The 72,089-nt window shown below is 38.0% G+C and overlaps 1 protein-coding gene across 2 annotated transcripts; it reads right to left on the minus strand.

Annotated features, from left to right (window-relative positions):
- Positions 1-14,437: 14,437 nt before the first annotated feature.
- LOC101970248 (phospholipid scramblase 1) lies at positions 14,438-45,205 on the minus strand. Of its 2 annotated transcripts, XM_078043474.1 has the most exons (10): positions 44,810-45,205; positions 42,013-42,063; positions 40,380-40,405; positions 37,795-37,875; positions 34,309-34,541; positions 32,935-32,977; positions 29,212-29,432; positions 28,934-29,095; positions 17,552-17,713; positions 14,438-14,604 (listed from the first exon to the last, which is right to left on the minus strand). In XM_078043474.1, the coding sequence occupies exons 3-10, from the start codon at positions 40,390-40,392 to the stop codon at positions 14,572-14,574; spliced, it is 948 nt and encodes a 315-aa protein (XP_077899600.1). In that variant the 5' UTR covers positions 40,393-40,405; positions 42,013-42,063; positions 44,810-45,205; the 3' UTR covers positions 14,438-14,571. The 2 variants fall into 2 exon arrangements, with proteins under 2 accessions (XP_077899600.1, XP_013214250.1); XM_013358796.4 differs by lacking the exon at positions 42,013-42,063 and having other exon boundaries at positions 44,810-45,204.
- Between the last annotated feature and the right edge of the window lie 26,884 nt (positions 45,206-72,089).

Consider the following 72,089-nt stretch of genomic DNA (forward strand, 5'->3'; position numbering starts at 1 on the left):
CTATATCTTCAATAGATAAGAAAATGTAATAAAATCAGTACACGTTTGTTTAAATATAATTTCATTTCTTGACACACCCAGATTTCCAAACTTCAGACATTCATAAAAGCAATGATAAACACTGATCACAAAAAGACCATGTATGGTAAAACCAGAGCATCAGTCCCTAGATAGGAGTACCCACCTGACAGTTTTACAACAGGGACAAGGTCACATGCATCTCCTAGGATAACCCTGCATTTCACCTTATGTGCAGATTTATATAAGGAAAGCTCAATGACTATGTAAAAGATCAATGGTGTTTTCTTTGCCCTTCATCTGCCTCAAATAGTCTACTGCTACTGTACCAACAATACTTCTAAAAATGGAATGCCCTTTACAATTATATTTTCCTAAAAGGTATACCCTTCTTTAAAAGAAATCTCATCTACATGAAAATCATATATCAGGAAAGCTGACGGTATTTACTAACTTGTTGATTATTCATTTTTATTTTACCAGAGCCTTACCAAAGCATTGGGGTGGTGGGTAATGGGCTTAGATGTGGATGTTCAGGGAGCATGCCTGACCTGCATGAGCAGCAGTATAGAGCCTTCAGAGAAGGACAAGCCGGTCAGTCAATAGTTTTGAGAAATTAAAAAAACAAATCCTATGTTTATAAGCAAAATATAGCAATTTAGATTGAAATGTGGTGTGAACATTAAGCATCCTAAATAACTGTGTTATAGATTCTTGATTTTAATAAGCCTTAACTTCTACTGTATAGTAAATGTTGTTAATTTCATAATCTGTTTAATTATGTGTACATGTGGATATATGTATGAATATATATGGAAGAAATGAATTTACTGTTTGCATTTTCAAACTACTTTCCCCAATGAACACTGCAGTCCATTTTCTAAGACAGTGATTTTGTAACCAGGTCCCAGGATCAGCAGCAGTGGTATTGCATTGGAGAGAACCAGGATGCATGCTCAGAGGCAGCACCTTGATCTACTGAGTCAGAAACTGTGGCTGAGCCCAGCACTCTGTATTCTACCATACTCTCCAGGTAATTCACATATAAGCTCAAGTTTGAGCATGACCACTGAGCTAGAAGATCCTCCACTGAGGAGCTAAACATAGTAGATATATTTCATCCAAAATTATACTAGAAATAAATAAGATTTTAAAAACATTTTTAAAGAGAAAGTTCTTAAATAATTTTAGAAAAATGGAACTATGCCAGCATGATCTACTCAGATATTAAGTAAAAAAAACTTTCACTTTTAGCAGGTATTATGCTCGAATTCGAGATCCCCAAAAGACCAACAGAGACCAAGATCCATGTAAACAGCAAAGAGATGTTTATTGCTAGCTAGCTCGGTGCTCCACAGGCACACAGCAACTAGTGACACTGAGAGGCCCAGAGCCCAGGATTTGCAGCAGTTTTATACACTCTTTGGGGAAGGCAGGGACTTGACATATTTCATAGCATCTCTTAGCAAATCATCACACACCACGGGAAAATCATAAAACAGCTTTAAAACATGATTAGCACATTCACTGGCGGGAACAAGTTGGGTAAGGGTGATTGGTTAGTACAAGAGGGGGAGTCATTTGAACTGATTGATTTAAGCCAAGAGGGGAGTACGTGCTAAACTACATGCTTTCCCAACATGTTATCAACCACCATAAACTACTGGGAGGGTCATCTAGCATCCCAGGTATTTCCCTGTCTCATGCTGATTGGTGGTTGCTAGGGGGTTGCTATGGGTCCTCACCTAGTCTGACTGAGTCAGGGACACCTGGCGCAGCAGATCTCTCCTGTTATTTGTAGATAAACAACTCAGCAGGGTGGGAATGTGCCTAGGAGTGCTCTGTGAGTCTTTCTAAAGACAAGGCTTTGCTCTGAGGTAGAGGCTGATTTTTCACAGAAAAAGTCCCCAAATCCTAATTGGGTGCTCATACCATTGTGGTGCTCACTCAGCACACTAGCAACTTTGTCTTATTCGATATATCTCATTTAATTATCCTAATAACCCTCTGAGCTGTACTGAAACTAGAAGTATGGTCACTGGCAGAATAAGTATCCTCTATTGTCAAGCATATTTTCAGATGGGGACAGTGAATTATAGAAAGGTCATGTGGCCTGCACAAAGCACAAGTTGCTAAGAGGAAACTGAAGCATGCAGTACAATGTGGCATAACTAATTAGATAGTTCCATAGTGTCACCCAGACGGAGCCAGTACCAGCTCTGGGAAGAGGCTGGGCTCCAGTGGTCCCTGCTCAGATACACTCAGAATCAAGTTGGAAGGAAAACAGATTTTATTCAAAGCCAGCTTTGAAGGAAGGTCGAAGAAACATTGTTTTAAAAGTTGTGTCTTCCAAATCTATAAAGGGGCTGGGGTTGTGGCTCAATGGTAGAGTGCTTGCCTAGCATGTGTGAAGCACTGGGTTCCATTCTCAGCACCACATATAAATAAATAAATGAATAAAGGTCCATTAATAACTAATAAAAATTTTTGAGAAAAAAATATCTGTAAAGGCCAGCAAAGCTTTGAAAGAAGAAGAGATGCCAATTGAGACAGAAAGCAGACAATGTATGTGAGTGGATTCAGATAGCCTGGGGATAGGCTGGGCTCACCTCCCCAGCTTCCTTTTCACCTGTCAGGCCATGGGGTGGGGATGGCCCTTTAGCTTCCCTTCTTAGCTTGAAGAAGTTGTTCCTAATTTCAGAGGAGGGCCCCACATTCAGTATGCTTCAGTGATCTCCATTTGAAGTCAGGAGGAGATGCTGAGGATTCTAAGAAATTATTTTAAGCAAGCCCAGTACTGAAGTTGTATTTATGAACCAAAGATAGGCACTACATTAGTATATAGGTCTGACAACACCTGGGTAGGTGAGTGGAAATGGCAACCTTTGCACCCAATCAGGACAGAGGAGGATTTTGCCAGCCTTGCGATTTGCTTGTTTTAATTTGAGTGACATGAGCATGAGCTGCCCTCTGGGCTTCCCACCTCCCCCAAGTCTTAAACACCCGCAGCACTCTGCTGCATTGACCTCACCTGCTTGGCCCCAGAGGGCAGCTGAGCAGGCTCAGAGTTAGCAGATCCAGTTCCCTAGGCAGTGTGAGGCCCAGAGCAAAACCCTTAAGACCCAACAAGATGTTACCGAAAGCTCCACCCATGTCCCCAATGCCAATTCGTGCCAATTTAGTAATGAGGACACAGTTTTAAGAAAACGAATAAAAAAAGTTTATTGCTTTGCTAGCAAAGGTGAAACATAGTCCAGGAGGCTGTGATTCCACCCATCAGGGAAAACAGAGGGCTTTTAAAGTTTTAAAGTTGTAGTCCAGATGTGCTCTGGTAGGTAGTCCCAGGATGCCCTAATGGTGTGTTAGGATTCACTTGTTAATTTGGTAGAAATTTGCTTCTTTGATCCTTCCGCAGACACCTCCTTTTGGTGGTGGGTGTTGAAGGACAATTAAGATAACACTGTTAAGGAGGGGGAGAGGGGAAAAGAGGGAATAAAACAGTGCTTTAAAAAATAAGCCCCAGAGCAGTGAGATATTCAAAAGTTGAAGTGGATCATTGTTACAAAGCCACAGATAAAGTGGCTCCTTCTGCTGGCCTTGGGGTCACTCTGCTGGGCTCTGGCTCCTTCTGCCCACATGAGGAGCTTCTCTTTGGAAACTTCATGTCTTTCCTCCAGGTAGGCAGAGTGTGATTTGGCATGAGGTGCCCTCAAACAAATAGGAGTCTGCAAGAGTGGCTTGAAAATCCAGGTCCCTAGGGTACATTCTTTCTATTTGAGTCACTTACTGGCTGATGCAAATCTTGTGCAAGGTTTATTTTTATACTGATCTCCTGATTTACATGAACTGAGACTCCCTGTTCTCCACTTACCCAATCCATGATGACCTCAAGCTTCTAGTAAATAGGAAGGACTTGAACAGCAATCTAATTAAAGTCTATTATGACTACTCATATTGAAGGCCAATTTACACATGTCATTAGGAAATAAACTTGCACCAGTCCAGCAGAACAGGCAAGACCATGTGACTTATTAGCCACGCGGATTCTGGTGGGTCAGTAGGACAAACAAGAGTCCAAAGAGACTTAGAAACTCTAGTGACTGTTACTGTCTAGGGTTGCTGGGTTCATTGTCTCCATTCAGTAAAGAATTGAAGACCAGTACTCGGAGACAGCAAGCAAGAAGTAGGTTTATGGGCTAGGGTTGTGGCTCAGTGGTAGCACGCTTGCCTAGGATGTGTGATGCACTGGGTTCGATTCTCAGCACCACATACAAATACATAAAGGTCCATCAACAACTAAAAAAAATATTAAAAAAAAAAGAAGTAGGTTTATTGCAAAAGAGACAAAGAGAGACTTCTCCAGAGGAGAGAAGGGGTCCCAGAGCTGGGAATCTGATGGGGGAGTTTGGGCCTGTTCTTTTTATGGTCTCTGGAATTTCCTCCTTATCTCCTGCCCTGTCCATGAGCTCTTCACTATTATTGATTATTGATTGGTGGCCCCTCTGTCCACGTGTCTGTTTAGTTTTTCTATTGGATCTTTGGAAGTATCTGTCTGATTGGGTTCCCTGCTTGAATTCAGGAGCGCTTTCATCAAGCGGGAAGTTGACCTGTCCCCGCCCTCCTCCCTTACCATCTTGCCGGGGCTGCCTATGGCCCTTCCACAACTCCCTCAGTGACCATGCAGGTGCAGTTACTTGACATAGCTCAGCTTATTTGCTCTCTCTCCTCTCATTTTTGGCACAAATTTCACCTGAGACCTTCCCCCAGAGGTAAGCCAAAGTCTCCACGTGTGGCCCTACATCTAAATACCCTTGACGTCAGTGCACAAGAAGTCTCCTTATTGTAGTGCCAGCAGCATGTAGGGTTGCCCCCTCTGGAGTGGCTGCAGGAGTGTAATGGTAACTACTCCAAGCCTGGATGCAAAGTCAACAGAGAACACCCTCCTGACTCTTAGTGCCTGGGAAAGGGAGAATTCTCCTCCCTTTCTAATCCGCTCATCTTCAGGGAACTTGATTAGCTCCCTTTTGGATTGTAAACAAGGTCCCCTAGGATGTAACTACTTTCCTTTGAAGTATAAATGCCCTGTGCAGGCTCTGGTTTAAGGCCAGAGATTTATGGTAGGCCTAGTTGGAGGAGCCAGTTTTTCCCCTCTTCTTCTGTAAACAAGTTTTCTGCTTTGAAACTCCAAGCACAAGACTAGAAAATTTATGACACCAGATAGCCTATAAATGTAGTGAAAAACTGGAAATGGGCGCTCCGAATTTGGAATCTGATCTCCTCTGAACCCACCGGTGGAAAACAAAGTTTGAGTTCTCTCTAATGGAAGAAATGGAATATAGACACAGACTCAAAAATCCAAAAAGTTGACACCAGGGAAAAATTTCAACCAGCAGCCAAAATGAGCATGCATATTAGTGAAATTAGCTATTATATAAATAAAATTAAACGCTTAACTTGCATTATATGTAAAGTAAATTCCAATGACCTACCTAGAAAAATAAACCTGCAAAATAAAAGCAGGCAAAGAAGGAATACAAACTGTGAAAAAAAGGAATTGGAAAATAATAATCATTTAACATTTCTTCACAAAAGAACATCACAAATGAAGTAAAATAAAAGCCATATATTAGCAAGTTTATATAATTAAGGAAAGTTTTGGTAACCTAAAAAAAATAAAACAAACAAAAAAATCCAATAACTTCTGCAAATCAGAAAGAAAATGCAAATCATTAGAAAAATAATTTATATAAAATGGCAATTTTTAATTAAGGACAAATGAACATTCAACTAAGAAATAAAAACATGTTCAACCTCATTAGAAATCTCAAAAAAAAAGGAAAGAAAAATAAGAACAAGATTTATTATTAAAATATCTCTTAACAGAAACTGAGACTAGCAAGATTTGAGGAAGAGGGAAAGCAGGCGGGTTGTTGGGGTGGAATGTACATTTAACTTGCAAGAAAGGCTGAGCAGTGGGGAAAACTGGGGCTCAGCATTGCTGGAATGTGTATTTCCCCCCCCACAAGTCTGTAGGCTGAATCCTGACTTCCAATGTGATGGGCTTTAGGAGCAAATTTTTTGGGGTGAGAGGGGTAGTTAGCCTTATAATGATGGGGTCTTATGATGAAATGAATGCTCTCATCAGAAAAGAGTCCCAAAGTGGGTACAGTGGCACCTACCTATTTGTAATCCCAGCATCTCAGAAGGCTGAGGCAGGAGGATCATGAGTTCAGACAGCCTCTGCAAAAAGCGAGGTGGTAAGCAACTCAGTGAGACCCTGTCTCTAAATAAAATACAAAATAGGTCTGGGGATGTGGTTCAGTGGTCATGTGCCCCTGGGTTCAAAAAAAAAAAAAAAAAACAAAGAAAGGAAGTTAAGAGACCCAAGCTCTTTTTCCCTGCAGTGTGAAGACACAGTGATAGCATGGTCCTGTAGAAGACAGGACGAGAGCCCTGAAACAGAATCAAATATGCTGTCATAGTTGTCTTGTATTTCCCAGCCTCCCAAATGTGATAAAAGCATGTTGTAGCCAGCCTCCAGTATTCCACTACAGCAGCCCAAGCTGATTCTGAGATGACTATTTGACAAAATAGAATGTCAAGGACTCTGGTGGTCCTCAAAAAAAGTATGGAGCATGGTAAGAAAATAGGTATGATCTGAGAGAACATCCCCATTATTGTGAAGAGATTGACAGCAGAAATGTGTCGTTCAAGGCATTGCAGGTGAGGGCTCAGATGAATGGGAAGGACAGGACAAGCTATGGAAACTAGAGGAAAAGGGATCTCTGTCACGTAATGGCAGGTAACTAAGCTGAATTTTTTTCCTGCAGTAACTGTAAAGTTACTATTTTACTCTCTCTAAATATCTCATAGGGCAATGTGAACCTATTCTTAGTCTCAAGTTTTTAACCATTTATTTTTGCAGTTATTAATGTTTCCTTCCTGAAAACCTGTGATGATGATTAACTATGGTGCTGTTCTAATTCCATCATTTCTTCTATAACTTTCACTAGACTTCTTCTGAAAAAACAAAAAAATTCTTCCTTCCTTCCTTTCTTCTTTTCAAAAAGTGTTTTATCAAAAAACATTTCTCATTATTTCTATATAATGGATAGATTGTTCTCTTTGTTAGAGAAAATAATCATTCACAGGAAGTCAAGATAGACTCTTACCTGATTTTCAGCTATCTGGCTCACCAAGTTCACATTCCCTGTTCTCTCTGTAAAACCTACTCATAATGCCCCCCCAAATGTTGAATATGTGTGACCACTACATTGAGAGGTTATCTACTGACTCCAGTTTCTAGGGTACATCAGCTCTCACAAGTTCTACATCAGCTAGTGATAAAGTTTATCCTTAATTTATTTAAAAAAAATATATATATATATGTATATTCTTTCAAAAGAATTTCAAATTTCTTTCAAAATTATGTATATATATATATATATAATTTTTCTTTCAAAATTATTGGGCTGGGGATGTGGCTCAAGCAGTAGTGCGCTCGTCTGGCATGCGTGCGGCCCGGGTTCAATCCTCAGCACCACATACAAACAAAGATGTCGTGTCCGCTGAAAACTAAAAAAATAAATAAATATTAAAAAATTCTCTCCCTCCCTCTCTCTCTCTAAAAAAAAAAAAGTCAAGGGGTGAGCTCCCTTACCATCAAATAATGTGTAGAGCCTCCATCCTGATATGGAAAACATCTGGCAGGTCCTATTTTCTTCCCCTTCTAAAACCTTTTCACTGTTGGACTTCTTCATGTGGTCAACAGGGCCATGTGAACTGACCCTCCTTAACTGACCTGCTATTTTCTGTCCTTCACCACAAATGTGCACAGGAACCCAGCACTGTGGCTCAGCCTGGTTTGTGACACCTGATGTGATTACCTGTGGCCTTTGCTCTGCCTGAAGCAATCTCCCCATATACCTTTTGCACAGCAAACTTCCTTAGTTTATAAGTAACTTCTCTTTAAAAAGAAAAAAAAAAACAATCCTGATTCTATAAAACTGTTAATGTTTCAACTACTTACTTCCCATAGCAAATAGTATCTTCAACTATAAAACATTCTTCTGCATGTATGGTGGCCTTCAGCACCTTGAGGGAAAAAGAATTTTCATTTCTTATTGCAAATTACATACCATATATATACCAGGAACTATACCTGCCAGAACTTTGATCTTCTTCTAATTCCGTAATTATATATTATATATATATATATATATAAAAATCTGTGGCCTGTTATAAAAGCTTTGTATATATTTATTAAATGACTAAAGGTGGTTGTGACCCCTTTAAGCAAATTAATTTTATCTTTTAATTTGTCTTCCCTTGGGGTTGGGGATGTGGCTCAAGCGGTAGTGCGCTCGCCTGGCATGCCTGCAGCCTGGGTTTGATCCTCAGCACCACATACAAAGATGTTGTGCCGAAAACTAAAAATAAATATTAAATCTCTCTCTCTCTCTCTCTCTCTCTCTCTCTCTCTCTCTCTCTCTCTCTCTCTCTCAATAAAAAAAGATTAGATAATAATAAGATTAAATATAATTTCTCTTCCCTTGGTTCTAATGAATGGAATACCAGAAATACATTTATCTGAATTATTTGAGTGAATCTATTTTCTTCTTAAATTACAAAACAGGTTTGCAAAATAAAACAATTTTGTAAGTAAGTCCTCTTCTGTTGGTGAATAGCAAAACTGGAAAATTCTAGCTGTTTTATTTAACAGAAATGTGTTTAGTAGGTACTATGGTTGGAACATCTGCATTCTACCAGATTTGTATGCTGGACTCTAACACATGATGTGAGATTTTTTAAAGAAGTGGTTCCTATAGGAGGTAATGAAGCCACAAGCGCCTGCCTTTAGGGATGGGACCCCATTGATCCTGCCATGTGAGGCCTGGCGTGTTTTCCTTTTGCCCTTCTACCCTCCACCATGTGAGGGTGTGCTTTGCAGTGCCACCAGGGAAGCAGAAAGCTGATCCTCTGCACCTGCCAGAATATTGGTCTCCAATCTTCCTCAAATTCCATAATTCTCTGTAACTATGAGCAACAAATGGATACTCTTTATAAAATCACTTGATCGGTTGTATTTGGTTATAACTGCACAATTCAAACGAAGACAGAGATGGGTATGGAGAACTAGATCCTATGCTGCTGTAACAAATATTTTTAAAATATGGAAAGAGTTTTGGTCCTCGGTGATGGGTAGAGGCTGGCTGTCTGGTGAGGATGCAGAGGGAGAGGAGACTGTAGGCAAAGATCAGATCTTCTTAAGAGATTATTTAAGTGGTTGTGGTTATTGTTTTGTGGAAGTACAGATGGCAAATACGATTCTGATGAGTCTCAGACAAAAATGAGGAATTAGGCAATGAAAATGGTTACAAATGAAAAACAACAAAAGACAAAAATTGTCTGATTACCTTGTTACAAAGTGACAAAGAAATTGGTTGGATTGGGGCAGGCAGAATTTAAGATTGAAGAACTAGGATATGTAGTAGAAAAAAATACCTCAGCAAGGCACTGGGGGGTGCAGCACGGCTCCTCTTGACTGCTTATAGTAAAACCATGTGGAGAAAGAAATAAAGATGGAATTTATCATCAAAAGGCAGAACTTAAAAAGTATTAGGAGGATTCTTAGCTTAAAAGAATGCAAATGTGCGTAACTGGATAGAACACCAAGGTACAGCCTACAGACTGATAAGAACAGTGCTCTGGAAGGAAGCCACAGGTCCTTCACCAAAATGATGGGAGAGGGACCCTGAAGTCATTTCAGAGGTCTTGGAGGCTGCTGCTTCTATGCAGGCCCAGAATACCAGGTCTTTGAGGGCAGAAGAATTTCAGGAATGGGGTCCATAGGAACTTGGGGCCTGCTGTTATGACTTCAAGTCTCAGTTCCCCAATCGTTGTGCAGTGCTCCTTTGGCTGTCCCATTGGTGGTTCAGACGTGCCCAAGGGTGCCTTGGGCATCCAAGGCACAGACATAACTGGCTACATTCCTGTGGTGCTGACTCTGTAGGGGTGAACACTGCATTTTGATTTCACACAATGCCTTGGAGATCCCCAGGGCCCAGGCAGACAGCAGAAACAGGGCATGGCCACCAGAGAGAGCCCCCATTAGGCAATTTCTTGTGGAGTTATGGGGACAGGCCACTCACCCGGGCAATGCCCTGTGGAGCTGTAGGGTTGAGACTACCATGGAGAAGTGGAACCCCGAGAAATAAGCTTCGCCAAAGACTCCAGAAGGATGGAACTCCCACTGGTGAGAGCCCTAGGCACAAAGGCTGACATCTGTGCTGGCTAGAGCATGGGATTCTTCCAGCAGATCTGTGAGGACAGTGTTGCCTTGGAGGCCCAGTCTCCTGCCCCATTGTGTCCAGGGCAGCACATGAAGACAAAGAAGTTTATCTCAAGCCTCCATATTGAAAGCTTGCCTTGTTGGGTTTTGGACTTACTGGGGAGCTGTTATTCCTCTATTTTAGTTTCTTTCCCTGTTAGAATGGGAATATCTTCCTCTCCTTGCTCCTGGATCATGTTTTTGAAGCATGTAACTTATTCCACTTTACAACCTTCTCGGCTGGATTTTGTTCCAGGATGAGTCACACCTTCAGGCTTACCCATCCATGTCTGATTCAGATGATAGTTAAAGTTTGCACTTAGAGTTTTAAAGTTGATGCTGGAATGAATTAAGACTCTGGGGATAATAGGCATGGAATAAATATATTTTGTATGTGAGAAAGGCATGAATTTTGGGAGGCCAATCGCAAATGTTCAAAGGAATATGCCCCCCTGCCCAGCAATTCCTGTGGTGAAATCCTAAACCCATCACGATGGATATAGATAGGAGGTAAATTTCAAGGTCTCCACCATCCTTAATGGGATTAGTGCACTCATACAAGTATTCTAGAGAACTAGTTAGGCCCCTTTTGCCCTTCCATCCCTTCCACCTTTAGAGGACGTAGCAACAGGTTCCATCCTGATGGCATTGAGACTGTTGGTGACTTGACCTTGGACTTCAGCTTTCAAAATTGTAACAAATAAATTTCTGTTTTTTACAAATTACCCAAAAAGGTATTTTGTTAGAGGAATAGGAACCAAAGGTATTTTGTTAGAGGAATAGGAACCAAGAAATAAGGTACCTGGTTGACTAAGATCCCAAGATCCCACTTAGTCTATAAAGCTTATGTAAGAAGGGATCTGGATTTCTTCTAGATGATTGCTTTCTATGAGCCATGCTTCATTACAGCTGAAATGTTTCCTAGCAACCTGTTCTCAGAAGAAGCTTCTATCATAGAGAGAAATGGGGCCGTTATTTGTCCTTATCCCTGCCAGACAGAATAACCTCATTATGTTGATGATAAAAAACCAGAACCCACGGGCAAAGACAAACTGCCATTAGTGAGTGGTCAGGCAGACTCTGAGCATCAGTTTAAACTACCTTTTAGCACAAACAGTCCGTTTTCAACCATATAACATTAAAAGTAGATTAAAGATTTACTTGAATGGGTCACGTGAGAAAGGCAAGTCAGGGCGCTCTGACCAGTTACCTCTGGATTACCACGCCATGGGTCCCTGCTTACAGATCCAGAGAATTGAGTCCAAGCTCCATAGAGTCCATTTTTATTCAGTCTTGTCTCAGATCTTGATTCAGATCTTTGATCCCCACCTTCCGTGGTTTGTCACTTTTGAGGTTTTGAGGCTGAGAAAGGAAAGTCTATATCATTCTGTCCAGAAGGCATTCCACCCTTCGGTGAGGCGAGACTCATCTCCCAGTGTGTCATCTTCAGGGAAGACATCCCCTCTCTGCAGAGCTGAGTACTCATTACTCATCTTTGAATCCACAGTGAATTTTAATGCCATTCAAGCACAATATAGGAATCCAACTTCGCCAAAATTATTATTTGCCTGAAACACTTCCCTGTGTTTTTAAAAAATATTAAGCATTATCACACACATTCTTTTAAATTTTTCTGCTATAGTTCAGCTGTAGAAAACTGGTCATATTTCTGGGCCTGCATTAGGTCACTGAATGAACCACCTCTGGATGTTGATGTTAGACTAGTGACAATCAAGGTAATGAAGACACTGGAAGGACACAGAAAGCGGGTCAGGTGCAGAAACATTCTCCTATGAAAGCCAGAAGGCCACATCAGGGTGGGTAGGGACAGGGCAGGAGTTGGATAGGGTATGTAGAGAAGCAGAGTTCCATACACTCTGGAACTTTGCAGCACCAGAAGTACTTAAATTTGTCCTGAATTACAATGTTTCATTTGTGATTTTTACCCAAACTCAGTTAAAGTCTTAATACCTGGGATGCAGGGAATAGTTAACTAATTGAATGCCAGAAAACAGACAACGATTTTCTGAATGATTTACTTGCCTGTCCCTGGTGTATTTTTCCTTTCCAGCCTTTCCTTTCCTTGCACAGAGGTGCTAAACCCAGGCAGGGACACCCTTTGTTCTTCTCTTCTCCCTCCATCTCCACTCTTACTCCATACCCACTGACCTCCTGCAGAGTTCCCTTCTCAGGACTGAAAACACAGCTTCCATCCACAGCAGTCATAATTGTTCATTCCTCACTCTGGGCCACCTTGCCTGTACTGCTCCCACCCCTCAGTAGAAACCTCAAATCTCATTGAGATTTACAAGCTGAAGCATTTGTTTCAATTCTTGGTGTTTTTCTTTACTGAATTGTTAATACTTCATGTTTGATGATTTTTCTCTGTGAACATTAAATGAGAAGATGTATGCCTAGAACATGAACTTAATGGGTCTGCTGATGGTGTGTGGGTTTGTAAAATCTTCCTTATAGAGATGAAGCAAGGATTAACTGTGTTGTAGATCAGTTGTAGTTTTCCTCTGCTTAATCGGAGATCCAGAATCCCACACAGAGAGAGGGGAAGAAACAAGATAATTGACACCAAAATGTCGGTCCTTTAAGCTTCGTTTTAGGTTGATTTTGGCGCCTGACTGCTGCCTTGGGATGCCTCCCTTCTCCAAGGGGCATGACCAATAACCCAGGGACCCCATTTTGCAGGCACTCCCCTTCACTTGGCAGGCTGCCTTCCCAGCACAAGCCAGAGTGAGTGTCATGGTGACAGCTCATCCCTGGAGCCTGGCCTCTGGTGAGCTGCAGAGGCTTAGGGAGCTCACCTGGACATTGCTTCTTCTGTACTGTTCCTGTCCTGCCGCTGTCCTCCTCATTTCCAGTGGAGCTACTGGGGTTGCTGGAGCACTGCTGGAGCTCATGCTCAGGATGGAGGACAGTAGCTGCTGTTGGAGCTCTGCTGAGGACAAAAGGGGGGCTCCCGGGGTTCATTTCCTGAGCCCTTTGTCTTGTGCATGAGGCAAATCATGGCTGTTCATCTCCTTCCCAAGGCAAGCTCCCCACAGAGCAGATGGCAGCCCTCCTAGCCTTTCTGCCAGGCAGAAGGCCCAGCTGGTGCCCTGGTACAGGTCCTACCAAAAGGCATCACATGCCCTGCCTCTTGAGAAGGGAGAATTTGAAGAGGAAGTGGAGTGAGGGGAACTCGTCTACTGGGTTAGATGAGCTCAGAGTGCCACCTGAGTCCAGGGACCACATTGTGTTTAAAAAATAAAATCATATATGCAAAAATACAACAATGAGTTTCTATGTCATATGTTTGACATATTAACCTGTGAATAAGAGTTTTTGTTCTGTTTAATTACCAGCTGATTAACTTCATTCTTACCACAGTTTGGAATTGTTAGAATAAAGGGGAGCTAAACATTTCATGAATACATAATCACTTCTAAAATTATACCAATAGCAAAGTTTTAGAGTGGGTGAGTAAAAAAATTGATCTTTCTCTGGCACAGAATTATGTCCTAATTTTCTCATTGAAAACATTTAAAATTGGTAATTTATTGTCTTGTCAGTGTGAAAATTATTCTTTTAACAGAAGTATGGTTAGCAGGAACTTTTAAATATACTGCGATTCCCTAGAGAACAAAATCCTCATCTATGCTTCCTAAATAATATCCATATTGAGTTGTATTTGACTGTAGTGGCAAAGAAAGCAGAAACTTGTTTTTAACTTAAAAAAATTTATTGGTGCATTATAATTATACATAAAACAATTTGAATAGATAGTATTTGCAAAATAACATTAGGTGCTTTATGAAATAAATTGTAACTAAGTGTAATAAAATAATCTATAATTTTATATTAAAGTTACTTTAATGCTTTAATTTTGTTACAAAACAAAAAGCAAATGAGAGATTATAACTCAAAGCCGTTTTCAATATGAAGCTTCATTTCAAAATAAAAAATATGCTATGTTCTTTTTCTGAAATTCACAGTGAATATTAAAAAATATATAAATATATACATATATAAGCCAATGATTCAGAAAACCATTTCTTTAAGAAGCAAAACCATACAATGAACTTGTAGGCATCACAGTGTTATTCATACATATGTGAGCACTTTTAATAATGAAAAAAAAAACTGAGTTTTCCTTTTAAAGTAGCCTTAATCAATATGCAGTCCCCCAATTTTCTGAGGACACTTTCATTAGTACACCACACTTCTCATTTTCATTCCTGATTTCTTTCAAAAAACATGAAGTCCTGTAAAGGAGCAAAAGTATGGAAATGAATTTTTAGCAATAAAGCTGAGATAAGTTTTCAGATGCGCAAAGCTCAAGATCTGACCACACACAGTAACACATCTGTCAAACAAGAAAAACTGAGTGTCATAAGTAAAGTCTGCAACTGTGTAAGGTCCACTTTCACCTTTCCATTCCCATAGCAATCAAACTACATTTATTTATTTGTTTGTTTGTTGCAGATAGACACAATATCTTCATTTATTTATTAATTCATTCATTTTTTTTTTGTGGTGCTGAGAATCAAACCCAGTGTCTCACACATGCTAGGCAAGTGCTCTACCACTGAGCTACAGCCTCAGAGTCTTGTTTATTAATACCTATATAATGTAACTTCTGTAGAGACATGCACCCTGTCAGATTTGGGGGCACAATGAGAACCACCTTAGAATGTACTACAGATGGAAGTTGGTTTCCCAGGTTAATCAAACCTGTGTCCCCCAGCTTATTTCATTCCGAGAAACAAGGATTTCCAGCTAAACCCTTTCTTCTTCAACTTCAGTCAAATTCTATGGATTTTATTTCTCAAGTACCTATTCTTTTCCTTTATCCTGGTAGAGGTGATTATTAACCATTCCTACAAATCATTGGCTTTTGGGCTGCTGTTGTGGCTCAGAGGTAGAGCGCTCGCCTCGCACGTGCGAAACCCTGGGTTCGATCCTCAGCACCACATACAAAAATAAACAATGAAATAAAGGTGTTGTGAACAACTACAACTAAAAAATAAATATTAAAAAAATAATCATTGGCTTTACAATATTGCAATTTTATCTCCTTTCAATCCCTTTTCCATATGGGCACCAGCATTTATCTTTCTAAAGGTTGAATTTATAACTATTTTATTATGCCTCATTTTAAAACAACCATTAATTACATAATTTTCAATGAATCAATCTGTATCTTTGAAAAGTTGCCCAATCTTTAGAAGTTCTTTATAAAAAATTTTAAATGGACACATAAAAACTACATTTATGGGTTCCACTTTTCAAGAGACCTATACATGGGGTCATGTTAGGTTAAACATAGCTACTTCCTCAAACAATGAGCATTTTTTTTGTGTGGTGAAAACATTCTAAATCCCTTTTTCTAGCTTTCTTGAAATATGCAGCATGTTATTGCTATGTATAGTCTATAGTGATACACTAGGACTTATTCATTTTTAACTATATCTTAAGTTTCTTTAGCAATAGACCACAGAAATTTCCTAATAATCCTCTACCATACCACTTCCAGCCCCATTTCCCATCAATTTAAATAGTCTCAGCTTTCTTTCTTGCCCTGAACACCATACCTTTCATACTCTTTGCTTTGGTTAAACAGTTTCCTTAAGGTTAAGGTTAAATGTACATTTTAGGGAGAAAGAACACTTACTAAAGAACACAACTTTTTTTTTCACTTACTGAACATACAATTTCCACCTAAGCTTTATTATAGGAAGTAGTAAATACTTTAGAAATAATAGAAATAATAACAAAAAGCTCCAGCAACTGCTAATCCAGCTTCAACAATGATTAATATGACCAATTTTACTTCCATTAATTACTCTGTCCTCTAAATTCTTTTGTCCTCACACCTGTTATTTCAAACCAAATTTATATCAAACATTTCAGGATGGAACACTTCATTATTACTCTCTAAAATATATAAAATTTGTTTTTATATATTATCATCATCATATCTAAAACACCTTGATAATTCCTTCCTACCATTAAGTAGCCAGCCAATGTTCAAATTTTCCTGATGTCTTACCAATGCCTTTTTGTATAGGTTTGTTTGGATTGATATCTAAACATGATCTATAAACTACACTAGGTTGGTGGCTCTTAAGCCATCTGCTTTATTTTATCTTTTTTACTTACTTCAGTGCCTATTTATCAAAGGAATTGAGGTCCTTTGTTTTGTTGTTGTTTGGTAACAGGAGTTGAACTCAAGGGCACTTAACTACCGAACCACATCCCCAGCCACTTCTCTATTTTATTTAGAGACAGTGTCTTGCTAAGTTGCTTAGGACCTGGATAAATTGCTGAGATTGGCAATCTTCCTGCCTCAGCCATCCAAGATGCTAGGATTATAGGTGTGCACCACCATGCCAGGCTTGGAAATGGGTCCCTTTTGCTGTACATTTTCTTACTTTTTCGGAAAGATTTCATCCCCAGGTCAATGTTTAAGATAAACATATACTGTTTCAAACTTTGGCCACAAAATAATCATCTCAGAGCTGTAAATAGATTAAAGAGATTTCAATTCAAATAGGTTTAGGAGGAATCTGAACATGGGGAGTTTGAAAGATACCTAGGTATTTCTAGTGTACAGCTGATGTGAAGAATAATTCCTCTGTCTCCATAATCCTTAACTTGGGTCATTTTGAAATCATCTACACACATTTTTGATTCCACACATTTGACTTGGTTGAATTGAGGTATGGCCTAGTACTTGGATTTCAAAAGGTTTAGAAGCACTGCTCTATTCCATGTATTTCTGATAAATTGGTAGTTGGACCCAGAAGCTACATTGTCGTGTTTCCTCTTGTTGCTGCTTATACTCCTATCTTATGATTTAATTTACAAATGACTCAAGGTAAAGTGTCCCTGTTCAACATAGATTTTTCCCCCCTTAAATGTTAACATCTTCCCCAAAGCACTAATTGTGTGTTTTGAAACAAAAAACTCCAAGTCAAAGACCCTTAGCACGATACATAAAAGTCCTCTCTTGTCTTCTAAAAATTCATAGACCCTTCAGACAGAAACTAGTCCCTGTGTATCCAAAGTGTCAGATTCAAATAGAATTTTGAACCTTGGGTGAAATGGGAATCTTTATAGAAGGTCATTTTGGAATACATAGTTTACTGAACCTTTCAAAATGGTACTAGAGAGACCCTCTGTAACCAGGATCAGTAGGAAGACACTCACGATGAGGAAGCAGGCTCCAAGCATCACAGCCTTCATTTTCACATCGAGGTCTAGAGGGAATTGAATCCCAAAATTATCAGCGTCAGTAAATGCCTCTCTCAAAAACCCAGTCCAGTGCTTGGAAATCTTGCCAACCAGAGATTCTTCATCAAGAGACTTAATCTGCATCGAAAAAAATAAAATAAAGACAGTGATTTTTAGAAAATTTACAGCAAAGCTATAAAATGACACAAGTAATGTATTAAAATTCTGCCCATATATAACTATGAATGTGCAGCCCTCATTAGATACATGCAGGCTCCTGTGTCTATTTATGGATATGTGAAAAAAATGTTTTATTTCACAGAAAAAGAATTAATAAATGTAGTTTGCTGAAATATCTAACATCCTATTTTGCATTAATACAGATCATAATGTTATTTGAGTTGATCCAAAACAAAATTTAAGCAGAAAGGTATTAAAAATGTGATAAAATTTCTATAAGCCATGAGGAAGATAATTTAAAAGAAAAAAAAACCCTCTTATTAGATTTCTGCTTTAATAAATATGACAGAGGACTCATTACCAGGCATGGTGAGAAGAGAAACAGGACATGCCTAGAAAAGGCTGGCTGTTTGAGTGAAGGAACTGACCAATGTGTAACTTTTTATGGGCTGTCCCAGTGTGAGATAAAGGGACGACTTGGGGGATGTAAACAGCAACATCTAAAGCATCTGCTTTTGCAGCTCCATCAGAGGAAAGCCCAGGGCCATCACAGAATTGAGCAGACTGTGCCCGGATTAATGCCACTCAGGTAGACAGGTGGGGACTGAACACCACTGACACTTGTCTGGCCATGTACACCTAGGATTCTGTTAAACAAAGAGGAGGTGAGTCCTTCTCAAATGTGCACAAGGTACCACAAGTGCTAGCAACATACCCTGAGGCCCCTGTTGCAGGCTGGGACCTACTAAACAAATCTGGGGAGAATACAAAGTGTTGGCCCATTTCATTTGGGTGGAGGTAGATGGCATCTTAAAAAATCTTAAGTACACTTCTGATATGAAATTGCAATAGCCTGGATTATTGTTCCTTGAATGTGGGAGACCAACCTTACGGGTGACTGAGTTACACTCCCCAGCTGGGTGCTGAGGCACTCAGTCACAGAAATGGGTGTGTCTTGCTACAGCCCCATGGGTGAAGTTATGCTCACTTGTTCCTTTGTAATATAACCCCTTGCCCTGTTTAGGATAGAATCTTCCATGGAAGTGCCTTGTGTGTGTCCTCTTCTCTTTCTGTGCCCTTGGGTGTGGCCTACCCAGGTGTCAGTCAACTTGCTGACAGTGGACATCATGAAGATAGACTCAGCTCCCTGAAACCTGACCCCTTGCCTCATTTGAATAGTTTCTCCTCAATAAAAGGGGTCAGCGCTGCGTGCTCTCGCTCTCTCTCTTTCTGCAGACCCTTAAGGTCAGAGGAGCCGTCACAGCAACCCCAAAGAAAAAGGTATTTGTGTCTCGTGTGTGGTTAGTTCGTGCAGCCGAGTTAGCCCAGTTCAACTAGAGTGACCCCTGAGCCTTTTAGTCGCGAGAACAGAAACCCGGCAATTGGCGCCCAACGTGGGGCGAAAGGTCTTTAAGCCGTCAGGACAAAAGTGACAAATGCTGGCTCCTAAGGAGACTCCAATTTAAATATTAAAGAAAGTTAGTGAAGTTGAAAGTTCTCTCCAGAAGTTAAGCATGCTTAGGATTGCAGAGTACTGTGGGCAGAATTATAGAAAGTAAGTGAATTAGACAAAAGGAAAATCTGTGACGTTAAAATTTTTTAATACTGGGGTATAATTGTAGAGACTATAAATAAATATAGTTATTAAGATGATTGATGGGCTATGTTGTTGAGTTGAGTCCTCTCCACGGAAAGTGCGCTTTTGTAGATTTTTTAAAATTGTTTTTATAAATCTTTATAAAAGATTTTTTTGGGGCTAAGATTGTTGCTCAGCAGTAGAGTGCTTGCCTAGCATGGGCAAAACCTGAGATCGATCCTCAGCATCACATAAAAAAAAAAAAAGATTTTTTTTTTGGCCTTTATGTTCTAGAAGTTTGCACTAGGAGAGTGAGAAAAAGGGAAAGAAAATGTGATGTTTACCTGGAGAGAAATAAGTTTCAATTTTCTATTGTTTTTGTCAATACTCAGAAAATATGTATGGACCTTTTTACTACATGATTGTCCTATGAATCAGATTGGCTGTAACTCAGCCACTGGGGACAAGAGACTTTAGCCGCTGCTGCTTACTGCTCACTATGGGGAAACAACTCACTATGGGGTCCTAGCCCCTAGGAAGTGCTTTTAACCCTTGAATTACTTGACCTAAATGCCAAACACAGACTAACTTAAGATCTGATGGTAATGCTGCTAAAAAGCCTTTGGAGCACCCACGTGCCACAGAAAAAAGTGCAGAATGTACACGAGCTGCAACCGCAGGTCGCAGAGACAGAACAAGCTGCTACCGCAGTAAGATCTTGGCCACGCGGGGGAAAATGCAGACAAAATCAAACAAAATGCAATCGGCTAGGAAAACTTGGGAAACTTTTGCCCCGAAAATGGGCAGCGGACTCCATGTTGTTTGCATCACCATGGTAACCATGGGGTGTCTGGCAGGAAGAGCGGCTTCCTGGTCCCACCTCCCACACTTTTGTGGGCTTCTGATTGATTCTTCCACAGTCACTCAGACAGGACGTCTAGTCCCGCCTTCCAGCCACTACCTGTACTACTGTGTTTCAGATTTCTACCGGAGAACTGCTCAGAGCTTGTATTTTTAAAAATGCCTACCTGTAAATACTAATGAAAAATATCTTTTTCAGACAAAATTTTAATTCCACAGGTTTCTATGTTACAGTCCTAAATTTAAATTAGTTCTAAGTTAAATAACCTGACTTTTCTCTATAGTTGTGTTACTAACTAAATAATGTTCTATTGATGAGAGATATCAAACATGCTTCTTTATATTTTACTTTTAATTTTGGAGGTTATAAGGATGCATTTGCTTGCAACAGGAACAAAGCCGACAATGTTCCTGTGATGACCAAAAAATCCTTATTCTCATTTCTGACTATAAGAAGTAAATATATATACACAAGGATTTTTTCGGTTACATCAAGTGACATTAGATAGAAGAGTGCACTCCTAGTTAAAAATGAATTAAAATGGATCCAAAAATTTAAAACCACGTGGTTACATATAAAACTAATACAATTATAATTTCTGTTCTTATTCTTAATATATATTTTTAGATATTTAGATAACCTATATTTGTTAATCTATAGAATAATTAGCACATGCCTAATTAATTAGTTAATATATATTTGCCTAATTGTTTTTCTTCAACAGAAAACACATAATTTATGTTTTATATTTATACTCTGCCTTTTCAGTTACAGATATTTGAGATAAATATGTTCACTATAAATTTACTTTTAAGTAAAAGTACAATCTTCAAGTAGTTTCTAATTCTCAAAGTTACTGTTCAAACTCATAAGATGATAAATAATTATAATTATGTCTACAAAATATCTAAGGATTTTAACTATATTTTCATTCATATTTCTTATCAAAGTATAATAATTTGTTTATAGATTCTAAGGTTTTCAGAAATTGTTCCAAAGTATAACTAAAAAAAATTTTCTAAAAGAAAAAGATGCTTCAACAAAGAAAAAGCACACATGGATCCTAAAAAGAAGAAAGAAATGATCTTTGGGTAAAACAAGGTCTTTATATTCATTTTCCTAAGTAAAAAAGATTTTTATATTATTATCTAAACAGATATTATAAAGTTAGAGCAATTAAAAAAGAGATTTATATATACTAAACTGACTCTAATTAATTTAAGGATATTTCAGGTTATTTTCCTAATTTAACTATACTAATGTGAGCTAAAATTTTGTCCATATTTTGACATGATAAACACCTATTAAAATGTAAGTTTATTTCTTTAAAGAAAGATCCTTATTGCCTAATAATTCTTACTGTTTAAGATAAAGATTAATTTTGGTAAATAAATTCACATTGTTGATTAAACATTAAATATATTGAACTACTAACTTAAATCCCGATTTTAACAATTGTCCTTAGAGACTAAAATTGATTAATTCTAAGACACTGAGATACTAATTTTTACATATTTTGTTTGTTAAATAATTATAAAATTAAAAGAAAAACATTTTATTAAGACTAATGTTCTCCAAATTAAAGTTATATATTAATTTTAAACAATAAAGGTTACAAACTTAAAAAAATTCATTGATATTATATAAGTTCTCTAACTAAATCTATTGTCCATAAAAAATACAGTAAGATTTATATACTGCTCCCTATACAGAAAATAACCTTCATCATATTTTTAAAAGGCAATTAAGAGATACCTAATTAAAGGATAATATTCTAAAATATAGAGATTTTGAGACCTTCTCTCAAAAAGATTGAGGATTCTTTCTAAATTGTTAGGATGGATCAACTAGTCTATATAAAAAAAATTAATAATCAATAAAAGGTAAATCTATTCTTAGTCATTTAAATACTTGTACTATTATCTATAACTTAAACTAATAATATTATGACTTATGCCAAGCCTTTACTCAATTTTATTAAATAAGGAAAAGGGGGAATACAGGATCCCAGAGAGACACTAGATTTTACAAAATACTTTAAAAGTTTTTTCTTAAATTGTAATATCAAAAGTCTTAATGTTACTGAACATGATTCAGAAAATTAAATCAGATATCAAAGGAGAGTTTGAAGAGTTTAAACCAGTCATCATGATAATGACTGAGAAACCTGGCCCAGGAAGGTCAATTTCCAGCTACAGAGCTTATAGCCATGCAGCTTCACGAGCTTGTCAGGTAAATAAAAATTATGAAACGACTTGTATGGACCCATTTTCCAGGTCCACTTTTAATGTGTCTTGCAGTGTGAACTGGAAAGTCCACCCATGAAACTAAATTAATTTTCCTGACTGTAATGGTCAGTTATACCTATATATTGATTCTATGGTAAACAGACTATCTAGAAATATCTTTTGAGAAAAAGACAGTGTTAAAATAATGGATTGTTCTGCATCCGTTTGGATTGCAGCTATGGACCAGATGTGAGTAACACCAATTAAGGGTGTTATTAATTCTGTATGAGGGATCTCTCTTCATCTGTCTCTCTCAGCTTTGTCACTATATTACTGTTAGTCTTTCTATGGCCTGTCTCCTTCCTTCCTGAATGCATCCCCACCAGCCCAATGCTGAGAGCTGAGCCCTCCATGGAGAAGAAAACTGAGTTTGCTGATCCTAGTTAGGTAAATGCTGGCATGGAGGCCACGAGGGCATTATCTATCAAGGAGACAGAGAGCCCTCTTGGGGACGATGCCATGCACAGTCCACATCACCCTGTTTGGCCCCAGAGATTGGCTGGTTAGCCAGTGACGGGTAAGATTCCTCAAGGGAGGGACAACCTAAGACAGGCACAGTCGCAGAGGGGCCATCAGGAGAAAATTTGGGGGCCAACAGAGGTGAGGCAAAGAACCTCACCCCCCCACCCCCCACTGGTGCAAAGGCCTAATTCTTCTCCCTTTCTGAGAGAGGTCTCCTGCCCCATGGCTGCTTTGCTCCCCACATCCAGCTCAGATCAGAACCCTAGTGACAGAGACCTAGTCAACAGTGACTGCCTGCTCACCACAGCAGGAGACAAATGCAACTACAGGAATGGGCCATGTCTGGATGCCTTTCTCTTTCTTGGTTCTCATTTTTTTCTATGCTTTTCCTTTTCCTTTCTTTTCTCATCAGGGTTATCCTTTGACAATAAATTTAACAGAAGAATAGAAAATGTTAGAAAAGCCTTCAGTTGCAACTAACAGCGACGAACATATGGAGTTTCCTCACAGTATGGTTACACTAGGCAGAAGATGATTGGCTTATGGATATTATCTTGCTAATATAGATTGACAGGCACGCCCCACTCAAACCCTGTAACAGATGTGTACATTCCAAAAAGAAACTGAGCTACTGGACATTGACTTGAGGTTTGTCACCAGTCAGTTATCACCAGCTCCCGTGACTGAGGTAGCCAAATAGCCGAGCAACAAATTGACCACACAGAAACTTATGCTAGACAGCAGATAAAAAAACCAAGCCAGCCAATTATGATGGACTTTAGTGACTAAAACTATATTTACTTTTATGGATAATTGTTAAAAAAATTATTAAAATAGATTTTTTTCAAAGGTATTTGTATTACTGACAGACCTAATTAACTCCTTAAATATGAGTGTGAAGAGAAAAAATGATAAATATCCTGTAGCCTATAAAAATACAACTTATTGCCTCATTAATTATTGCCAGCTAATATTTCAGAACTATAATATGCTAAAGTTAATATTCAGGCTTTAAAACAGGTGTATGTCTATTAACCAGACCTAGACAAACTGCTGATCTCATAATCCCTAAAGTAACTACTTTAAATATTATTCCTTGCTTATTCAATTTTGGCCTTTGTGGCTATGTCTTAAAACTTACAATATATAGATTTTCTTAATGTTTGACTTAAATTACATCCAGCTTCCTTCATGGTCAGATAAGTACTGATGAAAGGATGAGAACTAAGTAATGATGTTCTAGAAGACAATGTAATAAATAATGTGAGTGAGCCCTTTGCTCTATGGTTTATGGAGAGGCCTAAATGCCATAGCAATAAAAATGTCTGTTACACAATGCCTCCCAATAAAATTGGGAAAAGATTAAAAATCTTCTGGTGAGTGTTTGGCAAGGTAATAATAATCCAGATTATTGTGTTGACTGTTATGAAGATAATGTTTTCTACTAATTCTTTTTGTGTTTCAATAGCAAATTGTGATGACCTTGGACCAAGAGCCAAGTGACTGAAAGAAAATTTCCCAGTTACATTCTTTTTTTATATTAATAAAGGGGGAATATGTGGGAGGCCAACCTTACGGGTGACTGAGTTACACTCCCCAGCTGGGTGCTGAGGCACTCAGTCACAGACATGGTGTGTCTTGCTACAGCCCCATGGGCGAAGCTATGCTCACCTGTTCCTTTGTAATATAACCCCTTGCCCTGTTTAGGATAGAATCTTCCATGGAAGTGCCTTTTGTGTGTCCCCTTCTCTTACTGTGCCCTTGGGTGTGGCCTACCCAGGTGTCAGTCAGCCTGCTGACAGTGGACATCATGAAGATAGACTCAGCTCCCTGAAACCTGACCCCTTGCCTCATTTGAATAGCTTCTCCTCAATAAAAGGGGTCAGCGCTGCGTGCTCTCGCTCTCTCTCTTTCTGCAGACCCTTAAGGTCAGAGGAGCCGTCACAGCAACCCCAAAGAAAAAGGTATTTGTGTCTCCTGTGTGGTTATTTCATGCAGCCCAGTCAGCCCAGCTCAACTAGAGTGACCCCTGAGCCTTTTAGTCATGAGAACAGAAACCTGGCACTTGAATATTCATTTCATTTCACTTCCTGTGTAGGCCCAGGATTCTTCCTGTGCATGACTGATCAGGAGTGGGTGGCCATGTGACTGCTTGACCAAGGCGTGTATGCAGGTAACATGAAGAGTGTTCTTCAACATGGTTACCTGGTCTCACCTGGCTCTTGCTCTGTAGTGGAAACCTATTAGAAAACCTCATCCCACTTGCTGCTGTGGTTACAACCCTACAACACACATATGAACAGAACCTAGACCAATTTGCAACTTAAGTCTGAACTGTCCATCTGAACCTAGCTATATCCATTGAAGTACACTTGATCTCCAGACATAAGCATAAGAAAAAATGCTTCTGGTTTTAAGCCACTGAATTTTAGTAGTTATGTGAGATGAGACAATGTCATGATAAACAAAGCCAATACAAATCCTGGCTTATACCTGTTAGTATTTTATTTGCAATACTGCCATTTAAGCATTTGAAAACTTTATTCTATCTTTCAATTTTGAAATATTTTTTAAAATGAAAAATGAAGATGATAACTTGGTAGTCATCATAATCTCAACGCTACATTCATAAAGATATTACTACTTATCATTTTTGATTACTATAGTAAAAATTACAAATTAAACAGAATTTATGTCAGAAGTAGAAAATGTCCATTTTTATTTGGCATGAATTGAAAATGTGAATAATGATCTCTAGCTAAAGAGTTTTCAGGACTTGGGGGATGGGGAGATAGCTCAATTGGTAGAGTGCTTGCCTTGCATGCACAAGGCTCTGGGTTCAATCCCCAGCACAACAACAACAACAACAAAAAGAGTTTTCAGGACAAGAAAATTTTGTAGCAAATTTTTAGTAACATATAATAAAATTTTAACCTCTGGAAATAAAAAATTAATGCTATGTTATTATAAAAATTTTAAATGCATAAATTGAATACAAATGATTGGTGAATAATATTATAAAAGGGAAACCTTAGACTCACCTCAAATATAAATTAAAAAAATCTGAATTGTAATATAGCACATAGTATCTGAGTATGTATCAAGGTCATAAAAGGTAATAAATTATGACATATAACTAAAAATTGTTGCTGATAAGATTTTCAAATGAAGAATTTATATAACATTTGGGATATCCTTGATATGAAGATGTAACAATTATTAAGCAATTTCACCCTCATAACAATATTATGAATTCAGACTTCAAACAAACAAGACTGGAGTGGGATGCATTTCATGTGGGCATATTTTTCCCCTACCAAGAATCTTGGAAGGACTAACACTCTCATCTACATGGACAGATGGTCCACGTGGCTCTCCTACTCATCCTTGGGATAACAGTCTCACAGACTCAACTACCATCTGCATGGTGAAAACTCCCAACTCTTTCCTCTACATAACCAAGATCCAACATGACCTAAATATAAAAGATTAGCTTCCAACAAATCAACAGTCTACCCCCAACTACATGATTTTTAACTTGGTCAATGGTATCATTATTCATTAGACTTCTCAAACATCTGACATGTTTTCTTTCATCCTTCATGGACATCAAAGGCATGAAATTAGCCACCCTCAGTGCACCCGGGAAATGTATTTTGAATCAGTCTTTAAAGTGACACTTATTCCTGCTGTTGATCAGGCTATTCATAACCTCTTTCACTCAAAGGGGCTGGGTTGTGGCTCGGTGATAGAGCACTTGCCTAGCATGTGAGGCACTGATTCGATTCTCAGCATAAATAAATAAATTCTCATCTACATAAATAAAATAAAGGTCCATTGACGACTAAAAAATATATTAAAAAAAAGTTCCCATGACTATTGCTCATATGTATAATTCCTGGTTTAAAATATCAACCTTCACATTATAAACCCTCTAGACAATGAATAAAGTGAATGCTTCTCAATTCTGTCAGAGATGGTACCTAGATATTATTATTCTAGATGCGTAGGGGAGAAGTCAATTCATTACAAATAATGGTTGCTTTAAGAAATCCCCAGAAAATGGATGCTGGATGCAGTCTCAATTCCTTAGCATTCAATATAAGAATTTAAAAATGCTTCTCCAGTGTTTCCACTTATATCCCAAAATAAAATATATGCCAACTAAATTTGTGAATATCACTCATTAAGGAGCAATTATCGTTTTTTTCTCTGACTCTGTGATAGACATGTCATCTCCTGCATGCAGACTCTCCATACACCATATGAAGTTTTTATACACACAAACACACACACACACACTACACACTACACAAATTCCTTTACAACTTCCTTCTAAAAGTTTCTACATCACATGTATTTTCTTAAGAGTTCACCATCTGCATTGTTAGACTGTGAAGTCTATGAGAGAATGGATTCACCACATATAACCAGATTCTAACAGAGGAATTGAAATCCATATGGATAGAGAAGGAAAACAGATAACAGAATAAAACTGGATGGTGAGAAACCTTAGGAAGATGTGGGGAGAATACCAGATTTCCCAAGTGACATTGTGAGTAGCCCCTATTCAGCTTTAGGATAGTTTAGCCCATCCTCTGGAAAGGTGGGGTCCAGTTTATCATACTTTCTGATTTTCTAGAAGAAACAAGAAATCGAGGGTAAATTATAAAATGTCCTCGTCTTTAAGCATTTGCAACCAAAAGAATTGGATAATAAGTTGAAGTGATCTACTGGAGAACTGTCGTAAGGAAATTCTCCCATGTAGTAAATACTTGAACATATTATAGTTCCAAAGCCCTAATTTGTACAGGGATAAATCAGAGATTCCAGAGCAGCACAATTTGGGCAGTATGTATCATACAGTAGTCTCTCCTGATCTGTGAGTCTTGCATACCAGGACCCCCAACGGAGCCCTGAAACCAGGAGAGTAATGTATGCTATGTGTACTATGTTTTTTCTTATAAAATGCCGTACCTATGATAAACTTTAATTTGTAAATCGGGCACAGTCAAGAGATTATTTACAATTACTAATAATAAAATAGAAAAATATAGCTATATGGTATAATGAAAATTATGTGAATATGGTTTCCCTCTTTCTCACTCAAAATATCTTATTATCTTGTTCTGATCTGTCTTGTAGTGACACAAGACGAAACAATGTCTGTGTGACCAGATGAAGTTCCCTAAGTGACAGAGGCACCATGACATAGAATCAGTGTACTATGCAAGGGTTACGTAAACTCAAACTGTGGGAGTAGCTGCCCTGGTAACCAACTAATGGGTCAGTTACTAGTGGCACTCTTATCCAGTGAGAGTGCCCTGGAAGAGGGTATGTCACGTCCAGCTGGACCAGAGGATTGTGGCTTGAGATTTCATCACACTACTCCAAATGGCACACAAGTAAAAATTTAGCAACTGCATATTTCTGGAAAGTTTAATTTAATATTGTCAGGCCACAATTCACTTTGGAAAACTGAAACTACAGAAATTGAAACTAGAAAAAAGGAATCATTGGTAGCAACTTTATTAAAACTATCTCTATGTAACTGTGCTCTTTCTAAGAACTCAAAGACATCAACGTGGCCTTGTCAACATGACCTAGAACACCCATGGCCTGTAACACAGACCGAGGAGGGCTCTGGAGTGTCAGGTAATCAGACCTAGATGATAAGGCTTAGCATTCTGTTTAAAGCAGATAACACACGGTGTCACTATTCAGAAACTACCATGTTTAAGTGCTGCATACTTTGCTTGTTTTTATTTGACTACACATCTCTGCTGCTGCTTCGTTTTTTTGCCCTATTGAGTATGATCGATACTGACCCCCAGAGTAGTGACCATCACTCAGACTGAAGTTAGATATGTGAGCACATTACCTCTCTTTTGAGGTATCAGAGCACAATACTTATTCCATGTGTTTATGATAAGAAAATTATCTTCTTATGTTAGGAAACCAAGTCTTATAAACATTATGACTGTTCTTACCTCAAAATCAACATCTGAACAACAACTGCACACAACACAGGGACCGGTAATTTTCAGTACATCCTCTCTCTTCTCATTTTGAATTGTAAACTTGGGCAGACACGGGTGCCAGTTCTGAATAACGTAACCTATGGGTATCCCAGGAGGAGCTTGTACTTCTATCTACAAAAGCAAAAGAATATATAAAATGTGATAACCATCTTAATATCCAGGTTGAATGAAAGGGTGAAAATGCTTGCTGAACTCTTCACAGACTGCCCTGGCTATGGCACACGGACCTCTTGAAGGCAGCAGGGGCAACAGCAGCTGCTACATGCCAGTGGTCTGTGCAGGGTTATGACTTCTCGGCCCAAATTATCAAGAACCTTCAAGGTAAAAGGTCTAGCGGGTCCAAAGCAATTTCGGGTACAGCAGTCATTTTCTTCCACTGCGAAGTACACCCTCTGTCCAAGACTGTTCTTGATTTCATACTTGTTATTAGTTTCAAAGCCTGTTAAGACTAAAAACACAAAGGAGGAAATCATAATCATCATTGTGTTAAGAATGTGGACTCTACCTAAGATGTTATCATATCCAGCTAGAGCAATTTGGGAAGATATCCCAGGTAGTTCAGGAAAGAGGGAAAAGATGTTTAGCAGTGAACCAGACCAATAAAAGAAAACAAGGCGAAAGGAGGAGGAGGGAAGTATCTTAAATATGAAAAACTGAATCTTTAGGAGAAATGGAGTAATGGAAATAAGTGGTGTTAGCAAATGCCACAGGTTCTGTCATAATGGGAGGCTCTGCTGCTCAGGGTGGGTGCAGTGCTGGAGGTGGGCATAGGGGTGCTCAGTACTCAAGTATTATGGAGGGGTTATAGGATGTTGGCTGTGTTTGTATTCTATGAACTACTTTATTAAATCAATTGGGTTAAGATTTTGTGTTATAAATGATACTTAGGTCTTAGCTTTTACACTTTGAGCAAAAGGAACGAGAGGGGTGATCTTGATGCAATCATGTACAAAAGGACAAAGTGGGAATAGAATGTGAATCAGAACATCACATCACGTAGGGTCAGTGCACCTTGGTTAGCTCAGCAGTTGTTATTAAGCAGGTGAGGCTGGGTATTGGACAAGTGGGGAGAGGCCTGGTAACCAGGGCTCAAACTCATAGACTCTCTAGACCATGTGCATCCAAAGTGAGCTCTACACCTTTAGGGTGCTAAACTCTTCATGAGGGAAAACAGAGGGATATATTGCCTCACCAATGCCCCCTCATATTGATCCACACGCTGGAAACCTCTGTTTTTACAGAGCCGAGAAGGAACAGCTAATGTTCCCTTATCCACAGCCCTAGAATACTCGGGTCACAGTATGTCAGAAGACTGACCAAAACAAAAAGTGATTAAAAGAAATACATGGAGGCCCAAATAACTCTCTCAGGTCTGTGTGGAAGGACTTCATGAGGATAGAGAGACATCAGTCAAAAGTTCTATCAACACGGAGCTGGGGATGTGGCTCAAGCAGTAGTGCGCCAGCCTGGCATGCATGCGGCCTGGGGTCGATCCTCAGCACCACATACAAACAAAGATGTTGTATCCACCAATAACTGATATTAAAAAATTCTCTCCCTCTCTCTCTCTTTAAAAAAAAAAAAAGATATTGGGGCTGGGGATGTGGCTCCAGCGGTAGCGCACTCGCCTGGCATGCATCTGGGGCTGGGTTGGATCCTCAGCACCACATACAAATAAAGATGTTGTGTCTGCCAAAAACTAAAAATAAATATTAAAAATTCTCTCTCTCTCTAAAAAAAATAAAAATACAAATAAATAAAAAATAAATAAATAAATAAAGTTCTATCAATACGAACTTCCTCAAGTGTCTTTGGTGGGATTCAGAGTCCCGCCCATCTGCCGTAGCCAAATATTTAGAGGGGAAAAAAGTTAAAGTGGCTTTGAGAGGACATTTATTTTTCACTAATTGCTTCATTAATACTTTAATCTCAGAAATCTTCAACTTCTTTATTTGTTAAATAGCATGGGTTTATATAATCAATGATTTTCCTTAAAAAGATGAAAATAAAATAATTTCATGTTTTTGTGTTTCCTTTCTGATAAGTTTTGAATTGAGGAAAAATGAGAGTGCCTAATTTACTGAAAGAAACTGAGAAATCATGTTATTCACATAATTCATAATATGAAAAAAATATTATTGACTTTACACATTGGGCAAAAAAAAAGAGAGAAAGAGAAAATTAAGGACTACCTTTTTAAAAATTTTTTTTGGAGGGACTGGGGATTGAATCCAGTGGTGCTTAACCACTAGCCAGCTCTTTTTATTTTTATTTTTTGAGATCGTCTTGCTAAGTTGCTTTGTCCTTGCTAGTGCTGACACTGACCTAAACTGAAGAATTAAATACTAGTAAATTTAAAAATTACATTTCATGATGAAACTACATAACATATTCTCAAATATTTAAAATGCTTATAAATCTAAAAAGAGATAAGTTTATATGCTATGGAATATATGGTGTCTGGCTATGAGGATTTTATAACTTAAATGACATATACCACAGAATAAAATATTTTCAAAATGTAAAACAATAAAAGACTCCCTGTTAAGGGCCTGGCATGGTGGCACATGCCTGTAATCCCAGTGGCTCAGGGGGTTGAGGCAGGAGGATTGTAAGTTCCAAGCCAGCCTCAGCAAAACTGAGGTATACTAAGCAACTCAGTGAGAACTTATCTCTAAATAAAATACAAAATAGGCCTAGGATGTGGCTTTGTGGTTAAGTGCCACTGAGTTCAATCCCTGGTGCAAAAGAAAAAAAAAAGAACTCCCTTTTAGAGTAATGTTAAAAGACACTAATCAAAATGATGAATAATACAAACATCTAATAATTGACATTATTAACATCTTAAATGTCATAGGTGACAATTGTGTAATTTCATAAAATCCATTACCCTGCTTACACAGTTTATATTCACCCTTGGAAAGGAACTTTGCAAAAGATGGGGTTTAACAGATGTATTCTACAAACAAGCCAAGTTTCTATTATTCCCTGGTATCTGGAATAATGGTTCCTATATCTCCCTGAGTGTCATTCCCTCGTAGCTTCCCTGAAGGATCTAGTGACTTCCCAGGTTTATTCCTGCATCTGGAAGCCCTGGACCTTTGGAAGCACTTGGAGGCCCACTCTGGAGCAGCAATACTCTTGCAGAAGAGGCCTCCAGAGCAGCAGTGCCCCAGTGGCCCTAAACCCCAGGAGGTAACACACAGCTCACGGAATGCACATTCCACAAGGTTCGTCTGATTTCCCAAGAGAAACCGTGGGCATGAATGATAATTTTGTAAAACATCCCCATCTTGCTGAGTGTGGTGGCACATACTTGTAATCTCAGCAATTTGGGAGACTGAGGCAGGAGGATCTCAAATTTGAGACCAGCTTCAGCCACTTAGTGAGAATCTCAGCAATTTGGTGAGACCCTGTTTCAAAATAAAGAAGAAAAAAATCTGTAGCAGGAAGAATGGAGATATAGTTCAGAGGTAAAATGCACCTGGCTTTAATATCCAGTAGCAAAATCATCAGCCTCTGAATCCAGAGATCACTTGCTTTGGAGATGTACTAAGGCAGCTGAATGTGACTCTGTCGCCTTCTCAAGGTGATCTCAAGTTGGGAGAAAAGTGCTCAAGTGGTAAAAGTCCAGTAAAATGCTAAAAAACTTTTAGTGATTTGAAAAGAGAGAGGAGTAAAAGTAAGTCTCGATAGTTTCCTTGTAATATTTGTATCTAATATCTATATCATAAGGATATATACCCACTATACTCATATTTACCATTTGACTAATTTTCAGAAATGAATTGCTGATAATGTACATGATGAATTATGATAAAATTTCAAACAGACATTTAAAAATAACCTGTTTAACTGTTTCACATGATTGAGAGTACTACCTTTGCAGTGTCTGATAATGCTTTTATCTGCATAAATCTAGAAATATGATGGATACAATGAATACACACCTTCTAGAAGCTCAATTTGCTGATGAACCAGAATCTGATCTATCTGTTATAGGAAAAAAAAAAATTCACATAGTCAATTGTCAAAATTTAATGTTATCAATGTTTAATAGTTTATATTACTGGTTAGTACAAAACTAAAGTTCACATTTTTTATTGGCGAAATATTTGTTGAAAATTTTCACCATTAATCTGGGAAACTTTAGACCAAATAAAACTATCTTACACTGAAATTAAAAACAACAACAACAACAAAAATACCTATAGTTTTTTGAGGAAGAGCTCAAGAGAGGTATGGATAATTTTTTAATCATTTAAAAGGGTTCTTTATCTGTCAAGTTTCAAAAATTGTAAGTGTAATATCATCAGTTGTAGTCACTAATAATTTCATCTATGTATTTTATGAGATCCTGATTTTTAAAATATGTGTTTCAGAATTTTTTGAAAAAATATGACAATGACCAAAAAATTCCTATGGTATGTGCTGCTTGAAAACATTATGAAAAATTAAATTATTACAGTGTGAGCCTGAGGGACCCCTGACTTACTGAGCAGTGGCTAGACATGGTAAGAATACTGGTTCTCAAGTGTATAGACACTGAACACTCAGCCCTTCATGTTCCTATTTCACCCAGCTGATGTCTCACATTAAACTATGTTCAACTTCATATTGCTAAAATTCAAATCATGTAGGACAGTAAAATCCTGGCCTTTTTTTTTTCTCTTCCTTATTGGTGACATTTATAAAACTGGACCTTCCAAAGAACAAAAGCAGCATCATAAATATGTAGTTTTATTGGATATAAAAAGATGAGTCATGCACAAAATTTTAACTCTTTGTTTGGTGCCATTTACTGAAACTTGGCAATAAACTTTATTTTAAGTTTTTCTTTTCTTTTCTCTTAATTCCAAAGAAACTATGTAGTGTTGAAAGAAAAGCACTGTGTTCAGTACCAAAGTCCAGGTTAAACAGCCAATTTCACTGCTATGGGGGTTTGACCCTGGGCAATGTGTGTGACTCTTATCTCACTCTCCTCTCCTGAAAAAAAATGCTGTTAATTATATAATGTTATAGATTCTCTATAAAGAGTAAGACAACACATGTATTATGCTTAGGATGAATACTAGAAAACAGTGCTTAAAAATATTTGCTATTGGCTTATATCACAGGTTTAATTCAAGGTCACAAAAAAACACAATTATCCAGACCTTTGTGCTTTGATTATAAAGTGAACTTCAATGAGAGGAATCAGTCATCTGTCAGCAGAAAATGTTCTACCATTTTCAAATTTGGTGAAATATTCATTTGTTACCCTAGTTATGTAAGTTGGGAGCATAGGTTTGTCTTTCACGAGTATTTTATGTATCTGAAATTACCTGAGTTAAATATTCCAATCCAGGTGGGCAGTCTAGTGGAGGGGGTGGTGCAGGCATCCATGGTGTCCCTACAGGTCCACCTGGTTGGTTTTGGACAGGGAAGCCGACTGGGCCAGCACCTGTATAGTTGGGTGGTGGGATTGGGTAGCCAGCCTGGGGACCTAGATAGGCACCCTGGGATGGTCCTGGGTAGCCAGGCTGCATTCCTGGGTAACCACTGTGTCCCGGAGGTCCTGAAACAAGAGTCATTGAAATAATAGGTAACTGCACAGAAAACTGGAACCATCAACCCACTTACAATTACCCCAGCTATCTATGATCTGACCTCTAAATTCAGAAATCTAGTATCAATGAGGTTTAAATTTTTCTTTTAATCTTTCAGGTTTTTCAATGCAATATCTGTAGTTTCAGATCTACTCTCTTTTGAGGGTGGTGGGTTGAGATAAGAGCTAGCCAGCTGCCCTGCTTTCAGCATTCAAAACTTAGATGGGAAGAAAAAAAATAATAAAAACTTGAACACGTGAGAAAGTGAAAGAAAATAAACTATGACCAAGAGCCAACGACATAAACATCCTGGCAGGCCTTCAAGGACAGGAGAAAAGGCATTGTAGAAGATCTAATCTAAAGTCCTGGGCATTTCAAGCACCAAAGCACCTAAAGAACAAAGCAACTCTGGAATTCTAACAAAGGATAGCTCCGGTGAATATAGACCTGGAGTGTATTTTTTTTTTCTCTCTCTCTCTTTCCCTGAGGGATGTTTGGGAAGATTTGGAGATATATATATATATATATATATATTTCTTTTTTTTTTTTTGTCACAAACATGATACTGGTGACCGGTGGGTAGAAGGCAGGGCTGCTGCTCAATATCCTAAAGTACCCAGAACAGTCTCCTGGAAACCAAGAACTTCCCAGCCCAAAATATTTCCATGCCACTGTTGAGAAATCCAGGTATAGAGGTAAAGGTATGCATCCTTCTAGCATATTCCAGATACATATCTGGATTAACAGTGTGCTTGGAGTTTTAGTCCACACTGTCTTCATCAATAAAGTCTCTATTCATTTAAAAAAAAATCAATAAACCCCATTATGATATTTAGTTTAGAAATTTAAATTTCACAATATAACAACCAACATGCTCTCTGGAAATAAGGAAGGCAAACATTGTGAGAGGCAAAATTCTTTGGAGTAGTTAATAAACAGTGGAAAAAGACATTTAGTAGGCATATACTCTATATTCTCTGAATGTGTGATTACCATGAAGCTTTATAAGCTTATTTACAGAGCAGGGATTTCAACGATTATGATATACTTTCTAAAGACTATGTTCCACTATGTTTTATCATTAAAAGTCATATAAAATTGAATACTCAGAACAGGCCATTTATTCTGACAAAATTCACATACCAAAACATTAAGGCTAATGGGCTCGGGGCACAGATCAGTGGTAGAGCACTTGTCTAGCAGGCATGAGGCCCTGGGTTCAGTTCTAACACCAGGAAAATAAATAAATAAATAAAATTACTGAATCAACTTAAAAATAGAAGCTAACAACCGAATGAACCTCATAATAGTATTTTTAAATTAAGATATTTTATAAACTATTCCTTCTACAGTGAAGAGATACTCAAAGGTAATAAATTTGTCACAAACTCTGTTATAGAATTGAGCTACCCATGGGGGAACCATCTCTTTAGGGGGTCAACTGCTGGGAGATAAAAAACAAAAAGATTTCCTATTGGTGTCATGGAGAAAATATGGGGGAGATGGCAGCAGAGGAAGTTACTTTAGATAGATCTAATTTATTTTGGAATCTAAAGATAACAAGGGAAAAGTTTTATATTAAGATCTGGTAAGAAATCACCCAAGAGGAAGGAAAAGCAAAGATAAACCCAAACTTGGGGAATGAATGTGTCATGCTTGTGAACAGAAGGCCCTAAGAGAGGATGAACAGCAGTGGCCCTCAGTAGAACAATAGGAAACAGTTCATCTGCAGACAAGGTGGGGAGGCATGGTCAGGAGCTGCTATTTTCTTCCCCCTGTGATCAGCAGGCATTGGAGGATTCTGAGGAGAAAAGTGAGTTCCATGATGTCATTTGTATCTTACAACATTTTTCAAAAGTGTTGAGCCCTAGGATTCACAATGGGAAACACAGAGGCAATCCTTGTCCCCCTTGCCTAATGGGAGATAAAATTTTATATGTACCCTATTCTAGAGTGCTCTATCTAGTACCAGTAGGACTTTCTAGCTGGAATTGGAAACAAATGCTTTGCAGTAAGGGGCCAGGGTTTTATGACTCTATATGCAGAAGGTAGTTATTGAGATGGGAAATGGAAGGTGTAGGTGGAGTCTCCCTGAGTGATCCCCTCTCAGCTAAGATCTGAAAGATTCACAGCAGTTGAATAGGTCAAAGGCACAGAACATTCCAGAGAATAGTCCCTGCATAGTAACACACATAGGCCTTTAAAAATCTGAAAGATGTCCAGTCTAGCTGACCAGTAAGAGAGCCTGCTTTAAGAAGCATTCAAAGTGAAAGAGGGTAAAGGCTCCTATGACCCACTCTGGGCACTTTCCTAAGAGTAATGAGGATTCAGTGAAGGAGAGCTGAATACACATCTGTGATAGGAAGAGATTAATGTTTTTAAAGACCACAAGCCTCAGGGCAAAGTCCTCAGGAGAGAAGTCAACAGGGATGTGGAGGTTGGAGCTAAGTGGATATATTATTGACACGATTATAATCTGCTGGTTGATTATTCCTCAAATCAAAGGATTAAGCATAGAGGATTTCCTAAAATATGGATAACTATCTCATTCATATAAATCCAAACTGATTTAACATAATATTAATGCATAAACGACCAACACTTGTCATTTATTATTTGCATTGTGCTCATAGTTTTCTTTGTATTTGCATTTAACCTCCAAAGCAACCTGAATTAGAGAAAACATTATCCCCAATTATAGATAATAAAAGTGAGGCTTTGAGGTATGGCAGCTTGTTCAGGACCATCACACAACTGTTAATCCAGAATGCAGAACTTGAAACCTGATATTCTCCAATATTGTCTGTGGCCTCAGATTTTCCATATGCATTAAGGGGGATAATCAATAGTACAGTGGTCCTTCATTCAGTATCCAGGGGGATTGGTCCTAGGATCGCCCTGGGATATCAAAGCCAAAGATGCTCAAGTCTTTTATATATAAAATAGTACAGTATTTGCACATGACCTATGAAAATCCTTGTATAGATTTTAAGTCATATCTAGACTATTCATAATGCCTCAAACAATATAAATCCTACATAAGTAGTTGTTACACTATATTGTAACGATGAGGAAGAAGTCAGTAAAAAAGCAATTACTTTAGTGCAATTTCAAGAAAAAAGAACAACTAAAATAAAGAAACTTTCCTCCTCCCTCTTCTTCTGTCCCTAGGGAATATCAATTGTTTAATGTTACTCTTTCTTTTTTAATCAAATATTTTACCTTGGAATGCTGTTGGTGGATATGGAGGGGAATATCCAGCATCAAAACTCGTTCCTGGTTGGGGAGCATCAATTGGCATGTCTGCAATTCAAACAGAGGGAAATGTATGTTTGTTTAAATAAAATATATATTAGAAAGCAAAAGTCATTGTGCTTAGATAATATTCACTTATGTGGTTTTAAGCTATATTGAAACAAAGTAAATTCGTTTACCCTAAGTTGTGTCTGTTATGAGAGCTAATTTTTTTCAAATATGTTAACATGTTCAGTTCTAGGTTTTGATTTTGTGACAAAAAGATAGTTAAAACTCATTCTGACCTACAAAATCCATGTTTAATAATAATATACTAATATTAAACTGTTATCTGCCAATTATCTGCTTGAATAGTTCAACTTCCTAGTTCTTCATATTCTTTTCTCCTCAGTGATTCATTTATCTACCCAACCCATCAATAAATATTTACTGAGTACCTCCTGTGTCACCCATGGGTTGGGCTTTAGGGCTGCAATGGCCCTGCCTTCACAGAAATGATGGTCTAGTGGACACTAAACTTATATTATTCCCACCTCTACTTCCTTATGGGTTACTGACTAGAAATTCAGAGTTGTTTGTTTTGGGATCATGAAGACATGCATGACACAGATATAGAAGGAAATATTAATTGGACTTTGAATCTCATATTTTCTGTATGTGTCTGTATTATGAACTTCCAAAGGCCACTCAACTCCTGTAATTTTACTGGCTTATCAGGAAGCAGACTGCACCTCCCTCCCTTTCAATCAGTGTAGCAATACCTTCAGCAGAATGTAGTCACCAAAACTATGCAAATTCAAGCAATGAAAAATCCCCTACTTGAATTAGGATTTTCCTTGGCCAGACACTCAATGTCTCAAATTACCACAGTTCTCTGATATAGCACAGGTTATTTCATCCCAACCATCCTCTTCTGTTTCTCAGCTAGAAGAGCAGCCCAGCTCCCTAGTTCTCCAGGTTTTAGGATCTTGCCTGCAGCCCCACTTCCAATGTGAGTTAGAAAACAATAGGATCAGACTAACAAGCATGATTGTTTGAATTATGTACCACACAGACATCCTCAAGAAGAGACAGACTCAGAAAACTGGAGCTCATTATCTCTGGGTTTGGGTACCAGTGCAATGATCCTAATTCAGGATTACCAGGAGGAATTCACACATATATACACACACACACACACACACACACAAATAAGTGAATGGGCAGATGTTCATGTAGATCAAAAAGAATACAAAGAGAATAGGAATTAAGGTCTATTTCTGTATTTCTAAAATGCAACATAGAACTATTACATTGACTTGAAGATATTATATTTTTATGTCTCCATATGTGTATTCGTATATGTATGCGCATATTTACTCATGTGCATATACATATTTTATTTTTATGCTCATATATATATATATATATATATATATATATATATATATGAAACTGAAAAGATAAAAGGTGGGCATGACCATGGACACATTAACTTTTCTGAATTGAAGTATCTCAGAGCTTCTAGTATATGAAGCATTACATCTATATATATTTACTTTTGTGGGATGGGGGGTGGGCACTGGGGATTGAATCCAGGGGTTCTTTATCACTGAACTATACCCCCAATCTTTTTTGGGAGGGACAGGGGGGATGACAGGGTCTTGCTAAGTGGCTAAGGCTGCCCTCAAACTTGTAATCTTCTCAAAATAAACCTACTTTTTAGAAGTTTAAGTTTTACAAATAAAATTAAGTCAATATAGCAGTCATTAAGATCAGAGCTGGGTACAGTGGAGCCTGTCATCCCTGCGGCTCAGGAGACCGAGGGGGGGCAAGAGGGTCACCAGTTCAAGGCCAGCTTCAGCAAAAGCGAGGTGCTAAGCAAAGTGGTCAGACCTTGTCTCTAAATAAAATAGAAAATAAGGCTGGGGATGTGGCTCAATGGTCAAATGCCCCTGAGTTCAATCCTGATACCAAAAAAAAAAAAAAAAAAAAAAAGATTATCTAAAACATTGATATATATATATATTTTTAGCTATCTCCATAAAAATAAAAGGGAGAACACACATCATTTCAGAAAAACAGGATTTGGTTTCTGGTATTTTTCCTAACATGTAGATAACATTAAGATTGATATTTATTTAAGCCTATACACATGTGTATATTCTGAAAAATGTATAAGTATATATATCTGAGATTTTCATTACCATCACTTGACATAGTGAATTTATTATGTTAATAAGTAGGACTTGAATAAACCTTCCGTGTATAAAAATGCACAGAGAATAGAAAAATTGTTCTTGATGAAATACAGTATACTTATCTATTTACCAACAAGTCCAATATGTTGCTCTCACTAAGACTTTCCTATTATTAATGAAAAAAGATTATTGGTGGTGAATATTGTGTACACCTTTATAGTAGAAACACTGAGCTAGACATTGGATTCTGGAGCACAAACAACACAAAGCAAACTAAATAAATTCAAGAATGGAATAGAACATTGTAACAAAAAGCAAGTAAATAGATTGAACATTATAGGAAAGAAAAGTAAATACTTATGAATTACTTACTGTGTTTCTCCATGATTTAAATAGTTCTGAAAAAAAAAGATATGATATTAGTGCACTGTCTATGAGTTTATAGGTCAAATATGACGGTGGAAAGACAGTCCACTAGAACTACAGAGTCACATTCAAGGGACAGTCCTCTTCATTAGCTGACTCTAGCCTCATCCAGGCATTGGGAGTTTCTGGGCTTGATCTGATTCCCTAGGTTGGGTTTACATATAGGACTTTGGAGGTTATCAGTCAGTCTATGACGTAGGAGTCAGCAAAAGAGCCACCAACAGTGGGTGGGCCTGGGAAGAGGAAGGGCAGCTTGTCTGAGCATGTGGGTTGGAGATAAAACTGTTGCATAACTGAATTTTGCCCCATGTTTTCACTGTAATCAGCACACATAAAATGGGGTTGGAATTTACAGTAGGTAGGGAGGAGACTGAATAGAGGTGGAAAAGCCTGAGATAGGATCAAAGTACTGCAGGAAAGAAGTACTGAGTAGAAAGATCCATCAGAGAAAGAACTGTAAACAGACACTGAATTCATATATGCAAAATCTCATGATGAATTTGGTCAACACCATATTGGTGTTGATACATTAAAAGGAATACCTACTTGCATCAAATAAACTATGTATCTTCACAGATACATACAAATTAAATGACTGATAAATTCTAGTACAGAAATAGGCAGTATCCCTTAGTTAATATGCTGAACTACATATCTCAAAAGTTTTTATCTGTCACCTGCATCTTTTAAGACATCAATCTTCAATTCACTTAGTTAAATGGCTTTTAATTAATTTTAACAGCAATTTTCTTTTCTTTTCTTTTTCTGTGGTGCTGGGGATTGAACCAGGGCCTTATGCATATGAGGCAAGCACTCTATCAACTGAGCTATATCCCCAGCCCTTTAACAGTAATTTTAAGTGCTATTTACTTGATAAATATAGTCATCTACCATGTGGGTGCCTTCTCTTCCTGACCTCTTATTGGCTGTTAGGAGCATTTTTCCGTTTTCTCAACTTTAATGGATCTATTTCAAGACATATCATTCATTTTGGAAATAATTAGGTGTGCCCTGATTGAATTAGTAAATTTGACATAATAGCTTTTAAATAATGGTTCCTGCTAATCATATATAAATATAAATAAATATATATTTTTTCCAGGAAGAGGAAATCATATTTATGATGCATCCAGAGTAAAAAGTCTATAATAAACTCATAATATATATTGTATGATTGGAATCATAATTACACCTGAACAAACAGAACTCCAAAATATAATCTGATGGTTGCATACTTCTTCGTACATTGAATGAGAACTTTGGTGGTAATTTTAGCATCATATGCTACAGAAATATATATATATATATATATATATATATATATAAAGTTGTTCTGTCAAATGTCATAAGTCCCTATTGCTGCTCTGGGCTATTTGATCATTGTAAAATACTCCCACTAGGGAGAGGGAGAAAAAGGATGGATATTTTCAGCTGTGACTTCATAACTCATACTACAGTAACAACCTCTGACCGAAAACTTAGGATCCTAAAATTTCTATTGCTTTCAAAAAGTATTTTTAGAAGATCATAAATTTACTATGTCTATACAATGTACATAAAATAGATTTAGTTTATTTACCTGGATTTACTTGTTAATTATCTAACCACAAATTTCCCCCACCTCCATCTCCTGCAAACCAAAAACACAACATAAGCAAGTTAAATCCCAGGACGGTGATGCATGATCTGAAGAGGAAAAGGAGGGTCACTGGAGTAGGCCAGGAGAAGAAGACAAAATTTTTTGAGGATAGTCAAAAATTAAGTGATTTTAATGTCCTTCTCATTATGTTTGTGGGAAAACTGTGTGCATTTAAAAATGTTTCAAGAACAGCTAATGAGAAAAATATTGCATCTGTTTAATTGTGGTTATGTTAATAGATAAGCAGAGCCAAACAAGGGCATTTACAGGAATGACAGGAAAGGGGAGAGGGAAGTAATTTGATACAATGGGACATAGACTTGCAAAATAGGTATCTGAAGCAAGATGGAGGCAGATTTTCAATGCAAAGTAGCTTGTAACAGGAAGTCTTCCATAAAATCCACTTCTGTAGTTTGGGCTCAAGAAAACAAAACAAATGTGCTTAGAACCATTTTGGAAAGAAAAGATAGTGGAATGAAATAGACATTAATATTGCTGTGTGTATATACTTGACTGCACGACCAATGTGATTCTGCAACCTGTACACTCAGAAAAATGAGAAATTATATCCCATCTGATTCAAATGTATGATATGTCAAGGTCATTGTACTGTCATGTGTAACTACTTAAAACAAATTAAAAATTTTTTTAAAAAGATACAAACCTAAAAAAAAAAAAAAAGAACCATTTTGGGATAGAATCTTATAGTATTTTACTGTAAACCTTGAATAAGAATGTAGATCATACATCTACTCAGACAAACTTAGTAGTGTCCAGAGTTTTACAAAACTAACAATAAACCAAAGAGGTGAAAGAAACAAAAACTCATCTTCCAAGTCAGCTCCCAATTTTCAATGACATTTGTTAGAGTCCTCCTTTAATGTAATGCCTTTCATATGTAAAACAAAAAAGCCTGGTTGCTCTTGTGGCCATGTACATTTGTTTTACTAGGCCAGGTAAGGATTTTCTAAGCATTTATCAAACAAAATTTGGAAAGCAAACATTTGTTAGTATTTATTAACGGGGGTATTGGACACTATGCAATATTGTGTTATAGTGTGTGAGTGTGCGTGTGCGTGAACATATACATTCATGGTACACACATCCTCCTGTATGCTTACATAAACATTTCCCATCTCAGTATTCACCAAGTGGAAAATGTGATTCTCAAGAGTACTAATTTTAGATATAGAACAAGCAAGTCTCTATCCAGGCATTTGAGTACTATACAAAGGCAGCTGGGGATTTAAACAATTAAGATAATTAAATTACTACAGGTACTATGAGTGAAGATAATGATGTCATAGGATTTGGATGATATATCTAAATCCTTATTTAGATGATAGCTGTGGTGGTATTGTCAGGAAAGCTAAAAAATGTCTATAAGCATCCAGGTCATGAAGTATATGTGTGGGGTGTATGCCAGGGACACTGAATGGGGGCGGGGGAAGGGGGACACCACACCTCAGAAGTGTAGACTCCTAGAAGTGTCTTGACTCACCCAGGAATGAGAGGTCGGTGAGGTGGCAGAGCAGGGAAGGAGAAGCTCCTCAGAGGTGAGGATGGAGGGTGCCCAGGGGCAGTTCACCTACCCACCTACCGTAATGTCCCTCCACCTGTATGCTAAGCCCCTTTACAGATCTTGGTCTATCATCCACCTTGTTTACACGCTGCTTTTCTATCCAAATGTAGAAAATCATTTTTTTTTAATTTCCGTGTGTGCTCATTGTTCAAAGCCCTACTTAAGAGAAAGTTCTGCTGTAAGGCAGGATCAGGAAGGGGAAGGAGCCTCGATCTGCCTAAGACCTCTCACCAAGCTGCAGCTCTCTAACATGTCTCCAATTGCCAAACTTGAAGAAGTGACTCTGGTTTCTGGAACTGGGAAGTGGTCCTGCCCAGCTGTCCAGGAATCCAAGGCATCAATAAAACACCCCCCCCCCGGGGGGTGGGGGTGGTCAGCAAGGAGCAGCAGGCACTTTGCCAAATACTTGAAATAATGGAAGCGAGCTTTGCCTAGGGACCTTCTGCAGTGCCAGGTGGGAATCTCACACCTTATATTAATGCCCATAATGCTCTTTCTTAACTTGGTGGTTCTTGTAATAGTTACACAATTTCAGAGATTTCAGAGATGAGGTAGCTAAAGGAACATGAGTGAAGACACTGGCCCAGAGCCCATGGACGTGAGGCAGGATGGAAGCGGGCATCTGAAGGGCTCACCCACCATGCCGTCCTATTCCTCTGGTATTCCGTTTTGCCAAGCAGAGTTTGAGCTGCAGCCATAATCCTATTAATGTCTGCTGTTCAATGGCAGCTAGCAGTTTTACTAATCCTGCCTTCTAATGCCCCACGAAGTTGACCGAAGCTCTGCGCCCACCTTCTGGCCATGATTGAGGACTGCTCCCTGAATTGTGAAGTGGTGCCACTAACTGCAAGTAGAGCCCTTGGGGATCCTCCACACCCCCAACAGGACACACCTATGTCATTATAAAGGTTCTGGGATGGGCCAAGAATACCACCCGCACAGTTTGGGTCCTTGCTGAATCTCTGCTCCATTCCCGAGCTCATTCCAGGCCCCTCAGAATTCCCTAACCCCAACTTCCACCCACAGAGCAAACAGGACACAAGGACCCTTGTGCTTCTCCGCACAGGCAGCTCGCTTCCCCTGGGTCGCTCCCAGAAACGTGGGCAGGTCCCGCGCCCCCGTGGCGGAGAGGCGGCAGAGAAAGCCCTCGCTCACCTGTGGCTCAGGCTGTTGGGAATCCGGGCGCCAGGTGGAGGCTGCGTTCTTCTCGACTATTTTGCTGATGGCACAGGTGTTACACAACCTCCTCTGAAGCTAGCGAGGAAACGCCTTGGAGTGAAAGCTAGCGAGGAAACTTTGGCGCGGACACCAGGGGCTCTGGGTTTCGTTTCCTGGATCCTGCGTATTCAAGAAGAATTTTCCTCCCCTGCCCTGCGCAGATGCGCCGGGTCTCTCCCCGGCGCGGTCCAGAGTCGGCCAAGCTGGAGGCAGAGAACGGCTGCCCAGCTGCTTTCCAGCTCTAAGAGAGGCCCCAAGACTTGTCCTGGGGTTAAGGCAGAGATGAACTAGCGCCTACACCACCTTGAACTGGAAAGTCACTGGGTGGGAGTGGCCTCTTCGGGGGAAGCTTCCTTTCCTGTGACTTTGACCTCCATCCCTCGGATTCCTGTGGTTTAAGAGTTAGTTTTTCTTGATGCCTATTCATTTACAGAATTGCGGGTTTCCTTGTGGCACGGTCGTACATAGTAAAAAAGAAAAAAAAAATTTAACAATTTCCCTCCCCAATACTTCTCTTCCTTTGATCTCCTCCCAACACTTCTGCCCTTCCTCCACCCTGATGGTCTCCCTTCTACTTTCAAGGAGTTTCTTTTTTGTCCTGTTTTTCCCCGCCCCACTTTCTAGCATCCACCTGCGAGAAATCATACCAAGACACCAAGGAAAAAAAAAGGGGGGGGGGAGAGGAACATGAAAAGAAACACAATCTTCAATTTATCGCAACATGAGATTGTTTTCCTCTATGGTTCCTTTTGTTTCTTGTTGTCTTGCCCCCTCCCCCACCCCATGAAATGATTTATTAAAAAAAAAAAAAAGTAGTTTAGAAATCAAGTGGAAGAGATTTTTAAAGAATGTTTAATTTTCCAGCCCATGCGCAGGCATTCATAAAACAAATACTTATTGAATTTGTTTCAACATTTATATTTACAAAAGTAACAGGATATCTTCCAAATGAGACTTCCACAGCAACCTAAGCTGAAAAGAAATGAAACCTTACTCTCCGCTCTTCCTATTTTTTCCCTCATTGTCTTGCTCACCATGGTTAACAAACATTTGAAGGTTTACTGAAAGAGGTGGCAGGAAAGAGGGGGAGGTGGAGGGAAAAATTGCGAAAATTAGATGGAAAAAAAGAAAGAGGAAAATTAAATCACAGACCAGGTGATTTGATTTTCCTCTTTCTTTTTTCCATCTAACATTCCATCTGATTTGATGGTGAGTCTCCTCAACTCACCATCGCTGTGAGCTTTGCAAGTAACCTGACAACCTCTGTTTTTTAATCTGTAAATGAAGGTGTATCTTCTTCATAGTGTTTTAAAGATGCTTGGGGAAGTGAAAACACACACTGTTTAGAAAGGTGCCCTGTTTACAGTAAACTTTTGCTTCAGGTTTAGCTTCCTGTTTTCTGACCTGCTACTGCAGAAAAAGGCTAGAGAAGATATGGAAATTTGGTTAGTTCTCATTTTTAATTTTTCATCTCTTCTTCTAGGATGAATATTATATTTTCTAATCCAAACAATTCTGTGTTCATTTCTACACCCAAGACACTTGCCACCTCTTGCTTAGGCTGCTGCTGTATTGTCTCCATGGAGGTAGCAACAGGGTAAGTGAACAGGCTTCTGAGCAGAGACCTTCAGGGAGTCAATACTTTAATTTTGATTTTCAACTTTATGCTCTCCTTCATTTGATACAAGTAAGTCCTCAGTCTCACTGGGGTTCTGTGGAGGTAAATTGAATTTTCTTAACCTAGCGCCCTCTTTACATACTTCCTGTATCTTGCAAAAAATTTTTTTTACCACATCTGCTTCCTCTTTGAATGTTTCTGAATCCTTGTGCCTTTTACAACTTTTGGATTCATTCTCTTTCTTTCTTTCTTTCTTTTTTTCTTTTTTGTTTTGTTATTTTAACCATTTCATTTTTGTCTTATTATGGTCTGTGAAGAAAAGTTTAGAGTTCAGAAAGGTGCCTTTAATTAGAAAATATCTAGATAATGGTATAAATGATTGGTTGCCTACTCTCAAGTTCTACTTTAATGCAGTAAATAAGTGATTCTCAAATTTTAGCATGCATAAGAATCATTAGAAAACCAGTTAATACTAAATTTTCAGAGTCCCACCTTCAATGTTTCTAATTTAGTATTTCTAGGATGGAGCTTTTCTAACAAATTTCCATGATAGAGATGATATTTTTTACCTGGAACACCTTTTCAGAATCACTTGCTAAAAGAACTCCATTTTTTCAGGTACTGTGTATATCGAAGGAGGTTCAGAACACAAAGAATGAATTTTGCTTGGTAGTCCATTCAAGTGAGTTCATCCTCCTTTCCCTGTGGTTGGTGGCCTGGTGAGCATATTATCCATACTGGGCTGGGGAACATCTTCTTGAGGGCTTTTAGGAAAGGGCTTACTGCTCACATGTATATGAGTATTTATGTGCACATGTGTGCAAACACACACACACATGTGCGTGCACTTACTTATATACTTCTCTCCTTCTCTCCTGTTGGATGAACTGGCCAACTCAAGACCATCAGAGAGCAAGGTTGAAGATGGTGGAGTTGAAATGTGGAAAGAGTCCAAGTTGAAATGTAGAAAGAGTGATGTGCTGATGAGTCACTGCCTGACCCTGGACTTATCTCCAGTTGATTTGTTACATGAAAGACACGTCTATTGGGGAGGTGGAGGATTGGGAAGGAGGGTGGTTATGAACTCGGAGGGTATTCATCACAGTTTTTTGCCTGACTTCACACTCAACACAGGCAGCTTATTGCTGTTCTCTTGTGCATGGTAGGTCATTTCTTCTTAATTTTATACTATTGTTGTATTTATTTGTTTTTCTGGCTTTTTGTTGTATCACTGAGGATATTCAATGTACCCCTCTAAATTCTCATTATTGCTATTATCTTTGTTTTCTTACCTAGGTTAATGCTGGAACCAATAACTCTTAAGACTTCCACAGCCTCAAAGGGAAATGGATGTAACAGGGATTTATGGAAATCAGCACCAGAAGCCTGATTTCACTTTGCATCAGCAACATTTTATATTTAGAAAAACTAGCCATGAAAAGGGAGTTTAATTTTCCTTTTAAATCAACATTGTAGTCCTATTATTTTGAGTAATGCTGAGGTCTTACCAACTCCACACTTTAATAACAGGATAAGAAAATAAGTAAAACTATAAAACCACTGCATGGAGGTGGTGCATATGTGGAAGGGATGCTGCTTTGTAGATTCATTCCCTCGGATTCCCATTAGCCTGGGCATCTACACTATGTGGCTTCTGAGGTGCTTCTGGATTTTGACAGAGTAGACAGGAGGGGAGAGAAGCGTTGCATATGGGAGTTTTAACAGCAAGGCCTAGAACTGAAACTGTCACTTCTGTTCACATTTCTTTGATCTGAACTTTGTGGGTTGCCATAGTCTGGGGAAAAACAGTCTGATATCTTTCCAGAAAAAAAGGAAGTGAGTTTGTTACTAATTAAGGAAGGCATGGATGTGCAATTTGGTGTCTTTCCAGAATAAGAGGATGTTTGTTATTAATTAAACAAGAAATCTTTATGCTGTCTTCTAGGGATTTCCAATGAAGATTTTTTTTTTTTAAAAGCCCATCTTTAACAAACTATAAATAGCCAAATGTGTAATTGACACAGGAAATCAGGGAGCTGAAACACCAAACCTCAGTTCTTGTGTTCTGATGAAAGAAAATTTAAAGTCAGGCACTGAAAACCATGCAAAAGAACTTTATTATAAGGGAAAGTAAAGAGAAAGTGTGGTGAAAATAAAGTAAAAGCAAAGTGAGGCTCAAGCAGAGACCACTCAAGAGAGAGTATGGGCCATCTCTGAGCAGAGAACAACAAAGGAGACTGCGCTGTCTCCAAATTTATTACTGTTTGATGTTTACCAGGAGAACTGGGGACCACCTTCTGTACTCTGCCAACTCCCCCTCATGTCAGGTAGAGGAGTTATTGACCTTAATTGGTCCTCTCTGGAATTGTCATGGTGGCCACCTATTTAGAGGGGCTTCATCTAATCTAACAAGTCAATCCCATGTTAATGCCAGCACTGGGGTCAACAGCTGGTCTGAAGTTTCCTTAGTGCGCCTGCCTGCCCAGCTAAAGGAATCTTCCTTCCCAGACAGATGGAGACACTTATAGCTATAATTCTTAACTTCACATCAACCTCAGTGGACCCTGTCAAGAATTAGTCCCATTAATCTTTTTCTTTTGACGTACTTTCCCATTAGCTCTTTTGCTTCTGTTTATTTGCTATATATTAACTACCACCCTTTACTTTCTTGTCTACTTTGGAAGTAATTTAAAGAAGACCCTAAAATAATTTAAAGAATACTTGTGACATGCATTTCACTACCGCCTAACATAATCACCATTATTTATAAAATCTTAAATCGTCTTACTTTAACAACAATATTCCTGGAAGTTTATGCATTACAAACTTTACTTCTAAATCATTCCGGGTGAGTCACATTTTAAATACACATATTTTTCAAGTCTCAGAAAAGAGAAAAAAGAGAAAAAAGAGATTTAAAGCAATAATCCACAGAATTGACCTCATCAAGCTTTTCCAAGCATTTATCACAACAGAATAATATAGAAGACATAGAGATGATATATATCTCGAAAGGAGAATACAGTGACAACTTTTCTGCAGTTAAAACTTGCTTAGCTATGTTTTGAAAGAAGAGTAGAATACACCTAGAAGCTGAAGTCAGCTACATATGCAAAGGGTTATACTGGTGCATTTCAAAAATACATATAGGTGTGGATTCAGTGTAACAGGGAGTGTTATGGTTTAAATATAAGGTGTCTAAGTCATAGTTTTATGCAACTATGACCAAAAAAATCTGACAAGAGCACTTAGAAGAAGAAAAGTTTATTTGGAGCTCAGGGTTTCAGTGGTCTCAGTCCATAGACTGCCAACTCCATTGTTCTGTGCCTGATATGAGGCAGAACATGGTGGCAGAAGGGTGTGGCAGAGGAAAGCAGCTCAGGAAATGACAATCAGGAAGCAGAGAGAGTTTAATTCATCAGGGACAAAACACAAACCCCAAAGACATGCTCCTCCTGGCCTACCTCCTCCAGCCACACTCTACCTGCCTACAGTCATCACCCAGTTAATCCATTCAAGCAAATCAAATGCACTGATTAGATTAAGGCTTTCATAACCTGATCATTTTAACTCTAAGCTTTCTTACATTGTCACATACATGAACTTTTGGGGAACACAATTGGCTATAACTTGAGATATCCCCCAAAATCTTATGTGTAAAAAAATGCAAAAATGTTCAGAGGTGGAATGATTAGATTATGAGAGTTGTAACCTAATGAGCAAATTAATCCACTGATCTGGATCAGTGTAGGCAGGTAGGATGTGGCTGGAAGAAGTAGGTCACTGGGAAGTTGCCTTTGGGGTTTATATTTTGTCCTTGGTGAGTAGAACTTGCTCTCTACTTCTGGTTGCCATGTGTTGAGCTGATTATATCTTCCACACCCTTCCACCATGATGTTCTGTCTTATGTCCATCCCAGAGTTTTGGAATGAACCTCTGAAACCCTGAGCCAAAATAAACTTTTCCTCCTCTAAGTTTTTCTTGTCAGGTCTTTTGGTCACAGTAATTAAAAGCTGACTAAAATAGGGAGAAAAGTGTGAAATTGACAGAGATTTCTCACTTTGAGACAGATAATTCACTGTTGGCCAAATTTTGTGTTTCTCCACTCTTGGAATAGATATTGCTGAAAAGTGGCTTCTAGAGTAGAATTTCATTTCCTTGCCTCTATAGGTGAGGCCACTTAACTGAACTATAGCCAATGGATTCTGAGAAGAAAAAAAATGTTCTTATAGCCAAGTGTTTAAAAAATAGGTGAGCCTCCACCATGCTGTTTGACTCTCATTGACTTGATGTGGAAGATAATGAGAACTTAAGGGTTGACAGAGATAAAAGTAGAAGGGTCTCTTCACCCTGCAGTACCACATGGACAGAAGCTGCCCAACATCAGAAACCCCCACTCAATAACCACATAAACTTCCATGAGAAAAGATGTCGTAGCAGCTAACATCATTCAAAGTCATCAATGTTGGAGAGGTTAAAAAGAAGCTATTAGTGAAGGCCACAGACTGTGAAGAAGACATTGGATCTTTTTCATGAAGGAGAGGATAAAGTATGGGATCATTTTAAGTTGAGGAAGACCCTCTTAAGCTCTTGTTATATAGCAAGACTAAATTAGTGATGGTGATAGAAATGAAACATTGGAAAACACAGGCAGCTAGGATATCATTCAAGACCAAAATAACACAATTCTGAGCCAATAGATAGGATGCTTAGTAAAATTAGAAAGGAGGGTTGTCTTCTAGGGTTTGAAAAAAAAAAAGAATAGGGGATGCATGGTAACTAAATAGATTCTGGGGAGGGAAAAGAAAGAGAATGGCCTTAAGGACATTTCTGTCTTGGGCCATTGATAGTGCACATATTTAGAAAGAAGCACAAGAAGGAGATTTGGGGGTACAGCTACATTAATTAAGTTTAACCTTCTATGGGGACAATGATGAGATTGTTAAGATATGCCTGCCCACCTCTTAAGAGTGAACCAGTGATTGGCTCAGAAACAGAGTCCCTGGCCACAGATCTAATCTTAAAATGGTACAGCATAAGGACTGGTCAAGTATGATCATTTGGGACACACCCATATTTAAAGAGCCTGGGTTCTTTATCCTTTGCTTAAAGAAAACTGAAAGAGAGAACAGAGAGAGATGTGTAAAACCCAAGTGTGGTTTTTGTGAAATTACAGTGAAAGACTTTTAATGAGGAAGTGATTGATGACATCACAAACTGCAAGGAGGCCAAAAGAGTTGAGCCTGTGGTGGCCAAGTGCTGCTGCTTGGGTCACAGAAGTAGTCTCACTTCTAACTTCTTGTTAAACAAAGCGTCTAATCTACTCTGCCTCCACCTCCTCAGTTAGAAAATGGAGAAGAGGTCATTTCCAAGAAGACCTGCTCCACAACCTGAAGCCTCATGGGTGGGTGATATTAAGGTGGAAGGAAAGTAGAATCTTGCTGTGTACTTTCAGGTCTCACTGATGAGGTTCTCCTTTTTGTCTTCAGGCAGAAAAGAGAGTGAGTGTCAGTTTCAATCAGCAGGGTTGGCAAAGGTTCTTTGCTGCATCTGGCTACCCCTCCTCCTGGCAGGAGGCACAGGGCTAAATCTTTCTGACACTAACCACTTATGGTGATTTACATCAGGAACCACCTGGTGAGCTTGACAGGTTTTATTTCTTATTTGCAGAAGTCAAACAATTATTACTTACTCAAAATCCAAACCAAGGAAACCAAGCAAAACAAATAGATTTGGGGCCTAAAAGTTTCTACTTGTTTACAGAATTGTCAAGTGATTACTTAAAGAAATAATTATCATCAGGTTTAAAAGAAAAAACTAGGGGCTGGAGTTATGGCTTAGCTGTATAACTCTTGCCTAGCATGTGCAAGGTGCTGGGTTTGATCCTCAGCACCCCATAAAAAAAGAAAATAAATAAAGGTATTGTGTCCAACTACAACTAAAATAATAATAATAATAATAATAATAATAATAATAATAATAATAGCAAAAAAGAAAAGAAAAAGCAAAAAAAATGTAAGTGCAAAAAAAAAGATATTTTATGGATTTCTTTGACATTCTTTAAAGATATAAGAGTTTCCATGGGCTGTAAATGTCAAAAGGCCTTTACTAATCTTAGAAGGGCAAGTGTTATCTGAATGGTGGTGGTGGGAGATCCTATATTTCAGTGGTTTTCAGAGTAAAAGGTAAGGAAATGAAATGTGGGTAGGGAATTCAGGACAGAGCAACCACAATGATAGCTAAAAAAAATGACTTAGAAATGTTTATGAGCAAACGTTAAGATCACTAAACCATGAACATATACCCAAAACCCCCAAAGAGGTATCATTTCACCATAAATACACAGAACTAAACATTAGTTAATTGAAAATATAGGGGGTTGGAGATATAGCTCAGTTGGTAGAGTGCTTGCCTTGCATGCACAAGGCCCCAGGTTCAATCCTCAGCACCACAATATATATATATATACATTTTCCAGGAAATAACATAACCAAAACAGGAGAGGAGACACTTGAATAAAATTCTAATGACAATTTGAAACCCTGTTAATTGAAGATCACAGTATTTAAATTAGGTATGTGTGTCAGGATTCTCATGAGAATCATAATCAACAAGATGTGTATGGATTCCTAGAAAGAATTCACTATAAGGAATTTTCTGCTGTAACTATGGAGGATAAGAAGCCTCATAATTTGTTGTCTGCAACTTGGAGGCCCCTCAAGTACTAGTTCCAATCCAAGCCTGAAGACCAGAGAACCCAGGGATGCCAGTGATCTGGGCCCCAACTGGAGACTAGGCTTGAGAACCACAAGAACTGATGTTTGGGGACAGGAGAAGAAACATGCCACATCTCCAGGAAAAAAAAAACTAAATTCACTATTCTCTCCTTTTTGTTCTATTCAGGCCTTCAGAGGATGGAATGATACCTACCTCTTTGGTGATCTTTTCTCATTCTACTGATTAAAGTATTTCTTTTGGAAATACCCTCATGGTCTGTAGGAAGAAAGACAAAGTGTTTTTCCTATTTCTCTTAAACCAATCATGACTCACATCAGAAGTGTGGTGTGTGTGGGTGTGTGAATTAGGTCTTCTTTGCTATGACAAAAAAAAAAAAAAAGCCAAAGAGAACAACTTAAAGGAGGAAAAAATTATTTTAGCTCACAATTTCAGAAGTTTAGTCCATGGTCAACCAACTTCATTTCTTTGGGTCCAGAGTAAGGCATCACATCATGGTAGAAGACCATAGTGGAGGAAAGCTGCTCATATCAATGTGTCTGAGAGGCACCGAGAGAGGGAAAGGGGACCTAGGAGAGATGAATTCCCCTAGTAGTTATTCCCTCCACCCACACTGGCCTATAGTAGAGGCCTTGCTCACCATGCTGCTGTGCCCATTCAATTGCAAATTAAGTCACCAGATGAATTATTGAAGCCAGGCTTTGGATGGCAATGCCACATTTTGCTTGCCAGCTGCTGAATCCATAGAAAAAGAGCAGGAATCCACCTGGACATGGCCTTGGATAGAAATAGCATCACACATGCAGAGGGTTACATTGATAGCTCCTTGAGAATGAAATTGAAAGTCAACTTGCATGTGACTCCACTGGTGACAGAGCAACCCACCCCCACCCTGCTTCAAAGTCAGATATCCCATGTTTCCTTCTGGTGATGTTATATTTAGAGGGACTTTTATCATGTCTCTCTGGCCAATTATGAGATCCTCGTTGCTCATACATATTGAGTTCAAGAAAAACATGGAAGCACCTCTGACCGTGTGGTCCAGTGGCCAGGTTGGCCATTGTTGCCCACAACAGAATTTTTCATAGACTCAAAATTGACCTGTGTTTTACTGGAAGGATGGGTTTTGCCTTTGTTGGTCAACTGGGCACACACACACACCACTCTTGTCAAATCAATAAGCATGTTGGGTGTGTACTGAAAGCTGCTGAGTTTTGTTGACAGCCTGCCATGGTGAAGTGATCTGGCAACAGCCTCCAACTGAACTTGGTCGCAAACATGTGACATGAGGTTGACCCTCGAGGGAACTAGATAAAAAGCTGTATTTTTGGAGATGTACAATAGCAGGTGAATTGCTTACAACTCATCATAGATTATTCATTGTAGGTGCCATAGGTTGGCTCCCTGCTTAAGCTGTAGGATTTAAGCCGAAGATACCCCAATGTATTGGGAACAAGGTGGCGGGAGTACCTGTGAAGTAGACCCCATGAGTCTTGCGAACTATAAAGTTAATAATTCTGGTGTTTGAGAGCCACAAAATGATAGTCTTGTCTACCCCATCCCCACCGGTTATTTATAGGTATGTGGATAACATGGGTGGCCATACTGACCTACCAAATGGACTGGCTGGTGAATGTGGGGAAGGCCATACCACTCAAAGAACATTCAAAATTTTATCTGAGTGGCCATCCAAAGGGGACACTTTCAAAAAAAAATGACATCATGTGAAATGTACTCCATGGTGGTATTACCCCTTAGCTTTGTTCTCACTACAAGAGGCCACCATTGTCAGTGAGACAGAGATGACCGCACTGGCACTGCACATGGTCAAAGCCCTCAATGCCACCCATGAATCACTTGCCCTCTTAAATGAAGAAATATACCAAATAAGGAAGATAGTATTATAAAATCAGATGGACCTTGATATACTGACTGCCTCCCAATATGAAAGAAGTGTCCTCCGAGGCACCGAGTGTTGTGTTTACATAGCAAATAAGCACCATCATGTAAGCCAGGCACCACAAACCTTGGCCCTTGAAACTCAGCAAATAGAAATGTAACAGGAAAGGTGGCCTACCCTGACTGCCCCATGGAGATGAGTCCTGCTTATGTTGCTGGGGATAGGTTGTGTGCTAGTAATTTGCTGTTGTGCCTTATATTGTTGTAGATTCCAGGCACAGGGCGGGCTGTGCCTCCTGGCCAAAGAATCTTCACGGAAAACATCTGTCATGTACATTGTACAGTGAGGAACACTAAACGGGTGGAATGTAAGGAAATTGTCATTGATCAGGTTCCCTCACCCGGATGTCCAGGAAGGAATGACTGAGATATTTTCTGCAGGTCAGGAACAATAGCACATGTGTACTTTTATGTAACCAATGATATAATGCTTGGCACCCTGCTGGCTTTATTGCAGTTTCATGTGTAAACTGATTAGGACTTTATGCTGCTCAGGTGGCCCACCCATCAAATAAAGATCTCCCTATGAACCCCTGTATTTTCTTCAGGCTGCCAGAATCTCGAGTCAACTGTCTGGGATAGAGCAGGTGCAGAACTGAAGGTAGGTTACAGCTCTAATAATTACATCATTTCACCTCTGAATATTCCTGCATATTCCTACCCGAACCTATTTTATGGTCTCCAACTTACATGCTGTTTGTGTTTAGAGATTTTTATACTGAAGTAAAAATCTCTTTGTCAAAAAAAATAATATTGGCCTGGGGATATAGTTCAGTTGGTAGAGTTCTTGCCTTGCATGCATAAGGCCCTGGGTTCAATCCCCAGCACCAAAAAAAAAAAAAAAAAAAAAAAAAAAAAAAAAAAAACCAGAAAAGAAAAAAAAATAACATGTTATTTGAATGTTGAAAATCCCTAGCTCTTGACGTTTTTAAAGCCAGGTAAGGAAAATAATTGTTATTGGAAAGTCTTTAAATATTATAAATTAACACTGCTTCCTAAAATGAAAGGTAAACCTATTTAATATTTTATTTTTCCTCAAGGTGTTCAAAATATAACTCCAGGTAGGCCAACATTACTCCATCATTATTAACAGATGTTCTGTCTGATAAATTCTCAGTTGTATTGAGATGAATGTCAGCTTCTTTGGAGCCTGGCTTAGATGACAAGAGACTGAATGGAGAGGTTTTCTTTCTCTCTGGATAACAGGAAGGGCTGAGGCTGCTCAGTCCAGGTATAAAAGGGTCACTGAGACAGCATGGATTGGGGATTACTCTTAACTTGGCCATGACTGCAACAAGTAAAGCTGGGAACTAGGGCAGGAAGAAAGACATGAGATGAAGTGTGTTTATATTACTTAAGAATGTCTGTTTAATTCCAAACATTTTTGTAAGTTATTGTTCATGTATTCTGGTTGGGTTTTGTTTTGTTTGGCATTATTTTTAGTACAAAATCAGTTTTTGTAGTATTTATCAGATATCCGAGGCAGTTTTCTTAAGGAGTTCCTTGACCTAGATGTTTATGCCAATCATTCAGTTCCCTGTGTTTTGGGTTAAAGTTTAATCCCCAATTTAGAGATGATAGATATTTTACTGAGGGTGGAATGTGACCACAGCTGATAGAATGGCAGTTGGCTGTCTACTTCCAGAGTCTCCAAGATGAAGCATTATGGTATTTGGCTTCTTGCCTCTGTTCTTGTAAATGCCTCCCTTTATGGAGAGTAGCTATTATTCTGATATATAGAATTCCTGATTTGAGTTTCTCATTCTGCATCAAAATCTAAAAAAGGATCATCTGTCATGATGCCAGATGGGGAGAAGAGCTTCTGTAGGAGATAAATTTAGTCTGTCCTCTGTTCAGCTGCTTGACCTTTGGGTTAGGCACCTGGGGCATGCCACAGAAGGAAGGAGGGATGAGGGCAGACAGTCAGAGGATGTTAATCCTTGATATAGATCACAATAACTGGGAAGCCTTGTTGATGCTTCTCCACTGTCATTCTCAAACTGAAAAGCATTTAACTTTGCATGTACATGAGTAGAAGAGCATGCACATACGAGAATATACACACACCCATCTTTCTCCATATATTTATGTATTTATAGCTCCATAAAGTGTCAAAGTCATGGCATACAGTATTTGTTCACATAAACCTAAATATGATGCATGAGCCTGAATTGGCTCAGTGTTGACTAAATTGAAGATGATAACGCATATAAGCACGAATATAAGCACTGACCCTCACTCTCAGTTTCCTCATCTATTGTCTTATCTCTTAGGTATAGCTAGCAATATTATAAAGATATTAGAATTACATTAGAGTGCTGGTTAATAATATAATATTTAGAGCCGGCACGGTGGTGTATGTCTGTAATCCCAGTGACTCAGGAGGCTGAGGCAGGAGATCACAAATTCAACTCAGTGAGACCCTGTTTCTAAATAAAATACCAAATAGGGCTGGGGATGTGGCTCAGTTGTTGAGCACTCCTGAGTTCAATTGCCAGTACTAAATATATATATATATATATATATATATATATATATATATATATATATATATTATTTTTAAAAAGGCCATATTTTTTTTTTTAATATGGAACTGTTTCTGGTAAGTCCTGCCTGGGCCTTCTGGTTTTCCTTGCAGTTATATTGTTTTATTAAATCTGACATTTTTTTTTTTTTAGAGAGAGTGAGAGAGGGAAAGAGAGAAAGAGAGAGAGAGAATTTTAATATTTATTTTTTAGTTATTGACGGACACAACATCTTTGTTTGTATGTGGTGCTGAGAATCGAACCTGGGCCGCACGCATGCCAGGCGAGCGCGCTACCGCTTGAGCCACATCCCCAGCCCAAATCTGGCAATTTTAAAAGAAGAATGTGAACACATTTCTGTTTTATTTGTTTATTTTTTTACTCATTTTATAGGTTGCTAGTGTAATTTAGAAATCATTTGTTCAGAGACACACTAACATTAATTAAGCCAGGCTAACAGCCTAGCAAATTTCCAAATTACCTTTTTCTTCCTTTAGAGTCCTTAAGAATTAACTTTACTCACACATACAAAACTAAACACATACTTAACTTGAAATAGTGCACCTATATTAAGTCATAATATCAGAATTTACTCATTAGTATTCTGAATCACACAGGAATTATAAAATATATTTGTTCACTATTTAGTCATTCAGATAAACCTATGGGTGAGATTTCATTTACATTTTTGTGGGAATAAATATAAAGAGAAAAAATGGCCTATGAATTCTGAGAAAGAAGTTAAGATTGAATTTTGCTCAGCAAATATTTATCAGGTCTTTTCTACTGTATAGAAAGTGCTAGTCATTGGAGGATAAAAATCTTAAAAGTCTCTGCAAATGCCTCCTATTGGGAACTCTAGGCTGAAACAGACTTTTCCAGACAGTACCACAAAGCCAGGGATAGGGACTTACATGATGTAGATCTACACTGCAAGGACATGTACTTTCAATGCAGACCCTCAATAACTTGGAAAAAAATGTGGGGATGTTAGGTTTTTGCTTCTTATTTATTTTTAAATATGACAGTTCTAGCCATCTAAAATAATTATGTTTAGAATTTGAAATTGTATAAAGTGGTTGAGTTTTAAATGTTGCTTAAAACTTTTTAAGCTTTTGCAGAAACGTTGTTTCTGAAAAAATCAATTTGGATCTTTAAATAACTATGTAAACACTTTCACTGCAAAAACTTGCTGAAATGAAACAATCTTTTTTAATACTTCTGCTTGAAATCATTAGTGTGAATGATTTCTTTGAAAAGCTAAAACCCACAATCTTTATGATGCTGATGCTACTGAGATGGGGTGTCTATTTATACACATGTTGATTATTGTTAATTTACTTTGCTCAATTGAATTATTTCATGGATGTGCTCATTGACATTAATGTTTCTTTGAGACTTCTTACATTTATTTTAGAGCTTTTCCTCTCTGAAATATAAAGACTCTAAATATTTAGATGATTAAGACTCCAAATATTTAGATGTTTAAAATGTGGTCAATATTTTCCTATGTTTTTCATTAGGCTACTTGTATATTTGTGCCCTCGTATAATTTTTTTTTTCTAATTTTGCATGTTTTGGGGTAATTTTTCATTTTTGTATAATACTTATTTTTTTATTTTTAATCATTATATATGACAGCAGAATGCATTACAATTCATATTAACACATTACAATTTTTCATATCTCTGGTTGTATGCAAAGTATATTCACACCATTCCTGTCTTCTTATGTGTACTTAGTGAAAAAACCAGCCTCTACCTCAGAGCAAAGCCTGTCCAAGGAAGGGGGCGTGTCCCTTGTCCTTGGAAAGACCCACAGAGCACTCCTAGGCACATATCCACCCTGCTGAGTTGTTTATCTACAAATAACAGGAGAGATCTGCTGCACCAGGTGTCCCTGACTCAGTCTGGCTATGTGAGGACCCATAGCAACTCCCTAGCAACCACCAATCAGCATGAGACAGGGAAAATACCTGGGATGCCAGATGACTCTCCCAGTAGTTTATGGTTATTGATAACATGTTGGAAAACCATGTAGTTCAGCATGTACTCCCCTCATGGCTTAAACCAATCAGTTCAAATGAATACCCCTTTTGTACTGACCAATCACCCCTACCCAACTTGTTCCCGCCAGTGAATGTGCTAATCATGTTTTAGAGTTTTATGATTTTCCTGTGATGTGTGATGATTTGCTAAGAGAGGCTATGATGTATGTGAAGTCCCTGCCTTCCCCAAAGAGTATATAAAACTGCTGCAAACCCTGGGCTCGGGGCCTCTCAGCATCACCAGTTGCTGTGTGTGTGCAGAGGACTGAGCTAGCTCGCAATAAACACCTCTTTGCTGCTTACATTGATCTTGTCTCTGGTGGTCTTTTGGGGTCCCCGAATTCGAGCAAAACATTAGGATAATGATATCCATCTAATACTTAATTTTTATATTATATACAGGGCTTTTTTTTCTTTGTTTTTTTCAAATATTGTCAAATTATCCTAATTCTAATTAAAGTGATAAATTATTCTCCAGTGGTATGTCAATTTTATGATCTGTGTAATTCCTACACATACACACACACACACACACACACGTATGAATCATCTCCTTTCTTTTTTACATTTTACCTCAAGCACAGTGTATAATACTACTCCTATTTAATTATTAAATTTTATAATATACAGTATTGGATATTTGCTAAAGTAGTTCCCTCTCAGTCTTCTTTCAAAAGTTTTATATTTTTTATACATATGCATCTGGAAAAATGTGAGATTCACCATATCAAGTTCAAAAATATATTGAAACATCTCTTTTAGTTTGCTTCTGCTTCTCCATGAAGAAAATACTCAGAAATAACTTAGAGGAGGAAGAGATATTTGAGGCTCCTGGTTTCAGAGGTCTCAGTCCATAGATGGCAGACTCCAGTGTTCTGGGCCTAAAGTGAGATGGCACATCATGGGGAAGGACCCACTGAAGGGAAGCTGCTCAGCTCATGGTGGGGTCAGGCAGCAGGGAGAAAAAATGTGGGGAAGGGGCTGCAGGGCAACTTCACTCTTCCAGGGCACATCCCCAGTGACCCACCTCCTCCAAATATCCCTGCATTAACAGGAACTTTGGGGACGAACCTCATATCCAAACTTAACAATATCTTTCCATTTATCCATATCTTCTTTAATTACTTCCTTAAAATTTAAAGTTTCTCTTGCACATATAATTTTTAGCTTAATCTTTCTTTTTATAGGAATCATGGTAAATTTTAAGTATGATCTTTTGTCATCTGCCTTTTGAATTATTTATTGCTAGTTAATAAGATAGCAATTGATATTTGTTGTAATTCGTTTTACACTTTACTGATTTTCAGTTGATTGTTTAGTATATTAAAAACAAAATAACATGATATTGTTACGATTTTGTCTCTTTTCTACAATCTTCGCAAGTTTATACATTATTAATGCCTTGTTCATTGGTTAGAACTTGGAAAACATTTATGAATAGTATCAGCAATTTCAAGAACCTCCGTATTTTATGCTTAGTGTTCAGAGGTACATGTAAGTCCAGTATTTCAAAACTGTATATGATACTTTCCTATAGATTTTTATGAAATTCTTAAATACTCCCATGAAAATATTTTCTAATTATCTGAAATGATTGTTATGTGTGTTAATTGTGGAAAATTCAAGCTAGTGCCCATTCTTAGACTCCTTATTTTTTCCTGTAAAATAAAATTTGGTTTTAGCAAGCAGTATTTTATGCTAAAGAAATTGGGTTGTAAACAATAGGACTTTGCTTATTCTTACAGAAGTTTTGACACTTAGTTTGAAAGATAAACTTTCTTTTAGAATTTCTGGCACTTAGTTTGAAACATGAACTGTTTACATCCTTCTAATAAATATTCTTTTTCTCCATGCATATGACTACATTAAATTGCATGTAAACCCAAACATATCCAGTTAGCAGTTCTTTCTACTGTTATTTGAGAAAGAATGGTCAGTTTCTCTTGATAGAATGCATTTACAATTAGTTTCAGGAAAAAAAAAATTGGTAAATAAGACTTACAGTTTCCAGTGAAAGAATATAGAAACATAGAATTTTAATTTTACCCTCAAAGTTATTTATCTTTTGCCTTATTTGTCTTTTGGTGGTTGATAACATGTTATTAGATAATTACAGTAAAAAGAAGGACATATTATCCAACCTCCCTGACTTTGGTGTTGTATGAAGGGATGTAGAATCAGTCCTGAGTCTCCTCTTTGCTATGTCACCCATAGTATAAGGCATTTACTGAGCCTGGTCCTGAAGTCCTCAGCTCCACATCCTGTAAGCAGGTGTTCTTGTATTGATCATGCTCAGTCTCTCAGTTACAATGACAGCAACAGTTCTACAGGCTCTATAACTTGGACCATTTTAACTCCAATAAAACTGTAATCACTACCCAAACAGATGTACCCTCAGGGTCTGCAAGTCCTGTCACAGGCTTAGCTGCCACTGCCTTGTTGGAGCTGTGCCCTTGCATTACATTTTGTTTTCACAGTTTTAGGTTCACATTTTATTTCTGACTTAATTATCCCCAGAGGCACCACCTGAAATCACCTGTAACCGTTGAGCATATAAATGAAAAATATGGATGGAGAAAAGATATCTAAAACATGTGTTTTTCTCCTATTGATATTTTAATCTCCTCTCTAACAAATTATGCTTTTCATGAACTCTCCATTTCTTCTTTCGCACCCTTTTCCTTATGTTCAGTTTCACACATATTCTGCATTCTGGAGAGTTTCTGCGAGGGTCTGGGCATCCTATCTGACTGCATGGACCCCTTTCATACCTTAGACTTTTTGTCTGTTCCCAAATCTGAAAACTACCTGAAACGCTTCAGTACATTTCATTTATCCTTCAATAATCCATACTGGGTTTTGTTTTTTGTAATCTAGAGTTCTGTTGCACAATTCAACTTGTAGATGATGTTATTTAATTCAGTGAATATGAACAGGTATTACGTGTTGAGACAACTAGTTTAAAAAGTTATGGTGTCTGTCAAGGTCGAATGAAAGAAAACTGGTTTGACATATTTTTTTTCATATGCAAATATCTGATTCCTTTGGGACAGTAGACTTCAGTGTAACACAAGTGGGGTTAAAGACTATAGCATAGCTACTGAGCCTGTGAGATGGAATAGTTCCTTTATGAAGAATTACTTGGGCCCAATTTGTTAGCAACCTGTAGAATCATGGTTGTGTTAGTCAGCTTCCCATCACTGTGACCACAAGCACTGACAAGAACTATAGTAGAGGAGGAAAAGTTTATTTGGGCTCATGGTTTCAGAGGTTGAGTCCATGATGAGTCCATGGTCAGCCAAGTCTATAGTGCAAGGTTCAGCAGAACATCAAGGTGGAAGGTATTGGCAGAGGAAAGTAGCTCAGGACAGGACAACCAGGAGTGAGTAGGGAGATTGCGAGGGTGGGGGGGAGGGGAGGAGGGGGCGGATGGAGGAGAAAGTGCTCTGTTCTCAGTTATCTACTTCCTTCAGCCACACCCATCCTGCCTACAGTTACCACCCAGTTGGTTCATATATGTAGATTAATTTACTGATTATGAGAGGAACTTATGAAACTTTCTTATTCTGAGAGGTAGACTTTTCATAATCTAATTATTTCACCTCTGAATGTTCTTGCATTGTCTCACATATAAGCTTTGTGGGCCACCACATATCCTGACCCCAACACTGATATATTCCTTTTAAGGTAGAATAAGGATTTTATTGTGAAAAATAAACATATTCTCGGCACTGTTTTTCTTATGAAGCCAAATATATACACATTAAAAATGAAGTATAAGAGTCCATATTCAATTCTTCTCAGAAAAAAAAATCTTTTTCAGTAGTTATTTGAAATTTCCATATAATTCCTGTTTTTCTTTCACATTCAATGTTGACACATTATTTATTCTAAAATTTTAAAGATAGTTTGTTAGAGTCTGTAAACAAGTCAGGATGGTGCTGGCATTTTGCCAGAGGGAGTGGTTTGTAAAGTAACGCCAGCAAGCCATTAAGTGTGGAGATTGTTTACTGGTTGACTGCTGTATCTAGGGCTGGGGATGTGGCTCAAGCGGTAGTGCGCTCGCCTGGCATGCGTGCTGCCCGGGTTTAATCCTCAGCACCACATACAGACAAAGATGTTGTGTCTGCCAAATACTAAAGAATAAATATTAAAATTCTCTCTCTCTCTCTCTTCCTCTTTCTCACTCTCTCCCATTCTTTAAAAAAAAAAAAAAGGAGGGGTGGCTAGGGAAGAATAGAGTTGCTTTACATTAGGTAGAAGGGAGTGAAAGGAGGGGAGGGTGTGGATGAAGGAAGGAAAGTAGAATGAATCAGGCATTATTACTCTACGTACACATATGATTACCACAGGTGAGATTCAACATCATGTACAATCAGAAGAATGAAAAATTACACTCTATTTATGTATGATGGATGTGTCAAAGTGCATTCTACTGCCATATATAATGAATTAGAACAACTAAAAAAGATGACTTTTAGTAAAGTTTGAGATTATGTAAGTATTTGCTTAAAATGTCATTGTTTCACAACAACAAATACCTATTGAAATTAAATATATGCAAGGCATGGTACTCTTGGCACCTTGGGAGATAAATGCAAAAAACAGTTCAAAGTCAAGTCTTCCTGGACTCACAGTCTAGCAAAGAAGATGAATCATAAGTAGAAAGTAAACAACTATAATATACAGTAGCATATGGGATTTTCCACAGTAAGCTTACCATTATCTTTTAATGACATAAATAGAAAGAAGGCAATGCAGATTGAATGGAAACTAGAGATTAAATTTGAGGCAGAAACAATGTTGTCATTGAAAGATGGAAGAATGTTAAAATATCATACCTGCTCTAAATAAAAGTCACACAGCATATGTGCTAGATAGGACAAAATTGTACTGAAAGAGACAATAATAAAAAAAAACATACAAAAAGAAAGAAAGATGAAGAGTGTTCAGCATAAAGGATTGGAGAGATCCCTATGTGATAATACCAAGTGATTTCAATATACCTTTTTCACTAATAAATTAGGTAGGTCATCGAAACATAAAATCAGCAAGATACTTCAGTCCTAAAGCAGACTATAAGTCAAATTAATTTAATAGCCCTTATAGAATATCCCATCCAACAACAGGTGAATACATTTTCTTCTTTGCTGCTCAGCGAACATTTCTCAAAACAGATGAAGCACTTATTCAATATAAAGACCTGAAAGAAGTTAGGGATAAAAAGAAATTTCCTCAACATCATAAAAGTGATATATGATAAACCCAAAGCCATTAACACATTGAATGGAAATCATTTTCCCTAAAATCAGGCCAAGACAAGGATGTCCACTCTCATTACTCCTATTCAATATAGTACTTGAAAGTTTAGACAGAACATTAAGGAAAAAGAAGGAAACAAAAGGAAAACAAATAGGAAAGAAAGAAGTTAAATTATCACTGTATGAAGATGATATTCTATACTTAGAAGATCCCACAAACTCTACCAGAGATTTCAATAGCTAATAGACAAAATCAGCAACATCTTAATTTTACAAAATCAACATACAAAAATCAATACACCAATAACAAATTAAGAAAGGAGTCAACAAAACAATACCATTTACAATAGCCTCAAGAAAAAGTAGAAATAACTCTTACTAAAGAGGTGAAATAACTCTACAATGAAAATTACACAACAGTGAAATGAGAAATAAGAGGAAACATTAGAAGATGGAAAGACCTCATTTGGTGAACAGGCAGAATTAATATTATTATAATGCCTATATTACCAAAAATGATCTTCAGATTTAATGCAATCTCTGTTAGACTTCCAATGACCTTCTTCACACATCTAGAAACAAAACAGTTCTAAAATTTAAATGAAAAAAAAAAAGAAAAGAAAGAATTCTGAGTAAAAAAGAGCAAGTGCTGGTGGCATCATAATACCCAATTTTAAATTACACAACAAAATTATGGTAACTAAAACAGTATGGTACTGGCATAATAACAAGTATATAGACCAGTGGAATAGAATAGAAGACACAGAGACAAACCCACAAGGTCATCTGATTCTTGACAAAGGTGCCAATGCATACTTTGGAGAAAAGACAGCTTTTTAAATAAACAGTGCTGGAGAAACTGAATATCTGTATGTAGAAGAATGAAATTAGATATCTGTCTGTCATCCTACACAAAGGTTAACTTTAAGTAGATCAAAGACCTAGGAATTAGACCAGAAATCCTGCAGTTGCTAAAGGAAAACACACAGGCAACAGTCCAACATACAGGCATGTGCAACGACTTCCTTAATAAGGTTCACAAAGCTTAGGAAATAAAATCAAGAATTAATAAAAGGGATGCCATCCAATTAAATCATTTCTTCATAGCAAAGGAAATAATCAGGAGAGTGAGCACAGAACCTACAGAATGGGAGAAAATCTTTGCCTGCCACTCCTCTGACAGAGGAATGGTGTTCAGAATACATAAAGAACTTAAAAATCGTAACACTGAAAGTACAAACGATCCAATGAATAGATGGGCAAGTGAACTAATCAGGCATTTCTCAAAAGAACAAATGCAGTTCCATCAATTTTCCTTCAAATGACAATTTCTTTCTTCTTTATCACTAAATTAATCTCCATTGTGTATGTGTACATTTTCTTTATTCATTCCTCTGTGGACAGGCACTTGGGTTGGTTGCATATCTTGCCTAGGAGATAGCTGGCTCATAAGGTGGTTTCATTCCTATTCTTTAGACATAGGAAAAATGAGAAAAAAATAAGATGTCTCCATAAAAAGATTTAGAAATCTCCATACTGATTTCCGTAGTGGTTATGATAATTCACAGTTTTACCAAGTGGAGGAATATTGATGGAACTGGAAAACATGAAATTCAAAAGTATTTGGGCAGGTGGCAAAATATGACATGTGCTGAGCGGGAAGGAGGAGCCTACATAAGGAATCAGTGCCTCAGTGCAGGACAACTACACTAGGCTGTGATTGTTTAAAAATGCAGATGTTCTGTAAGGGTCCTGGCGAAGCGCGTGTTGGAGGAAGAGACCACCAAGAGATTGACTCATGCAATTGCAGAAGGGGATTTATTGGGGATCCATTCCAGCGCGCTGGGGCTCCGTGCTCACTCAAGAAGGGAGAGCAGCCCAGAGCCCTGAGCAGAGGTTAAGCAGTGCTTAAGTACACTTTTTGGGGAGGGCGGAAGCTTTGCATACATCAGGACAAATCATCATGAGACTCAAAATCAAACAACAATTCTTAAACTTGATTAGTACATTCATTGGCGGGAACAGGTGGGGGGGCGGTGATTGGTCACTCCTAAGTGTGGGGGGGTACACATTCAAACTGATTGGTTCGGGCCCTGTATGCCTATGTGACAAGCTGCACAGGGCCCTAGGCTATTAATCAACTAAATGGCCAGTAGGGCGTTGTCTTAACTGCCTCAGGAATTTCAGGTTCTGGGTGTAGCAGAGGAACTTAACAATACCTAGTCCTTCACTTTTTAACTCAGGCCTTGCAGCTTAGAAACTTTACAATGCCCAGTCTTTTACATTTTAACTCAGGCTTTGCAGCTTAGAAAGTTTACCCTTTCAGTTCTTTTTGCTTCAGAATTAAATTTAGAAATGTAATCCAGATCCTTTGTCTTTTTACATTGAAGTTTCACGGTCTACCTCTGTTATTATACTGAGATGTGCAGTTTTTTTTTTCTTTCTTTTGTAATTGCACACAAATGTATGAAGGGCAAGAATGAAGTATGCATCCCATCTTGGTAATTCCTCACTATCACAGCAGTCCCATTTGCTGTTTGAATAATTGAAATATTCCATACAACAAGGAAATTTACATTTTCACCTTCTCTAGAAGCTACAACCAATCATAGAACAGAGAGTGATGTACCTATGAAAATGGTTTTTTTTGCATTTATAAATCGATATAGTGGGCCCTATTTTCTTGGAAAAAAGCAATAGAATTATAAAGTGCATGTCAAGAACAGAAATATGCTTTACTTCTCCAATAAAATTTCACAAGTGTTTTGAGCATATAGTTTACTTTGAAGGGCTATCACCATATATCTTATTGCAGTTATTGAACACATAGTTTTGTATTCATTCTCCTTCATTCATGGTATTCTTTTTTTTAAAAAACATATGTTAAATATTATATAAAGCAATATAATGTTTCTACATATTTGACTCATGCAATAGTTTTGTACTTCATTCAAAATGGTTATTGAATCTTCTATAGAAGCAGGAGAGAACATTAATTTCTTATAGACTAAATATTTTCCTTTGGGGAGAAAAAGACATCATTTATTTCAAGGTACAACACAAAGTTGCATTTTTAAAAAATATACAATCTATTTTGTATCTTAAGATTTGGCAATGTTCATTTCAGTTCAACTCTAAAATGAATTCGGGTATACAAATATTGTGTGCCTTAGGTACAAACAACAAAGAAAATCCATGTGGTCGTAACCAAATGTTTCTATATGCATGAACTGTTTTTCAGATGGCTTAAAGTTTAAAACAGTACCACTTATTTTAAAAATACTCTGTATTTTCAGCTCAAAGTCCTCATACATTTTTAAAATTACATCTTGACACTTCATAGAATTTCCACATGCCAGGACTTTTGAATTAACTCAAATTACTTTCTTCCCTGAAATGTTAAATTTGTGTTATACAGAGAAAGAAAACATGAAAGAAGCTGAGGTGATGGAAATGTGAAATAGTTAAGGTTTCCAAATTCATAGGTCTTTTTAGAGTTTGTGGCTGAGACATGACTTTTCTCTAAAGCACAATAGCAAATGTCATAACGTCATAAATGCAAGGAAGAGTTAAAGAAGGGAGTGGTACAAGCCTGCTCTTCTTGGGTCTGGGTCTGTTCTTCAAAGATGGCACAGAGAGGGAAGGTACATCTTCAGGAAGTGTTTCAACACCTGGCTCAATAGGATCTAGAAGAGGCACCTGAGAGTAGCCCAGGGGTGTGAAGTCAGGGCTGCTTGGGCTGCTGATTGGACTCCACAAACTGAGCCATCCCTGTCTTACAGATAGGGGTCTGTGAAGTGAGACTGCTGGAAAACCCCCTTTCATTTGAAGAAATGTTCCTTTGCAAATCCATTACTACCTGGGCTCTTGTCCTAGCCCGCCCCTGCTGTATCCAAATGTGTGGTTCCTTTATTCCTCTCAGGGAGCAAGACTGCTTTTGTGAATTTGTGTTTGCTTCCTCTTGACTGCTTTGCTTTGGGATTGCTGCAAGAGCAACTATTCACAGTGCTGATGTAGCTACCCAGGACCCTGCAAAGGGGCCCAGAGGGGAGATGAAGGGTAAGGACATGTCAATGAGGCTGTGTTGTTTTTCAAGAAGATGCCTACATTGAGAGTTTGCAGAAAAAGTTCAAAAAGGCCTTTGTAGAGTCACTGGGTTTGTGAAGTATTAAAAATAAATTAAAAAAAAAAGGGCTGGGAATGCAGCTCAGTGGTAACTAATGCACCCCTAAGTTCAATTCCCAATGCCAATAATAAATAAATAGATAGATAGATAGATAGATAGATAGATAGATAGATAGATAGATAGATAGATGGAAATAAAGACAGGAGGTTATGTAGAAAGGATTCTTAAGCATGATTATCTGAAAATAACTGTCACAAAAGACTACCAGAATCACAACCTTGAACAGAGGCTACCACATCCTTTTATACAAAAAGTACTGTAAGGATACATGCCCCAAAACTTTCTGTTCAACTTCTGACTGATGTCCTTGTTGTTATGAATCCTTTAATATCTGAAAATATCTGTACTGCAATCCTTCTCATTATTGTCTTTAAAATTTTCCCTTTGCCTCAGTTTCTCTGAGTATGCCCACAGTTTGCTACAGCATGCTTATTTCCTTTATTGCAAGTATTTGCTATTCCCATTGCAATGTTATTCCAAAATAAATATTGGTATTATTTGGAGAATCTCTCTTTAATTTTTTCTAAGCCTGACAAGACACTTTATTTACATGTTTTCTGAGTATGATTTGTTTTCCTCACCTGCTTCAGTATCCTCTTTGGAGATGGTTTTGTGTTAAGCAGGAGGTCTCTGTTGAAGGTGGTGGTGTTGTTATGGGTAGCCAGAATCCTCCTGGGGTTTTCTGTTCCTTTCTTCATTTCCTCTTGCTTCTTAGGTGGTATAACTTGCATTGAAGAGGTTTTTTTTTTTTTTTTTTTTTTTGTCTTTTTGTTTTTGTTGTTGTTTTGTTTTCTCTTCTTAAGGTTCTTGGCTAGTGCCAGCTTCTATAGCCCTGGAGAAGGCCTTGTGACAGATGCTACCCCAGTGGCCAAAGTGAGAGACTCGAATGGTGAGACAGGAAGCCAGAGGGCTATGCTGAAATTTTCTTCTGTTGTATTTATTGGTTAGAAATTATTTCAGAAATAGTAAAATTAATATATAAGAAAAGGACTAGTAGTTTGCCAACGTTTACAACAATTTGGGGATCACTTATGTGGACTACACGTGTAAAATTTTCTTTTTATATGAAAAACAATAGAAAAAAGTACAGTCTCTGATTTTTCTTCTTCTAATACATACCTTTTCTTCCTAATTCTTGGTCAAAGTGGACAGTGATTGCCACACTTATTAAGCACACATAAGCAACACAGTAAACAAGTGGTTATGTAACTTATGTCTAATATATTTCCTTTACTCACTTTTTTTTTTTTTTTGGTTAGTGATATCCTTATTGTTGATATTTACTTTTATCTGAGAACTGAAATTTTTACTGTTTAAAATTGGAAAACTATGCTACTTATTATTAAAATATCTCCCATCAAGAGAGCTAAACTGAGTTCAAATAGAAAATTCAGATTGTTTGGAGATTATGTTATTAGATCACTATGGTCTCACATGTGTGGTAATACATTTGGTTGCGTAAGTTCTTCCTTTTATTTCCTTTTCATAACTTGCTGGTCTTCCTTAGTGGAAGTGTTAATTTTCCAATTTTCTCCATACGGTGTGAAGAATATGGAAAATGACAACTCTCTGAGACAGTGTGACCCAGGAGGAGGGAGGGAGGAAGAAGACAAAACATTGATCCATCCCCAATAAATGCTTTCCCAAGACAATCCCTGGGAAGGCATCAATCATAAATGGCAGTCCCTGGAAAGAAGACAAATACTGATTTTTTTCCCAGTAAATTCTTTCCCAGCGACAATAAAGCCACACATTAATCCTGTCCCAGTGACAATATTATGATCCCCAGAGGACAAAATAAACACTGGGCCTCAATCTGGATTCTCCATCTTTGCCCAGTGAAAACAAGTTTCAAATTTTTACAACCTTTTTCCTGAGTGCCCAAACTGGCACATTCTGTTGAAGTAATTAAGTCACCTCTAAGTGTCACCTATAAAAACCCAGGCCCCTCTTGTAACTGGGGGCCATTTTCTACCCAGAAATTGAGCTCCTTTGATGCCTGACTCTGCTGCTGAATAAAAGGCATTGCTGATCCATGAACTCTGCTCCTGTCCTGGTCATTTGTGCTTTCATAATGGTATCAAAACTTTTTGCGGAGTTTTGCTTACACAGTTTTCAATGTTCTTTTTTGTTTCGTCATTTGTATTTGTTTCTTACAGGGTCAGTTATCTTGTGGTTACTTGGCTTTTGTTCTTTATGTCTGCAGTGGTCTTCATTTTATTCATACTTAGTATAAGCCTGGTGACTGCCACTGTTCTCTACCCCATGTGTCCCTTTTTATCCAGGTCTCTCTCACTAGGCCTGGGAGCTCACGTTTGGACAGTGCTTGTCAATGTCACATGAGCAATCGGGAAACCATTTTTGGCTTGTAAAGTGGCGTGGTTTTTATTTTTTATTTTTTCTGCTTTAAAAGAAATAAAAAATTTCAGAAAACTTGATTCTCCTCATGCAATTAATTAAAATTTCTTTAATAATTGAGTTATCATGCTGAGAATATAGCTCAGTTGGTAGAGCGCTTGCCTTGTGTGCATAAGGCCCTGAGTTCAATCCCCAGTACCAAATATATGGACACACATACACACACAAAAATTGAATTATCTGTCTATATCAACATCTATGTATCAATCAAGTGAATTTATTGTTCAAATATTTGAAAAATACAGAAATAACAAAGCAGTTTATATCTATTTATGCATCCATTTCTATATTTCTATCAAATGCATTTATTGTTCAAATACTTTTAAAAAATACACAGGCATATGAAGCAGTAGAAATATATAAAGTTTATAAATTAGCACACTCTCTTATGCCTGACCCTAGTTTGGAATGATTACTATTAGAATTTTGGTATATATATTCTACATTTTAAAATTTAAGAATAGCCTA

This window comes from Ictidomys tridecemlineatus, chromosome 3, assembly GCF_052094955.1.
Source record: "Ictidomys tridecemlineatus isolate mIctTri1 chromosome 3, mIctTri1.hap1, whole genome shotgun sequence".
NCBI classification, from domain to species: Eukaryota; Metazoa; Chordata; class Mammalia; order Rodentia; family Sciuridae; genus Ictidomys; species Ictidomys tridecemlineatus.

What these genes read in the sequence shown, in the direction of transcription:
- LOC101970248 (XM_078043474.1), bottom strand. An exon ending in GTTCAGATGTTGATTTTGAG is followed by an intron (nt 17,714 to 28,933) that starts GTAAGAACAGTC and finishes TTTTCGATGCAG; the next exon opens with ATTAAGTCTCTTGATGAAGA. An exon ending in TTGGAGCCTGCTTCCTCATC is followed by an intron (nt 14,605 to 17,551) that starts GTGAGTGTCTTC and finishes GCTCCTTTACAG; the next exon opens with GACTTCATGTTTTTTGAAAG.